This window comes from Podarcis erhardii, assembly GCF_964252035.2.
Source record: "Podarcis erhardii genome assembly, chromosome: 1".
NCBI lineage: Eukaryota > Metazoa > Chordata > Lepidosauria > Squamata > Lacertidae > Podarcis > Podarcis erhardii.
In genome coordinates this window covers 15,156,858-15,217,805 of record NC_138497.1, presented here as the reverse complement: position 1 = coordinate 15,217,805, position 60,948 = coordinate 15,156,858, and the positions used below count along the sequence as shown (strand labels likewise).

General features: G+C 46.3%; 1 protein-coding gene across 1 annotated transcript; it reads left to right on the top strand.

Moving 5' to 3' along the window:
• Window positions 1-590: 590 nt before the first annotated feature.
• On the top strand, window positions 591-31,728 carry TNFAIP2 (TNF alpha induced protein 2). The gene is made up of 12 exons (XM_081861064.1): window positions 591-715; window positions 6,211-6,592; window positions 9,142-9,781; window positions 12,534-12,648; window positions 14,523-14,645; window positions 18,693-18,793; window positions 19,359-19,457; window positions 21,176-21,296; window positions 23,249-23,371; window positions 24,802-24,957; window positions 27,929-28,050; window positions 30,412-31,728. Exons 2-12 carry the CDS (start codon window positions 6,220-6,222, stop codon window positions 30,548-30,550), a joined length of 2,112 nt encoding a protein of 703 aa, XP_081717190.1. The 5' UTR covers window positions 591-715; window positions 6,211-6,219; the 3' UTR covers window positions 30,551-31,728.
• The last annotated feature ends 29,220 nt before the right edge of the window (window positions 31,729-60,948 follow it).

Genomic DNA, 60,948 nt, shown 5'->3' with positions numbered 1-60,948 from the left:
GGGCGTAGCCAGGATTTATGTTAGGGGGTGGCAACAAAATCGAGCTACCTGCGAAGCCATTGGTCAGAGAGTTAAGTATTTTTATTCATTTACTTGATTTAGGGGGGCAGCTGCTCTCCCACCCACCACCCACCTTGGCTACGCCTTTCTGTTATCTGCCCTGACTCTCCCAGCATTCAGCTTCACTGAGCGCAACCAGAAAGGGACCAAAGCTGTTCCCTGCCCGCTCTCTCCATCCTGCCACGCTTGATTTTTTTATAAACTTCCGTCGTGTCTCCTCTTCCTGGCTTTTTCTCCAAATAAATCCCTCGCTCTGAAAACCATTTGGCGCAGACCTCCTACGATGCCTACCCCAGTCTTTTTGCTGCCATTGAGGAGAGTACAAGTCCTGATCATTTTCTTGCTCTGCCTCGACTTCTCTCCCTGCGCTCCAGAGTAGGAAATCCCGCCTTCTGGATTTTCCTTGCGCATCTGTGACCACCTAACCTGATGCAAGTTAGACGGAATTTCCAAAGGCGCCCACGCGGGAGCGGGGGAAGGTGGCGGGCGTGGTAACTTCGCCTTTCCCCTCCTCTTCCTCCTCCTCCCTGCTTTATAACCCTGGGTGCTCTCTAGAAAATTAGAAATCTCGCTGCAGCTGCCCAGGGAGAGGGACAGAGAGAGAGGAAGAGCAACCATCCTGACATCCCCGATCCAAAGTCAACCAGAATCCGCTGTAAGTCCTTCTTGCCGCGCTCCCCAACTCCTGATCTCAGGGCTGGGTCTTTCTCTCCCTCCACGTGGCTGATCTCAGACCGCCTTAAGGAGGTCACCAGTCCCTCTTTCCCTCGCTGGTCGACTTCTTGATCCGCCTGCCTTGCTCTCTGCTGGGAGCCCTGAAGCTTGCTGTAAACCGAGCTCTCCGCGTGGTCTTGTGCAACAACAAACTCTCCAAGTGAGTCCAGCCAGGACTTGTTATTTTTCGCCCCTCTGGCTGATGCCCCCCGATGAACTGATGCCCTTCTAACTGCAGCCTTCACAGGCTCATCCAAAATTTGTCCCTGGAGCTCCCGGAAGAGGGAAGAGGGTGGCGTGTGTTCAGATGCTTCCGAGTGTTGTGTCACTTCGTTGCAGCAACAATGTGTGAAAATTAAGTTAAGCCGGGCAGGGCTGGGTTTGTGGTGGTCTGTGGTGGTTTGCTGTGGAAGCCTAACCGTGTATACTCAGAAGTAAAGCCCACTGAATTCAGTGGGGCTTACTCCCAGGTAAGTGAGCTTAGACTTGCAACTGTAGGCAGTGATGGTCACAGCTTTGTTGTTGTTGTTGTTTAGTCATTTAGTTGTGTCCGACTCTTCGTGACCCCATGGACCAGAGCACGCCAGGCACTCCTGTCTTCTACTGCCTCCCACAGTTTGGTCAAACTCAGGCTGGTAGCTTTGAGAACACTCTCCAACCATCTCGTCCTCTGTCGTCCCCTTCTCCTTGTGCCCTCCATCTTTCCCAACATCAGGGTCTTTTCCAGGGAGTCTTCTCTTCCCATGAGGTGGCCAAAGTATTGGAGTCTCAGCTTCAGGATCTGTCCGTCCAGTGAACACTCAGGGCTGACTTCCTTAAGAATGGATAGGTTTGATCTTCTTGCAGTCCATGGGACTCTCAAGAGTCTCCTCCAGCACAGCTAGATGCTGCTTTGTGTGTGTGATTTGGGCAGCTTGGGGCGGAGGACCTGTGACCCTCTTGATGTTGAACACCCATCAGCCCCAACCAGCATGGTCAGTGGGGGATGGTGGGAGTTGTAGTCCAGTTACATCAAGCGGGACACAGGTTTCCTACCCATGGTGTAGCTATTGCACCCTGCAAACCAGATGTTGATGCATCTGGATATGGCATACAGCTCCTGATTATGGGACTCTGGTGGGACCTAAACTTTGAGATCCATTGACTAGCATTTCTGGGTTAGACTGTAACTCATGTCAGCAGAGCATGAGACTCTTGATCTCAGGGTCAAAGGTCCCTCCATTGCAGGGGGGGTTGGACAAGATGACCCTCGTGGTCCCTTGCAGCTCTACAATTCTATGATTCTGTGATCCAAATTGGAACTCCTGCTCAACTCAGAATTGCACAGAATAGACAAGGGCACAGAGAAGTTTCCATGCAGTCTTTGAGCTTGTCTCACACTGTTGACGCTAGTTCACACTAAAGTCAAATACTGTACCTCTTTCACATGTGACACGGACAAGCACATGTGAGACTCTCGCATGCTCTGTGTGGATCGTGTGACTGCAATGTTGAATGTGGAATTCTGTAGGCTCACTGATCCTAAGCATTCTTACTCACAACCAGACCTGGCCAATGTTTTATGTTTGCATTACTTTATTTAGTGTAAGCGAAGAGCAGTTTAAGCTTATCAGGAAAATGACTCAACAACAGGGAGTTTCTGCTATTGCACAGGCTTTAAAAACATAATCTGCCTCAGTTCTTCCAAGCAAACCTGATGAAAAGACCTTGAGAGTCGTTGTTTTGCACTTGTTGAGAAGGAAAGGTTACTAAGAAAGAAAAAGTTGCACCCTTTAAATCCAGTTTGCTCACAGGAGAAGAGAGTGGGCTGGCATGCTTCTCTCAATACATGGCCAGGTCTCAGGAGCCTCTGATGCTTTGCTAAAATAAATGCAAAGCACTCAAAAGAAAACGCTGTTAATAGCTTTGGATTTACTAATCCGACAACCTAACCAAAGTAATAAGAGTCAAGCACAGTATAGTGCCTTTCCTGTTCCTAAAAAGCTCTTCTGTAAATGGTGCATTCATTTCATGACTTGGAAATCAAAAGTGCTTTATGGCACTCATGTCCTGTTTGTGGATTTCCTACTGTCAACTGGCTAGCCACTGTGAGAGCAGGATGAGGGACTTGTATAGAAGCAATCATATGGGGGGTGGGGCGAATCTGGATGGCTGTCTGTCTGGGATTCAGTAGTTGCAAGGTTCCTTTTCTGAGCAGGGATTCTGTGGTTGCAAGAGTCCCACACTGAGCAAGGAGTTTGACTACATGACCCCCTAGATTTGCAGTGTCCAACTGGGTGATCGTGTGTGCTCCTACTTTTTATACTCTTTACTGTGCAATCCCACACATATTATATGCTCAGAACCCTTTGAGTTCAATGCATCTCACTCGCAAGGAACTGTGAATAAAACTGTATTGCAGCCTGGATTATCTTAAATCTGCAATTGTACAGTGGTACCTCAGGTTACATACGCTTCAGGTTACAGCAGGGGCGTAGCGTGGGTTGTCAGCACCCGGGGCAAGGCAAATAATTTGCGCCCCCTAACCCGTGGATTTGCGCCCCCTAACCCGCGGATTTGCCCTAACCCCAGGTGTTGCGCCCGGTGCGGCCGGCCCCCCCTGCACCCCCCACGCTACGCCACTGGGTTACAGACTCCGCTAACCCAGAAATAGTGCTTCAGGTTAAAAACTTTGCTTCAGGATAAGAACAGAAATCTTGCTCTGGCGGTGTAGTGGCAGCGGGAGGCCCCATTAGCTAAAGTGGTGCTTCAGGTTAAGAACAGTTTCAGGTTAAGAATGGACCTCTGGAACGAATTAAGTACTTAACCCGAGGTACCACTGTATAAGCAAAAGGCATTTCCTTTTCAGTTTAGGAAAGTAAATGCCGCCAGCTGTTTGCCTCAGAAAAGTTCCGTCTGTAATCAAATAAGTTGTCCCTAATCCAAAACAGATGACTCCCATGAGCAAAGGTTTTGGAATGGGAGCAATTGTGGGATTGAAACATGATTTAGGGGAAAACGGAAAACGAAACTGAAAGGAGCAGCACTGGAAAAAGTATACTGTATACTGTTAACATATCATAGCAGGTGCCAGGCTGGGCTCCTCTGGGAGGAAGAGCAGTCAACACATGAGATAATGATAATAAATAAATTTAATTGTACACTTAGCATGTACAATTTAGGAAATCTACGGTGTGCCATTGGGAAACCTGATTTTATTCTGATTCAAATCAACTGCTCCCTTTCTTTTTTATAATGATGTGTTTGCAAACTTTAAATCAGTGTGGTGTAGTGGTTAGGAGTGGTAGACTCGTAATCTGGGGAACCAGGTTCGCGTCTCTGCTCCTCCACATGCAGCTGCTGGGTGTCCTTGGGCCAGTCACACTTCTCTGAAGTCTCTCAGCCCCACTCACCTCACAGAGTGTTTGTTGTGGGGGAGGAAGGGAAAGGAGAATGTTAGTCGTTTTGAGACTTCTTCAGGTAGTGATAAAGCGGGATATCAAATCCAAACTCTTCTCTTCATCAAGGCAATGCAAAGATTTTTAAACTAACTCACCCTGTACATAATCCTCTAATATAAACATGAAGTTTAATCAAGCAGCAGGTGGTATATTTGGTTGTCCACAGACATGCTTACATGCATCGTTGTTTAGGAAATAGACGGTGTGCCATTGGGGGAACTTGATAATAATCAATTGTTCAAATCTGCTTCCCCCCCCCTTTTTTTCTCATGATGGTTTTTTGAAAATAAATTGCTGTTTTGAATTGCCTTGATTTAAAGTTTTCAAACCAACTCACCCTGCTTTACAAGGTCCCTGTGCATAATCCTCTACTAAAAAACACTGAGATTCCTGCATTGCAGGGGGTGAAGCTAGATGATCCTCAGGGTCCCTTCCAACTCTACAATCATGTTATTCTGTGATTCTAGCAAGTAATAATAAATATCATGTGAAACATTTTAAAAGTTTTTTTAAAAAAGGAATTCTGGAGTGCAGTTTAACAAAGGGAGAACTGCATGGTTTCCGCTATCCTTCTTGGGCAACATAAACTTGGAAAATTATACAGCCATTGTTTCCGAAATATAATTAGTGCTGCATCAAAGATGTATCCCTCCCTAGAGATGGCTGTCTAGCTTCCGTGTCACCACTAAAATAAACAAGAGAGTTTGCCTGTTTAAAAACACATTATTCCAGAAACCATGCCATGTGACCGTTCCAGTGGCAAGGCTGCTGTCACTCACATGTCCCTGAATCATTTCTTCTTCTTCTTAAAGTAATTAAACACTTTTTCCACTTCACTGGAAAATCTCAAAAGAGTAAAAGAAAGAAAGAAAAACAAACTCTGCTGAAGTCAGTGACAAATGTTCCTTTGGGACCAATGAAATCAGTTGGTGCTCACTGTGATTTTCCCATGAATTAGTGTATGGGCATCATCATTGCACAGATGGACTTTCCCTTCCTTCCCCCCCCCCCCCCACATTCAGCCCCCACTCTCAAAGTGTTCCAGAGCATGTTTTTTTTAGGGGTCAAGGGAACTGCAGAGAAGGGGGAACCCATTCTGCTAATAATGGTGTCCATTCCACTGGCAGACCCAAAAGTATTTTGCACAAAAACTCAAGAGGAAAGGGTAGCCTTATCTCACACTTTACAGTCCTCTCTATCTGAAGGGCTGCCTGGTCCATGTGTGGTTTAAAGATAAAGAATCGTGGGGAGGGAGAGCAGATGGGCTTTGGAGTTGGGTACCAGACTGGGGACGTACACAGCTCAGTTGGCCACACTCTTCTCCAATATGGTAAGATGTGATAAGATTTCCATGATAATAATTACTTTGAAATTTGCATCTATATACAGTGGTACCTCTGGTTAAGAACTTAATTCGCTGTGGGTTAAACCCCATCGCAGGGATTCAAACCACCGACCTTCTGATCGGCAAGCCCTAGGCTCTGTGGTTTAACCCACAGCGCCACCTGCGTCCCATCTGAAAACATAACAAACCATTAAACATTAAAAATACCGTTCAGATGTCTGCTAAATGTTGTATAGTGACTTATCTTCTTGGCTTGGGGGGTTGCATAACTCCATACCCTCCAACATCTCTCCGATGAAAATAGGGACATCTTAAGGAAAAGCAGGACATTCCAGGATCAAATCAGAAACTTTGACAGCGTCTATAAATCCGGGACTGTCCCTGGAAAATAGGGACATTTGGAGGGTATGAGAACATCACTCAGATAAGTGAACTTGTATGTGTCGCAAATGACACGGTGTCTACTAAAAGTGCTATTGTGCTGCTAAATATTTAAATAAGTATCAGCTTTTTTCACTGTTTTGTTAAACACAGGAGCTGGTCACTGAACTCTTCTTCCTCTGTCTAACCTTTGACCATTGGCTGGTTTTCCTTTTTGGCTTCTTGAATGCAAATCCTGCAACCTGACAACTTCTTCATTTTGATTTGCAGGCTTAGAAGATGATGGGAATGAAAATGTTCACCATATTCTCTAGCAGTCCTGTAAAAGCTGAGGATTCAAAATCTAAGGTCAAAAGTGAAGCTCCCAAGCCTTCAACGTCTTCCGAATCAGAATTTGACTCCACGTCGATCGAATCCTCGACAGAAGAAGCTCTGCCGAAGGACAAGGTGGAAACTGAAAGTCAAGGGTTGCCTTCGAAAGACAATACAACATGCCATTGTACTCCTGAGCAAAATAACAAGAAGAAAAAGAAGAAAATGAAGAGGGGACTCATTGATGGTCTGAAGTACTTTGCACTTGGGGAAAACAGAATAAAACCCTTAAGAGCAGAGAAGGACCCTCCAAATGAAAAGGAAAGCAAACCAGTTACAGGTACAGTATGACCACCCCGAAAGACCACCTGCCTCCAACATAAATTTGTCCATCAATTAAGATTCTCTTCTGACCAAATTTATTGGTCTGTTAGAGCAGGGGTTTCCAACATGGTGCTCATGGGCGCAACGGTGCCCTTTTACATATGTTTCCAAATGTATAAAATACATTTAGAAATGCATACTCAGAGAAAAAAATGTTTTATAAAAATGTTTTCTCATATAATAAAGAAAATGCATTCAAAAGCATGGACTTATAAAAAAAGCATGGACTTAAATATAGATTTTTCTGCAATTTTTTTTTAAAAAAACCTAAGATTGATGTGGAAAGAGGATAGAACAGACTTATGAATGAACACACGTGAACTTGGCATGGGCTGATCCCTCCATCCCTGGGTATCAAGAGTATTGATCCTTCCTGTGTCACTGATCTAAAAATGCAAAAGGAGAAGGCAAAAAGAAAGCTAGCACATCAGGGGAAATCTTCCAGCTCAACCCTTTGCTTGCTTTGCTCATTTTCTATTTGCAGGGAATCATAGACTCAAGGGGAGTGAGGACTCATTAGAACCCACAGCTCCAGATGTTGAAGCTAGAGGCAGGAAGCAGTATAGGGGTTTATGTGAACACCCCTTCCAATATCTTGCAGCCTGCCACATTGAGCGTTTTTAAGTGCTTTACAGAAATAAGCAAGGAACCACAAATGCGCTCACCAGTGGCGAACACCACTTTTGCTTCGGGAGAGCACAAAGAGAGACTCTTCCCTTCTCCCAGGCCTGGAGAAGAGCGAGGGCTCTCAGAAGCATAAGAGAATGGCACTACCAATTCTGCTCAGAAGGCACTTGGAAAACTGTGAGACACCTTGTTGTTGTTTAGTCGTGTCCGACTCTTCGTGACCCCATGGACCAGAGCACGCCAGGCACTCCTGTCTTCCACTGCCTCCTGCAGTTTGGTCAGACTCATGTTGGTAGCTTCGAGAACACTGTCCAACCATCTCGTTCTCTGTCGTCCCCTTCTCCTTGTGCCCTCCATCTTTCCCAACATCAGGGTATTTTCCAGGGAGTCTTCTCTTCTCATGAGGTGGCCAAAGTATTGGAGCCTCAACTTCAGGCTCTGTCCTTCCAGTGAGCACTCAGGGCTGATTTCCTTCAGAATGGATACGTTTGATCTTCTTGCAGTCCATGGGACTCTCAAGAGTCTCCTCCAGCACCAGAATTCAAAAGCATCAATTCTTCAGCGATCAGTGAGACTCCTTGCTCTCCTGTATAGATATATCCAGTGCACTCCCACTGCTGGTTTGTGAAGGCATGTGCTCACAACATGAGCCACAAGCCGCCTCTGTTGTGTAGTTTCTTGAGAAATAGTGTGTTTTGATGCATTCCCCCCTAAAATCAGCTTCTATCCCATATGAAAACTTAAGGCATATGAAGCCATCCATGTCCTCTATCTGCCCACTGGTGTGGACGAAGAGTGGGCAATTTGTAAATTCATCCAGCCATGCTAAACATTATAATGATAAGCAGAAAATATTTGAAATACTGCTGCAGCATCGACTTCACTGTGTTTTAAGCTAGTGATGTGTACACATCCTTAGTGTATACCAGGGTATACCAAACTTGGGCCTCCAGCTGTTTTTGGACTACAACTCCCATCATCCCTAGCTAGCAGGACCAGTGGTCAGGGATGATGGGAGCTGTAGTCCCAAAATATCTGGAGACCCAAGTTTGGGAAACTCTGGTGTACGCTAAGGCAGGAACTCAAACACCCACCCCAACTCGGGCATGACAGTCCCGCGTTCACTGTCTTGAGCTCATTGTAATGTCTGAAGACTCCCTTGGCAGAGGAAGAGTCCTGGCAAGATCACATTCTCTCTGGCTACCAGTTACTGGAAACAATAGCATAAATTGCTGGAAACAGAGACAAGACATGTATCGTTTCTACTCTCAAATTATGAGCTCTGCATACGTCTACGGCCTAGGACCCTCGTACCTACGGGACCGCCTCTCCCGGTATGCCCCACAGAGAGCCTCAAGGTCCATAAATAGCAACACCCTAGTGGTCCCGAGTCCTAAGGAAGTTAGATTAGCTTCAACCAGAGCCAGGGCCTTTTCAACTCTGGCTCCAGCCTGGTGGAACGCTCTGCCTCATGAGACCAGGGCCTTGCAGGATCTGATTTCTTTCCGCAGGGCCTGTAAGACAGAGTTGTTCCGCCTGGCCTTTGGCTTGGAGCCAATTTGATTCCCTCCCCCACTTTATTTTTCTTTTCTCCTCCTGTGATGAGGCTTTTAATATTTTAATGTTTCAATATTTTAATGTTGTATTTTAATCTTGTTTTTAAGTTGCATTGTCAACTTATTTTTATTATCGCTTGTTAGCCGCCCTGAGCCCGGCCTTGGCTGGGGAGGGCGGGGTAAAATAATAATAATAATAATAATAATAATAATAATAATAATAATAATTAATACTGCAGAATGTAAGTTAAATGCATGGACAAATGAAATTTGAATCTCAGTGTTATTGGGTACCAAGTTGTTCTTCCTTTTGTTTTGCCAGCTGACCAAATCAGGGAGCTGATTAAAGATCAAAGATTCTTCGACGCCAGCCAACATCTCCTGGCCATGGAGAGGGAATGCAGCACTGACTCTGGCAGCAAGCGCAAAGAGGACCATGTGGACCATCAGAGTGAAATTGAAGATCTGTTTGGACTTTTGAAGCAAGAGGTCCTCAGGATCATACGTTCGTCCGTTAGCATCGCGCAGGCTGAGCCAGAACTCCTGAGGGATGCAGTGAGGACAGTAGCAGAACAGGTGGAGGAGGACAGGAGATGCACATTGCAAGAAAAGGCATCTGGGAAAGCTGCGCATTGCCGGCCCAGAGGATGGAAAGACGAGTGGAGGAGTACAGTCCAGGAGTCCGTAACCGACAGAATGAAAGAGCCTCTGTTTGACAGCAACGAGGGCCTCTCGACAACCGCCCATAGCTTCCTGCACATGGGCAAGGCTATGAAAGATGACCTGATCACTGTGGTGAAATACATCAAGGGCCATTACCCGGAGGACTTCCAAGTGTGCAGCACCTATGCGCAGTTCTACCACAAGTGCTTCTCAGCTCAGCTCGAGATGGTTGCTCAGTTTGAACTGGGCAGGAAGGACACTTACCTCCTCCTCACCTGGGTGCAGAATATCTATCCAAAGTAAGTAGCGGTTTTGCCCTGTGTCTGGGTAACACTGCAGGTCCGGCCAGTCCAAAAGCAGAGAGTTGCCTCTCTGTTCACTGGCTGAACCGTTTCCTCTTCCCCACATCTCCACATCTACCATCCAAATTCTGCATCAAACAAACACCACAGGCAGCTGGTTCATAAAGAGTCAGACCATTAGTGCATCTAACTGTCAGTTGCTCTCAGGGTTTCAGACAGAGATATTACTCAGGTCTACCTTTTGCATAGGGACGCGGGTGGCGCTGTGGGTTAAACCACAGAGCCTAGGTTTGCCAATCAGAAGGTCGGCGGTTCGAATCCCAGCCACAGGGTGAGCTCCTGTTGCTCGGTCCCTGCTCCTGCCAACCTAGCAGTTCGAAATCATGTCAAAGTACAAGTAGATAAATAGGTACCACTCCAGTGGGAAGGTAAATGGCGTTTCCGTGCACTGCTCTGGTTTGCCAGAAGCGGCTTAGTCATGCTGGCCACATGACCCAGAAACTGTACGCCGGCTCCCTCGGCCAATAAAGCGAGATGAGCGCCGGAACCCCAGAGTCGGCCACGACTGGACCTAATGGTCAGGGGTCCCTTTACCTTTACCTTTTGCATGAGAAGAGTGTGCTCTACTACTGAGCTATTCTGGACCGTCCCCTTTACACTCTGCACTTAAAATGAGTTGTGCTGTTGACTAGGCTGTGGCTTAGAGCATCTGCTTTGCATGCAAAAGCCTCTGCTTCAACCCCCAAGCTCTCCAGGCAGGGCTGGGAATGTGCCCTGTCAGAAATCCTGGAGATGCTCTGTCAGTCAGCATAGAAGGAACTGAGTCAGATGCCCCAATGGTCTGACTCAGTAAAAGGCAGCTTCCTATGTTCCTCGAACTAATAAAAGAGATGGAAAGTTGCTTGCTTGTGCTCAGTTAACATCATTTAATGCTGAAGGAACACTGCAGAAAATGGAATTGAGGAATGAGATTCGAAAACATGTTTCGCATGTTTACTAGGGCTTTCAGGCCGCCTTTTCCGCATGGCAGGCTTTTGTCCCACACCCTTAAAAAATGCTGGTTCTGAAGGTTAAGGAACTGCAGAAGCAGAATTTCAACAATCCAGGCATCCAATGAAATGTAGGCATGTTGGGGGGGGGGCAGTGTACAATGCAAAAGAGGCTGAGCCAGGCCAAACAGGAACTGAGCAGAACAGCTTCCTGTGCATAGTCTGATCTAGTATATGAAAAAAAACTCCTTTCTTCCGTTGATCAGAATGGGGAGACAGGGCTCAGTTGACTGTGGCATGTTCTGCAGCTGCACATCTGGATCCTTTTGATGGAGATGAGAAAATATATACCGTATTTTTCCTTGTATAACACGCCACCGTGTATAACATGCCCCCTATTTTTTGGGACTCCAAATAAAGAAATCCCCCATATGCACTATCCGTGTATAAGACGGCCCCCTAATTTTAAACTTGAAAATATGGGGGGGAATATTGTCTTATACACGGGGAAAATACGGTGTGTGTGTGTGTGTGTGTGTGTGTGTGTGTGTGTGTGTGTATGACACCCATTTTGATTCTAATGGGAATCATTAAGCAACGGTTTGCAGTGGCATGGGGGTGTGGCTAAACATTTCAAATATTTCTGGTAACCCAATTGCCACCAGGTCAGGTTCGAAATTCTTGTGTAAATTCGCAAAGCCCTATACAGTGGTACCTTGGGTTAAGTACTTAATTTGTTCTGGAGGTCCGTTCTTAACCTGAAACTGTTCTTAACCTGAAGCACCACTTTAGCTAATGGGGCCTCCTGCGCCACTGGAGCACGATTTCTGTTCTCATCCTGAAGCAAAGTTCTTAACCCGAGGTACTATTTCTGGGTTAGCGGAGTCTGTAACCTGAAGCATATGTAACCCGAGGTACCACTGTATAACTTGGACCCAAAGTTCCTTACAGGCTGCCTGATTCCTTGTGTTCCACCTTGATCAATGGGGTCTTTTCCTGGGGCACTTTTGGGGGGGTCTCACATGCCCCTGAGATTTGGCTTCAGGGTGGCAGACCCTATTTCCCACAGGCATCGGGTTGGCCACTGTGAGAACAGGATGTTGGACTAGATGGGCCCTTGGCCTGATCCAGAAGGCTCTTCTTATGTCCTTATGACTACAATGGTACCTCGGGTTAAAAACGTAATTCGTTCCAGAGGTCCATTCTTAACCTGAAACCATTCTTAACCTGAGGTACCACATTAGCTAATGGGGCCTCCTGCTGCCGCCACTGCGCGATTTCTGTTCTCATCCTGAAGCAAAGTTCTTAACCTGAGGTACTATTTCTGGGCTAGTGGAGTCTGTAACCTGAAGCGTCTGTAACCTGAAGCGTCTGTAACCCGAGGTACCACTGTACTTCACTTGAACTCCAATTCCCTTTCAGATTTCTTGTGTGTTGAAAAGCAGTTCCATTCCGCTCTCTTAACGAGTCCTTTAAAATCCTTTCCCCACCACTGTTTCAGTGCCTCATGCAAAGTACTGTGCTTGAGTCCCCAATAAAGAATTTGCTGGATCAACTGTTTGCTGAAGGCTGTGAACAAGTCAGAAATGTAAAAACACTGGATATACAACGTAGACCGGCTTCACATTAGAGCCAAGTATTCTGTGGCTATGCAGTCAAGTCTGCTTTCATATCTGTTGTTCTTATTCTGGGAATCAGAATAAGCAGCTGCCATGAAGTGCATGAAGGGATGTGAATGTGATCTTCTTTTGTCATTTCAGTGAAATCAGAAACCACCCCATTTTAGTGAAAGACTTAGACCAAGCCCATCTCGGAAGCCTTTTGCCGCTCAGGCAGATCAAACAGTTTGAAGTGGCGTACCTGACTAACGAAGTGGTAAGAGGCCTGTTTGTTTTTTATTCGTAATCTGCCCAGGCACTGTTACAAAACAGTTTTTGTAGTCCACCCAATTTGTGTTTGAGCAAATAAGAGCGCCTTTTCACTTTCTGCTATGTTTATTGTGGCCCCTATTGTGTTGTAATAGGAGATCCCAAAGTAAGAGGGTGTGTCATGCAATACAGGAGTTGGCCGGGCCTCGTGCAAGGCAGGCACAATTGTCCGCTGATGTGAGCTCGAGTCCAGCCATAGGCTCAGGGTAGGCTCAGTCACAAAATAATGTGACTGCCTAGGACCCACGTTCCTACGGGACCGCCTCTCCTGGTATGCCCCACGGAGGACCTCAAGGTCCACAAATGACAACATTTTGGAGGTCCCAGGTTGCAAGGTGGTTAGATTGGTCTCAACTAGGGCCAGAGCCTTTTCAGTGCTGGCCCCGACTTGGTGGAATGCTCTGTCACAAGAGACTAGGGCCTGCGGGACTTGACATATTTCCGCAGGGCCTGCAAGACAGAGCTGTTCCAGCTGGCCTTTGGTTTGGACTTAGTCTGACCCTTGTGTTTCCCTCCCCTTATAGTTTTGATCTATGGGCTACTTTTAAAATGAGGCTGCATTTTAAATTGCATTTTAACCTGTATTTTAAATTGGTGTCCCCCCCCCCCCCATTATGTTTTTACTGTAATTTTAATGGTGTTAGCCGCCCTGAGCCTGGCTCTGGCCGGGGAGGGCGGGGTATAAATAAAATTTATTATTATTATTATTATTATTATTATTATTATTATTATTATTATTATCGTCATCATCATCTTGTATGTGAAATGAAAGTATGTGTTGGTGGGGAGGGATAATTGTGAGATGGACCATTTTGCAAAATGCCTTGCAAACCTTCTCCCAAGCACACAGGAGCTTAATCTGAAGCAAATCTCTCTCTCTTTCTTCTTTTCCCCAACTATCCATGTTCTATTTTTGTTAGTGGTTGTGGAAACAGGGATTCTTTTTTCTTCTTCTTCTTTTTCTATGCCACTTTTTGTTCCAAAGCGGCTTACAAACAAAATAGAAAAATAACATAAATCATATGGAATACTTAACAAATCATCAGTAAAACAATCCCAAATCCCAAATAAAACAATTACCATCTATGTAACACTATTAACAGAACAACTAAAAAATAATCACAGTTACACCAAAAATCATATTATAGGATTCACAAAGTACAACAGCATTCATATCTATAAAACAATATTAACAATATTAACAAAATAGCAACAAAACAAACAAAGTGTTGAATTTGTACATGTGCCATGACTCATAAACTTTCATTCTATTCAGTGCATCAAAATACACCTGCATACAAATGCCACCTTTCTATGTGAGAATTTGTGGTTATTGTTAGAAGATTTTTTTAAAATGGGGTTTATAATCTGCCCTTCACCATATATAGTTCCAGGCTAGGGAAACACACAATAAAACAGGAAATAACAACACTCTAAAATCAGTATTCCGAACATTAAATGATAATTATACAATCACAAACAGCATTCCATCTGAACAGGCAAACAAAAGACAGGTGAAACAGCTCATAGTGGCAAATCTCATTCGCTCCCAAAGGGGACAGCTGAACAGGTGAAGAGGAGGACAGGGCTCCTGGCCCTTTAATAGTTGTGTAGAAGCTACTTGTGCTGAAATGTCCCTTTCTATGCAACTAAATGTGTAGGAGTCCCGCCCTTTTCTGCATCTGGCCAACTTAAAGTTGAATCCTGGACCTTAAGACCCTTCCGACACTTTTGATTGGCCCTGCGATTGGTGAGAGAGTAACTGAAATGTGAACACTGCTGCTAATCTGTGTTTTGGTGTTTTCTTCTTTCCTTATAAAGGATGCTGCTAAACGCTCCCTGGCTAACTGTCTGCAACTGGAAGTCAAGAAGTGGGCAGAGGGAAGCGAGCCACCAAAACTAGCTGGTCACTATCACAGTGAACTTCATATAGATGCCATCCAGGTAATAAAATATGTGCATGTGTGTGTGTGTGTGTGTGTGTGTGTGTGTGGTATATATGAAATACACACACAGAGGGAAATACAGTGGTACCTCGGGTTAAGTACTTAATTCGTTCCGGAGGTCTGTTCTTAACCTGAAACTGTTCTTAACCTGAAGCACCACTTTAGCTAATGGGGCCTCCTGCTGCCGCCGCGCCGCCAGAGCACGATTTCTGTTCTCATCCTGAAGCAAAGTTCTTAACCTGAAGCACTATTTCAGGGTTAGCGAAGTCTGCAACTTGAAGCGTATGTAACCTGAAGTGTATGTAACCCAAGGTACCACTGTACACAGAGTTATACCATCAGCTGTTTAAAATACCGGTAAATACTTTCCTTCATAGGGAACGTATCTCACTTGCCCTTGCCTGAATTAAAATTTGGATTTAGTATTATGTCAATCAATCCCAAAAGATCCTGGAAGTCAATAAAATTTGTCCCCTGAGATAGGGAAGCACCCCCCCCAAAAAAAAAACAACCTCATCTTAGAAGGCCATATTCTACAAATTCTCTGCAACAAGAATAAATGCTATTTGACTGTGCCACCTCAAATTTATCTGATTAATTTCTATTACATTTGCCAGAGATCAGCTGAGGATATAAACTGCATGGTCAGGCTGGTGAGGTGACATATCTAGAACCAAGTGAAACAGAGTCCCACCTTTGATGGAAAATAGCAGTGAAGCAGGGGGCAGGAGTTCCCATCCTCTTCCCTTTTTGTCCCTCCCTCCTTCCTGTCGCCATTTTCCTTTATCCCTTATGTGCTTATTACAGTGTTTCCCAACCTTTTTTGGGCAAAGGCACACTTGTTTCATGAAAAAAATCTCGAGGCACACCACCATTAGAAAATGTTGTTGCCCAAGCGTGGCTACTGCAAAGAGTTTCCAAAACAAGGGCAAATTCTCAGTGCAAGAAGTGGGCGCTGCCAGGGGAAAGCTGGAATGGGGGGAAGGAAGGTTTCCCCGTTTATCCTCACCCTCACGGCCGCCAATAAATAAGCAGGTCACTCCGCATGTCAAAATGAACTAACCACCTCGGAGCCAAAGATTTTGGAAAAGGCACATTAATTTTAAAGTTACTGTTCAAAATGAAATCGGAACAATTGTCTGTTCAGACAGCAACCCCGCTAAGGGAGGTTTCCACAAAAGGCGAGGGTGAGAGGGAAGAAATGTCAACTTTTCTGGTTCTGCGCTGGGAGAGGGGAATCCAACGAGGGAGTGAAAATGGAGAGCGGAGGGCGCCCGAAAAGACGCGCCGGGGATTTATTTTAATGTGGCTGCTCATAAATTAGCAAGCGTGGCTTGAGAAGCGCCAGGCTCCGCTCCCAAATATGCTGAGTAAGAGACATACATTACGCCATGAGCCTTTTTCCTCGACGCGCAAGAGTTACCTCGCCCGGCAGAGCCGCCTCTTCGGAGCAGCCCCGGGTCGCCCGGCCTCCACCCGGCGCAACCTCGCCCGCCGCCGCCGCGCACCTCATTCCTCTGGTCCCGGAGCGAAGAGCAGCGCGCCCGAAGAGAAGCGGGGGGCCGCCTCCGCGTCGCCAAGCGCGCCCCGCCCCGCCCCGCCGAGGGGAAAGCCGCCTCCTCCCGGTAGCAACTCCAGCGGCGGCGGGTGGGGCTTACTCCCGAGGAAGTCTTTCCACGAGGGGCGCGCGAGGCGCTCGTCCGGGAAGGGCCAAGCGGGAATGGGCGCCTGGGTCGGTCAGGGCAGCCGAGCCCTCCGGCCACCCGCCTCACCTGGAGGCGCGGACGGGGCGCCGGGGCGAGTCCCCGCAGCCCCTCCCCGTCCGGCCCGGGAGGAGCTCCGCTGCCCAGCTGCTTCCTGCCCGCCCCTCGCCGGCCGCCACTCGGCCTGCGCACCCCGGGAAAGGCCGCCCGACTCGCCCGCCTCCCTCCCACGGCACACCAGGCAACGTCTCGCGGCACACTAGTGTGCCGCGGAACACCGGTTGGGAAACACTGGCTTATTATATTGCACAGCCACATTCCCCGATCCAATGCATAGCTGGATGCACTTGAGGAATGCTGGAATAGTGGATTGATGACCTAAGATGTCCCTTCCAACTCTTACGATTCTAAATCCTGTTAAAATCAGTGGGAAGCGAAGCACAATTCTGTGTACAGTGGTACCTCGCAAGACGAAAAACGCGCTAGACGAAAGAGTTTTCCGTTTTTTGAGTCGTTCCGCAAGACGAATTTCCCTATGGGCTTGCTTCGCAAGACGAAACGTCTTGCGAGTTCTTGCGAGTTTGTTCCCTTTTTCTTAAAGCCGCTAAGCCGTTAATAGCCACTAAGCCGCTAATAGCCGTGCTTCGCAAGACGAAAAAACCGCTAGACAAAGAGACTTGCGGAACGGATTAATTTCATCTTGCGAGGCACCACTGTATGTTGAACAGGACTTACTGCTTGCCACTCAACCATCTGAGTTTGCACTTAGAGGGAATGAGAAGGATAGCCGACCTAAGACCTTCGGATGAAGGGTGTTGAGTGCTGAGGTCCCCAAGCCACCCCAATAACTCACGCATCACACATAATTTTTGTTTAAGGTTTTTGACATAATTTTGGCCACAACTTTATTAAAATACAAGCAATGTGAGTGGTTGCTTAGGCATTGGTTGCAATTATCTGACCCCGCAGGACGCAGCTGGCACTGTGGGTTAAACCACAGAGCCTAGGACTTGCAGATCAGAAGGTCAGCGGTTCAAATCCCCGCGATGGGGTGAGCCCCAGTTGCTCTGTCCCAGCTCTTGCCAACCTAGCAGTTCGAAAGCACGTCAAGGTGCAAGTAGATAAATAGGTACCGCTCTGGCGGGAAGGTAAATGGCGTTTCCGTGCACTGCTCAGGTTCGCCAGAAGTGGCTTTGTCATGCTGGCCACGTGACCCAGAAGCTGTACGCTGGCTCCCTCAGCCAATAAAGCGAGACGAGCGCCACAACCCCAGAGTCGGTCATGACTGGACCTTATGGCCAGGGGTCCCTTTACCTTTACCTTTATCTGACCCCGCACGGGGACAGACTGACATTTGCACACCCATGAAGTCAGAAAGGGAAAACATTTTGGGGAGAAATGAAGCTGGGCACCAGACCCTCACCTCTCCCCACATGCTCCCAGAGGCTTGTGCGGCCCAAGCCCGATGCCAGGGACTTGGACGAAAGCATGGCAAGCTCCTGGATTCCTTTAATGGAATTCCCTTGCAACACCAGTATTGGAGGGGTAGACACTTACCCCTCCACCAACCAATTTTTTAACCAATGCCTAACCGCAAGCCTTACAAGTTGTGACGATTTGCTACGCAGGAGACAAAAACCAAATGGCTCCATCCAGTCAGCCAAATGGACAAAATTCCTACCAGGCCCCTGCCCCAAAAGCAGGCGACCCCATGATGGGCATAGCAAGGTCAAGCGCAAAATCCCCAGTTCAGGGAGGGTGGGCGGGTGATCCGGTGCACGCAGCAAAAGAGAAAGCCCAAAGCTGGGTGCCCAATATTTAAAACCTTTGAGCCCAACCCACAAATTTGTAACATCAAAATCCTTCCAGAAACACAAGTACCCAATCACAGCCTGTGGCCATCCAAACAGATCTGCCCAGCAACAGGGGGGTGGCCTGCTAGACCCCACCGCAACACGTGCTCTCTATTAAGGAGAACACACTGTATACAAATTTAATAAATAAAGAATGATCATAGAATCAGAGCAACTGAACACGTGTTGCTTGAAACCACAGGAGGGGAGGCTGCCACTGGTCCATCCATGCCTCTGTCTGTAGAGCGTGCAGCTCTCAATCTCAGGGTCATGGATTCGAGCCCCATGTTGGGCAAAAAGATTCCTGCATTGAAGGGGGTTGATCTAGAATCTAGATGACCCTCAAGGTCCTTCCCAACGCTGCAAATCTGTGGAATCTTTGGAATCCAGCCCACCACTGTTCTTATGTTCTTAACTATGGATTGCCGGATATTTGAGTAGGAGCTGCAGTGGTGACTCTTGGAATTTTGTGTATGTGTGTTTTTTTAGATTATCCACAACAAACAGAAAGAAGCTGAAGGCATTTCCGCAGAGCTTGGCAAGCAAATGTCAACGCTGGTTTTGGAAGAGCTCCTGACCTTTCTGCAAAGGTAGGATAGCAAGGTCACGAAGGAATGCGTTTCAGATCATGTCAGCGCAGGCTCTGAATCAGATGCCAGCTTTCTCAATAATAATTTTTATTAGTTTTTGATTAGGTAAAGGTAAAGGGACCCCTGACCATTAGGTCCAGTCGTGACCGACTCTGGGGTTGCAGCGCTCATCTCGCTTTATTGGCCGAGGAAGCCGGCATACAGCTTCCGGGTCATGTGGCCAGCATGACTAAGCTGCTTCTGGCGAACCAGAGAAGCGCACGGAAACGCCATTTACCTTCCCGCCGGAGCAGTACCTATTTATCTACTTGCACTTTGACGTGCTTTCGAACTGCTAGGTTGGCAGGAGCAGGGACCGAGCAACAGGAGCTCACCCCGTCCTGGGGATTCTTACCACCGACCTTCTGATCAGCAAGTCCTAGGCTCTGTGATTTAACCCACAGCACCACCCGTGTCCCTAGTTTTTGATTACCATAACCCAATAATAGCCTCATTATATCAATGCCGAATTATATACAGATGCCAACTTTCTAACCCTTACCTCATTCCTTCGATGCCTCTCTAGCTACAAGAAGGCACTGGACATTTTCATGAGGGAGAAGAAGAACAACCAATACTTTGAAGCGATGGTAGTTACAAACATGAACAGTTGCTTGGGTTTTCGGTAAGTAATGAATGGCAACGCTGTCGTTTTGCAATACGCATAGTGGGAGGGTCAGGTACATGGGAGCTGTGAAAACTGGGACTGATGGGAGTCGAAGTCCAAAACATCTGGTGGGCACCAGCTTGGCAAAGGCTGTCACAGAGGGTCCGCCAGTCTTAATTTAGGCCAGAATCCCATGTTTCCCCGTGGCCAGTACTGGGTGCCTCTGCAGACATATCAGTGACTAGCACCTATAAAATGATTCATAATTCAGTTGTCCAACCCAGTTCCAGAAGACGGAAGCTTTGTTTATGTAATGAATATGGTCAAACGGATGAGCTTCACCAATGGTACAGGTTCAGACTAGATCCCTGCAGGGCAGGTTACATTGTTTCAGTGGGGACCCAATTATATATATATATTTAATTACTGTTTTGAATGCAAGTCAAACATGCAGCTCCCATGTACCATCTGAAAAAAGGCACAACCTTCCTTTCATAAATAGGAAGGAACACTTTCCCTAATGTGGTTTTCCACACCAGGCATTTTAAGGGTTCCCCTGAGCACAGGCAGAGTGATTTTATGTTGTTACATAAGTTACAGGGAAGCAGGCAGAGGGCCTTCTTGGTAGTGGCACCCAGAAGGAATGCCCTCCCACCAGATGTCAAAGAGAAAAACAACTACCAGACTTTTAGAAGACATCTGAAGGCAGCCCTGTTTAGGGAAGCTTTTAATGTCTGATGGACTACCGTATTTTAATATTTTTTTGGAAGCAGCCCAGAGTGACTGAGGAGACCCAGCCAGATGGGTGGGATATAAATAAATTAATAATAATAATAATAATAATAATAATAATAATAATAATAATATAATAAATAATTTATTATGAGATGTATATTGGCTAAGAGGGAAGCTCCACCTCTGCCATAAATCCATTAATTTAGTTTGCTAGACTTACATGACAAGGTCCTCCCACAGCGCAGGTGTCCCTTGCTCGGCTATAACAAAAAATAAGGGGCCCTGTGGCACTTTACAGGCAAGCAAACATAATTTGTTAATGCTAGGGGGGGTTTTTTGCACCATTGCTTAGGAATTTGATGCCACTGGGTTTATTTGCATTCTACCAGGATGGCTCAAGGGACGCAGATGGCGCTGTGGGTTAAACCACAGAGCCTAGGACTTGCTAATCAGAAGGTTGTCGGTTCGAATCCCTGCGACGGGGTGAGCTCCCGGTGCTCGGTCCCTGCTCCTGCCAACCTTAGCAGTTCAAAAGCACGTCAAAGTGCAAGTAGATAAATAGGCAGGAAGGTAAACGGCATTTCCATGCACTACTCTGGTTCGCCAAAAGCTGCTTGGTCATGCTGGCCACATGACCCGGAAGCTGTACACCGGCTCCCTCAGCCAATAAAGCGAGATGAGCGCCGCAACCCCAGAGTCGGCCATGACTCGACCTAATGGTCAGGGGTCCCTTTACCTTTATCTTTACCAGGATGGCTCAGTTGGTAGAGCAGGGGACTCTTCATCTCATGGTCGTGGGTTTGAGCCCCATGTTGGGCAAAAGATTCCTGCATTGCAGGGGGTTGGACTAGATGACCCTCGTGGTCCCTTCAGACTCTACAATTCTATCATTCTATGAGTTCATCAACTGCCGCTGCAAGAGCAGAGTTAAAGGCAGCAGGTGACTTCATGAAACAATGGCAGGACAAACCACAGCTTCTTTCTTTCTTTCTTCCCTTCAGGTCCCACACTGAAAAAACATCAGGACAGGATTATATCCGAGTGAAAATTGTTAATGCCCTTAGGGACATTGAGACCACTGGCTGTGATGTGCTTGTTCAATGCGTGGTTCAGGAACTGCAGGTAACCCTACAGCTGCGTGATACACCTCTGGGTTTAGCTCAATCAGCAGAGCATGAGACTCTTAACCTCAAGGTTGTGAGTTCGAGCCCCACGTTGGGCAAAAGATTCCTACAAGGCAGGGGGTTGGACTAGATGACCCTCGAGGTCCCTTCCGACTCTACAATTCTGTGATTCTACTATAGTAAATTGGAGGTGGCAGAACTGCCTCTCCTAGGACAACACCACTCAGCCAGTTAAAGGGTGTGCATAGAAAGAGGATTAAAAGAAATAACTCACCACTCTGGAAACTTATACGGAGGGCAGTATAAAAAATTACAAAACAAATTATAACAAATAAGGTGTCCAAAAAGGGCAATAAGAACTTGGTTCTTGCTTTTCTCCTCCCTTCTGCCATTCAGGCATCAGGGCCGGGACATCAACCGTTGCCCAATGTTTTTTATTGTCTGAGGCAAAGGGCACTGAAATATACCCGGAGTTGAGTGCGGATTTCATGCTCTTTATTCAGCTCATAGTAGCGAGGAATGGAAGTTCCCCCAAAACGTCTGCTTTATATACCTTATTTACACAATGGGCCCCACGTGATTGGCTAATTCCGGGATTCTCCTGTAGGCCAATCAGGTTGCGGATTCACTTCCACCTAGAGCTGGATTGGGTGGCTCCTGTGGACCAATCAGACTGTTGCATTCTGGATCCTATTGTTCTAGGACCAATCAGACTGCTGCATTCTGAATCCTATTGTTCTAGGACCAATCAGACTGCTGCATTTTGGATCCTACTCAACTCAGTACATAACAGGCACGATGGCACCCTCTCCTTATTCCCACTGTACCAGTGGCTGAATCTTACTTCAGCCCTGACAGCACTTCAGAATAACATCCTCCACTCTACTGACAGGCAGCTTAGTCTCAGTCCTCCAACAGAGAGGAGCAGCCCCAGGGCTTAGGAGGAATAGTCGGGAGACTGCTATTGTTTCCGTCCCCCGGCATCTGCCGCCTAAGGCGGCTGCTTCACTTTGCCTAATGATGGGACCGGCACCGCCCACAAGCCTGGAGAAGGTCAGCCTGTTCTTGCCGTTCCTCTTCGCCACTGCAGCCGGCTTGCTCTGCTGCCTCTTGATCTGGTGAGGAAATGGGATGAGCAAGGAAACAACCGTACTGTATGGAAGTGAGAAAAAGCTTCCACTGCCTGCTTGCTCATTGTCTCTGTCTGGGAGGCAAGTTGTCGCAAGGTGAGGCAGAGGAGGAGGAGCTGGCAACAACAGACTGATGGGGAATAAGACAGAGGGTGGGGGTCTTCTTGCCCAAGGCCTCCACCCCAAATCTGGAGCCAGCATCACCAGGTGAAAAAGAGGAAGGGGTTCCTGGGCCTTTAATAGCACCTGCTAAAATTCCCTCTTCTGCACAACTGTGAACAGTGCAGGAGCCCTGTCCCCTCTTTGCATCTGGCCACCCTTGTTGTGATGGACCCAGCCTGGAAGGAGAAGGATCAGTGAGAATTGTCTGAGGTTACTGGTTGCCCTGCCCTCACCAATCTTAGTAATGTAGCATACCATATTTTGAAAGACTTTTCAGTTCCTTTTTCCTGTGCAAAAGTAGCAAAATGCAAATGTAGGAAATTGCAAATGTAGGAAATTCTGTTCCAAAACCTGAACTGTTGCTCTTGTCAAAACAAAACAAATTCCTTCCAGTAGCACCTTAAAGACCAACTAAGTCAGTTCTTGGTATGAGCTTTCGTGTGCATGCACACTTCTTCAGATACACTGTAGATACTTCTTCAGATACTTCTGTTTCAGTGTATCTGAAGAAGTGTGCATGCACACGAAAGCTCATACCAAGAACTGACTTAGTTGGTCTTTAAGGTGCTACTGGAAGGAATTTTTTTTGTTTTGACTATGGCAGACCAACACGGCTACCTATCTGTAACTGTTGCTCTTGTGTTGAACTTTCCCCCAGCCTATTTTTAGAAAGTTTACCCAGAGAAAATGGGCTTCCTGCACTGATATTATTGATGAAATCATAGCAACTGCCATACATCATGTTTCTACGCTGAGAGCTCTCAAAGACCCTCTTCGCCAGGTAAGCTAATGAAAAGGAGGAAGTTTTATGTTTTTTCTAAGACCAGCACTAGGATTAATCAGTTCCTGTAGCCTAAGGCTGAAAATGGGCAGTACAGTGGTACCTTGGTTGAAGAACAGCTTAGCTTATGAACAACTTGGATTAAGAACGCTGCAAACCCAGAAGTAGGTGTTTTGGTTTGTGAACTTTGCCTTGGAAGCAGAACATGTTCCGCTTCCTGTTGAGTGTGTTCCATTTGTAAATTGAGTCCCCCGCTGCTGTGAGAAAGCACGCCTTGGTTTAAGAACGCTTTGGTTTAAGAGTGGACTTCTGGAATGGATTAAGTTCGTAAACAAAGGTACCACTGTAGTTTATAAGAGAGTTTAAAACTGAGAAAGGCTTTGTTTTTGATGCTGTACGCACACATTTCCCTTATGTATGAGTGTATGCACCGTATAGTGTTGGAGAAATTTAAAAAGACTTCCTAGATTGGAGGTATCGCTCCCAGAAACCCAAAAGAAAAGGATGGAGGCTCTAGGTGAAAATATATTGAAATTCAGGGGAGAACTGAAAGGCTGAGGAAAGAGTTTAAACCACCCTTTGTTGATGTTCTGCAGGGATCCAGCATTCACAGTTCTAGACCTTCTGCCAAGTGTCTTACGTTTGGCTCAAAGAAGAGACCTCCTCCGTTTCAATTCCTTGGCCTACCAAACCAGCTGCGCTCACTTATCATTCTCTACTGCTTGTTGTCCTTGACCTTTTTTTCAGTTTCAGAAGCTCAAGGGCTTGACCAAACCACAAGAGCCCTTTTCCTTTGAAAGCTTGCTTTTCATTCCAAAAAGCCAATGTAAACTCACAAGGGAAGGGTCATTCATTCAAATTTCCTACTTTTGTCTTCTTAAAATAATCTACCCAGCTAACGAAGTTAATTATGAGAGCCAACAGTCAACGTGCAGCAGGAACTCTTGGGAGGGGGGAGTTTATGGTTCCCATCTGATAGTTCTTATGCTTTGTACATTGTTCGCGGTCATAACTCACTCAATGTTTATTTTTTCTGAAGTCTTTTTGGAACCAATTATGGCCTATTAAGAGTAAGCTAACACGGTTACAGTTCAATAACACACCCCCAAAAGAAAAAGTTTTCTGCATTTCAGCTATATAATTTAGAGAGGAGATGTTTTGTTGCTGCTATCATTAAACAAATGGGAACAAAAGTTCTTTGCAATCCAGTACAGATCACTCAGGAGATCTTCCAGTAAACTCCAATCTGCCTTCTAGATTCCTGCTCTAGATAATTATAAAAACCAGTTTGTTTTCAGAATAACCAGTTAGGCAAGTTTGGAAAGTCTTTCTCTTGGTATTTTTATAATTCAAGCTATATTGATTTGTGTGTGTCTTCTCTCTCCTTCGTCTGATCGCAAAGGACTAACTACTTGCTTCTTTTGCTGTAGGCTGTCATTGAGAAAATCCACTTCTTTCTGGTCCAAGCGTACATTTCAAGGCTTATGAAGAAGAAGGTTAGCTTGAGGACCCCAGAACTGCAAAAGAACTTGTCTGAGCTTGTCCAACAGCACGCCTCTATTCTGTGCACATTTTGCTTAGAGAATGTAAGTCTTGTTTTTCAACATGGGCTTTTCGGTCTCAACATGCAGCCCCTGACATTTAACAAGCTACTGCTGCATGCTCTTAGGGATAATAATAATAATAATAATAATAATAATAATAATAATAATATCCCGCCCTCCCCAGCCAAAGCCGGGCTCAGGGCGGCTAACAACAATAAAATAATACAACATTCTAAAATCATTTCATTAAAATAAATTAAACTCAAATTGATGGCAACCATTAGGCTAAAGTTCTGTGAAGTTTGCCAAAGGAGGGAGTCAGGCTGTGCCTTGGCCAAAGGCCTGGTGGAACAGCTCTGTCTTGCAGGCCCTGCGGAAAGATGTCAAGTCCCACAGGGCCCTGGTCTCTTGTGACGGAGCGTTCCACCAGATTGGAGCCACAGCCGAAAAAGCCCTGGTTCTAGTTGAGGCCAGCCTAACCTCTCTGTGGCCTGGGACCTTCAGGATGTTTTTGTTTGAAGACCGTAAGTTCCTCTGTGGGACATACCAGGAGAGGCGGTCCCATAGGTACAAGGGTCCTAGGCCGTATAGGGCCTTAAAGGATGAGAGAGAAATGTGATTCAGTTTGCATTTAAAGATGAACCTACCTAATTTTCACTTTCTGAAATGAAGCACAGCCATCCTTCGAATCCTACCCTTCTCCAGATGTCGCCATGCAGTTCTCCAGCCAAGCAATGTGTACAGAAATGCATGTACCCATGTCGTGTGTGCATAAGAATACACATCTTTGTGAAAATAATGTACAAAATTGCATTGCCTTGGGGAAGACTATTTGCAAAAATTACTGTGTTGGGCAAAATCGCTTACAAATCTATATATTCGGAGAAATTCACACCAGAGTGTCGGTGAATTTTTGTGAGGACATTTATATATATATATATAAAGTAATCACAAACTGATGGGCAAATGTGGAGAAGTGAAGATTAGAAAAAATCTAAATTGATAGTCACCCATCACTAGGTGCTATGAAGCATTTTTTGTGCATAATGCTCAGCACGTATGGTTGGGAATAAGCCTTGTTTGTCATCCTCATTTCCAAACAAGGGCAGGTCCAAATCATACATTTAAAGCACATCCAACACATATTTAAAGCAAATGCCTTCTCGAAAAGAATCCTGGGAACTGTCGTTCTCTGTACTCTTAACAAACTACAATTCCCAGGATTCTTTGGGAAAACCATTTACTTTAAATGTATGGTGTGGCTCATCCCGACACATGCACAGGCTGCAACAAGAGAGTTGACAAACAAAAATGGCAGGAAAGGTGAGGCTAGCTGGACTTGAACCTGCAGTCCAAGTTTAAGGAGTCCAAGATTAGGGCAAGGAATAGGTCAGAACTGCGTGAAAGCCACACAGTTGTCCCAACAAGTTGGCATGCCCAACCACCAAGCTTTGAAGGTGAGCTTCCTCATGAGGCTCCTGGGCCCTGCGAGACTGTTGAGTGTGCAGACTGAACTGAGGTGGGTGCATCTGTTCCTAGCGACGGATGCACCACCAGGTCCTGGGCAACCAGGCTGTGCCCCCCACTTCTGACCCTGGTTCCTCTACCTCTAATGGTGGGCTGGTGCTCTCCCTCTGTTGCTGTGCTGGTCCCAGGGGCTAACCGAGAGGCGAGGTCCGAGTCCAGTCCAAGGTCGATGGTGCAGTATGGAGGCTGTCCATCAAAGCTGTAGCTGGGTCCAAGGCAGGGAGTCGGTTGGGGTCAGGAACTCTGGCAGAAGAGCAGGACAGGGTGCAGGCAGGAACAGGCTACCAACAATGTTGCTCCCACAACCTGGGACTGGGGCTGACTGGCTTTTATCTGCCCCGAGGCATAGGGCAGCCCCAGTCCACAGGTGACTTGCCTCTTCTGGCCCGGAGGCGAGCACTCCTCCTGTGTGAACTTAGTTCCCTCTGTCTCTCAGCCCTAAGCCTCTGTAGCTCAGGAGAGGTTGGAGGGTTACCGAACCCAGAGGCAACCTCAGCTTCCTCTGACGGGGCTGTGAGTGGAGCACCTGCAGGCAATGGGTCCTCCATCACCTCAGGGGCCAGAGCAGACTCAGCTGGTGCCTGCACCTGAGGATCCAGCACAGGTGAGGACCCTTCAGGCTCAGGCCCCAGCCCTGGCTCAGCTGGTTCTGGAGGTGGGGACTTCTGTGCAGGCTGGGATTCCTCAGGTTCAGCCTCTGATCCCAGGCCATCACAGTTGCTGTGCTCCAGTCTCCAGGGCTGAAGAAGGGAAATGGGTTACCTGCTTCCCCAGCCAGGGCTGCCACATCCCGTCTCTTCCAGCCTCTGTGCCCTGGCCTCCACCCCCTCAGGTCATTCTCCGATTCCTCCTCCTCCATCTCAGCCTTCTGCTTCATCCTTGAGCCCAGCAATGTCTCGGCACTCACAACTCTTGGCTTCCAGTGAACAAATTTTAGCAAAACATATCTTTGGCAAGATATATACCACATCACATCTGTATATTAGGCTGTTAAAATATTATTTAAGATGTATAATCTGGTATCATGGTTATAATGGAGCCAGATGTCTGTCTTCATAACCACATGTCTTCGGTGTGAAATGTAGACAAGTTAAGCTGGAGTGCCGCAGTCTAGAATTTCTGTGTACTTTTATAGGGCAGAGTATTGAGATGCAAGAAACATGAGCTGAAGAGGTGCGGACATTTTGAGGGTGCCAGATATTCAACATCTGGCAAAAGTTGAAGTGTGTGTTTTGAAATGTTCTTAAGCAGAATAAATAAATAGCAACGTAGTTTTCAACCTGTTTGCTTTCATGGGACATGTTTCCAATAATCTCCTGAGCAGATATGAATATGGTGAGGACTCTGCTTTGAGAGTCTCAGGGTCTCCATAGCAGTCTAGCCCTTTCCAGCCTTGTGATTCTATATTTTGAGTATATGGGTGGCCTAATTTTTATCTCGGGATTTGCATGTTGACTAACTCAATGTGGTCTTTTTAACTTGATAGGGGTCCACTGCCAAATGGCTGGGTTATGCTCTCCCAAGCCTGGCTGAAATCATCAAACTCCAAGGTACAGATACTGTCATGGTTGAAGTTGGAATGCTTGCCAGTAAATATCCAGATATCAGGTAAGAGCAAAATAATTTATGACCTCACTTCTTGGGTTGCCAACACAGAGCCACCCTATGTAGGTCTCCTCAGACGTAATTGGAGCTTACATAGAATTGCAGCCATTCATTCGGTTTCTTGGACAGGTTCCTCATCCCTGAGCCTCACTAGTTTGCCTTCTGTGAAATGGGTATTTTATTGTGCTTTGTGAGGTCCGGTGTGCATGTTGGGTTGGGTTTGCGTCCCATGGCAGCCATTTTGTGGTGGTGCCCAAATGTACCCAGGTGCCCCAAAAGGTTGGCAACTCCTGGGTTACTTGGAAACTTTGAGCCAGTGTGGCAGCAGTGCCACACTTAGGTAAGATAGCTGGTTGCTGACTTTGAGCCACTGCCTCAGCACCACCCCCATGAAATAAGACACCACAGATTTGGTAAACTTGAGTAGTATAATCCAGCTAGGACGTTTTTGCAGCAGGCAGACATAACTGCTGATATAATCACATGCCTGCCATCTTCACATGGTCTAGAGCACGCATAGGCAAACCCGGCCCTCCGGATGTTTTTGAGACTACAATTCCCATCATCCCTGACCACTAGTCCTGTTAGCTAGGGATGATGGGAGTTGTAGTCCCAAAACATCTGGAGGTCTAGAGCAGTGAAAGCATGAGATTGCTCCCTCAACAAATGCTTCTCGCTTCTCTCGCTTCTCCCAGACATAGCCTGGCAAGGCCTAAATTAGGCCATAAACTCACTATAGCACCTTTAAAACACAATCATACCTTTTTTGTAATGTTTTTATTTATTTTTCATGGTACAGGCGATATATTTTGAGAAAGCAATTGTTACAATAGTAAACAACAAATAACTTGCCCTGATAAAATTACAGACTTTTGTCATGCTGTGTAATAAAGTTTCGTTTGATTGGTCTAAGAGATCACGCCACACTTCCCCATGAGCGTTGGGTGGATTCCTGCCGCCATCTGAACAATTTACGTATTCAATAAACATTTGCCACATGTTATAAAAGGAAAAGGGGTTGTGTCTGCCCTTTGCCACTCTGGCCTGGCTTATTAATTTCTCAGTCAATGCTGTTGACCATACTCTAGTATCTGTGTCCAGCCCAATGCCAGTTTTCCAACATCTAGCAGCAGTCATGGCTTCCCCCAAAGAATTCTGGGAGCTGTAGGTGCTGAGAGTTGCTAGGTGACCCCTATTACCTTCACAGAGGCACAATTCCCAGTTTAACAACCAATCCCTCTTCCCAGGGAACTCTGGGAATTGCAGCTCTGTGGAAGCCATGTCTATTTAAAGTGGTATCACAGGGCTTTAGCTGCAGGTTGGGAATCTGTTCCCACTTCAATGAAACAACACTTCCACACCTGGCATTTTGGTGGCGAATTGATACTCTAAATTAGAGTGCCAATCCCTCCCATCCCATGCATTAAAAGGGTGCCTCTCATACTGATTGCCGCTAGTCCTCATGAGTACAGGAGCACAGGAGGCAGAGTTACTGTCAAGAGAACTGCAATGTTGGCTGTAAACTCCCCAGACAGGAAATACCTGTTGAACAACAAGGTCCTTCCTCTTTTAGTCACATCCCGTCACTTGCTGCCTTTCCTGCTAGGAAAGACATGTAGAAACACTATTCAATACATGTATCTCTTAATATTCTCATCTGCAGGGCAACCAAATTGATCAAGGGGGTAGATTAACTTCCCTATGAGGAAAAGTTGCAGAGTTCTGGTTTCCCCAGCCACTCTGGGCGGCTCCCAACAGAATATTAAAAACATGATGAAACATCACACATTAGAAACTTTCCTAAACAGGGCTGCCTTCAGATATCTACTCAAAGTTAGATAGTTGTTTTTCCTTGACATCTGAAGATGGGGTGCCACTACCGAGAAGGCCCTCTGCCTAGTTCCCTGCAACTGCACTTGACGCAGTGAGGGAGCTGCCAGATGGCCCTCAGTGCTGGACCTCAGTGTCCGGGCTGAACGATGGGGGTGGAGACGCTTCTTCTGGTATATTGGGCTGAGGTTGTTTAGGGCTTTAAAGGTCAGCACCAACACTTTGAATTGTGCTCGGAAACGTACTGGGAGCCAATGTAGGTCTTTCAGGACCGGTATTATATGGTCTCAGCGGCCTACTTGCAAACTTACCACAGGTATCTTGGTCAGGCCCTGTGAAAACAGGATGCTGAACTAGATCGGCCATTGGCCTGATTCCTGCAGGCTCTTCTTAGGTTCTTAGATAAATCAGGGACAGTAGTCGAGTTCAGAGAGTTGGGAGTCCCAGATTTGCTCTCTTTTGTTGAATATTTCTACTGCCTCTGTGTTGCTGTATCCTTTCAAATTCTGACACTCCGTGTTTCCTCTTTGACAGCAAGGAGCACCTCTCCGCCATCTTGTACATCAAAGGAAACTTGTCCCGCAATGAAACCAGAAGTATCCTGAGTGTGCTGGACATTGGCGTAACAGCTACCTTGCCCCACAAACATTTGTTTTCAACAATCAGGGTGTGATGGGCTTGCCTGTTGCCTCTTGCTTGACTCAAACAGCTGCCATTCGTGGGTGACCTGAATTCAGCTCCAGCCTCCTTCCAGACTCAGCCACATAGTTCAAAAACCAACCCCAGGTCCTAGTTTTGGAAAAAGCGGCTTGATCTTTACGCTGCTACCAGAATGCCAGGATAAAATGGAAGTTGGCTTAGAGGTCCCACCAGATTCAAGGGCCTGTGAAGTCTCCAGCATTTCCTCTGCTGCCTCGGTTTTCCCCATCTCGAAAATGGGATGGAATCTCTGTCAGGCTACCTCACCTGGGTGGTGCTGGTGTGATGCCAAAGGGAAGCCTTCGTTTCCTGTTCCTTGTTAAAGCACTTGACAAGAAAAGCGCAGTAGCTGTTTGCACATGTTTCTTCCTTGAAGGGGAATAGAAAGAATCCTATGTAAAATGGATGGAGGAAAATGGAAAAGTCCTCAAAATGTAAATAGCACTTGGAATGTGGTCTTGGTTATTTTTATTAAAACAAAGTGAAGTAGAAACTCCCAGAAGGTGCTTCTTCTGTGAAAAGCCCTTTTGGGCTCTAGGTAGATGACTGTGAAAACCACATGTAAAATTGCAATGTTTTGCTTGATAGCATGTATTGATAATGTACTAGCATCTTGATGACAGTCTGTGTGATATCAGGATTGCTGTTGGTGTGGCTTAGGGATTAGGTGCTACACTTGGACCTGGGTTCAAGTTTCTGCTTCGGCCACAAACGATGCTTTTCAGGCAAGACACTCTGTCCCAGCCTCTCTCTTTTTTCTTTTTCTTTTTGTATTTCATTTCTCTTTTTTTAACCTTTTTGTAAACCACCTTGATGGCGTCAGTCTGTGGAGCAGTTTGTAAATAAGACAAACAGCCAGCCTCACAGGGTTATTGTGATAAAATCAATGAAGTATTTTCATGTACGCTGCCTTGAGCTGCTTGGAACAAGCAGGATACAAATGTTAATAATAATAATATTAATAATAATATTGTTAATGTATCTATAAAATGATTGTAAATATGCCACTGTACAGATGTTGCTTCAGTGTTTGCTTGTGAGTCTCCTGGTCCATAGTTATTGTTTTGCTATCCAGTGGTTGTCAGGGTTTTTTTAGTTAAAGCATCCCAAGTTGTCATTGTATACCAAGTTGTATAAAATAAAGATGCACTTTATAGAACACCTGAGAAGTTGTCTAGCAATCCTTCCTGTCCTCTGCTCTTCCTGGCCTTTTCACATCCCTCTTGCAACAACTGCCTGTTGTGGCTCCAGTGAAAGAAATGTGTCAGGCGACAGAGTTGTTATATACTAAGTTGAATAGGATCCAAAATGCAGCAGTCTGATTGGTCCTAGAACAATAGGATTCAGAATGCAGCAGTCTGATTGGTCCTAGAACAATGCAGCAGTATGATTGGTCCACAGGAGCCACCCAATCCAGCTCCAGGTGGAAGTGAATCTGCAGTCTGATTGGCCTACAGGAGAATCCTGGAATTAGCCAATCACGTGGGGCCCATTGTGTAAATAATGTATAATTTTGGGGGAGCTTTCATTCCTCACTACTATGAGCTGAATAAAGAGCATGAAATCCACACTCGACCGAGTATATTTCAAGAGTGAAAAGCATAACTGTAGAAGGAGAACACATACTGCTGGGCCAGATAATATTTGTGTAACCGAGCCAGAGAGCTAATGAAGGCAAAGTGCCAGGGTCTATCACAGCAGCCGGCCTTAAGTGCGAAGAAAATGGACTTCCTGTAGAATGGCTGAGCTTTCAAAAGTGCTTCTCAGATGCCGAAAGCCATTTGGCGAGAAAGGATGGGGGTGGCTACTTTCCCCAAACATGAAAATATTGCTTCTGGAGCATCTTGAGAATACCTTGGACATGGCATGCAAACCCCAAATATGTGGATAAGCTGGACCAACTATGGAAAGTCACAATCAGGGTTTTTCAGGTCCAGACAAGGGCTGTTATGTCTAGGAGGGTCCCATGGAAGAGAACATCCCACCAGCAGCATCTTCACCCACCGCTGCTGCTCATGGTTGGTGGATGAAGGAAGAATGAGGAGTCACATGATCCAGCTTTAGGATATAAAATAAACAAGAGTGGTGTGTGTCTATTTACTTGCTTGTTTGTGTTTGTGTGTGTGATATCTTTTAGCTGTTTCTGTGTTTCCTATAAGGTAACTTGAGTCCCTGTCTGGGGGAAAAGCAGAATATGAGAGAGAGAGAGAGAGAGAGAGAGAGAGAGAGAGAGAGTTAGAGAGTTTACAGGGCACAGTGCATGGCTAATGTGCTCTATGTAGGAATGGGCAAATCAGTTGCTCTCTGTTTCTCATTTTTCGTGCCTTAAGTTCTCCATGTTGGCTATTTGCAGTTTAGTTGCATTGCAGAAAGATGGGGGAGACCATGCATTACAAGGAACTCAAAAATAACTTTATCAAGGTTTTAATAACAAAAACAAAAACTCCTTTTACATTAAATATCTCAACAAGCGTGACCCAACCCATCCCCCATGGTACTGAGAGAGCTAGGTGCTGCTCTTTATATACTATACCCAACTGCTGACACAGCTTAATTAACACAACTTAGCAGCACCTGCTATACTGTTTCACAGCTGTAAAACTGGGTCTCATGATTTGCTCTGGCCCTTAAAGACATACACATCTTGTGGAACAATAATGAACCTTCAAATTTAAAGAGACCATTCAACACTCCACATTTCCACATCAGTTAGTGATTCATTTATTTCTTAAGTTCTCATGAAAGTTCATCAGCATTTTAGTGAGAATTTCTCATAACAGACACATTTCTGAATGCATTTTTTCCTAATGTATGACATTTTTGCAAAGCATATCTCCTAATGCAGTCCATTTCCCTACACAAATTTCACTTCACAACTATATACGTTTTTATCCGCACTTTAATATATGCATTTATTTGTGTGGGGTTTGACTTTTGTTTTTTACACATTACTTGGCTAGAAAACTGCATTGCAAAATTCAGAGAAGTATGACTTTTGAAGAATGGCTGTGTTCTAATTCATTGATTGTTTTGGGAAATGTGAATTAGGTCAGTTTGCCTTTGAATACAAATTGAAATCCTTCCCTTACACATTCTTAGTTGGAGCTTTTGGGGCAGTAAGGACCTGTTTGGTTGGCTCTGTGGACAATTCCTTCTTGACCTCCATCCAAGTCCATGGTCTTATCCTCTGAAGATGAGGAATCGGACCCCATGATTATAAAAGGCGCACCATGTGGAATACCACTGAGCTAAAATAAAAATGAGAAAAACTGCAAGCAGGTGGCCTGGCTACTTACAAAAAGAAATTAGACCAAAAGGAGAGCTGTTTGCCTACAACTGAAGCATGATCTGGCCAGTCCTAAACAGAGGAAGCACAAGTTAGTTCCACTCCACCATTGTGCCCGTGACCTCGGTGGTAACCATATTGATGTCAGCAGAACATTGGATGGTTAATCTGGCATTTAGCACAAAGCAGTACTTGGGGAGAGGTCTTAGGGAGCATGAACAAACAGAGGAGTTGCCCTACAGAAACAGGCCTGTGTAAGTGAATACCTTATCACAAGAAGTGCTGCCTTCAGAGCATTCTTCTTGTGTTTATTGCAGATTTTAAAACCTGTCTTTGTTCAGCTGCCTGATGGAGGCTCATTTATTCATCCACTTAAACTAAAACAGCAAATTAACACTGGGGAATGCATGAATCATGCAGTCCCTTTTCCTCCCATCAGATGCTGATCTTAGATTTTAGCACCTCCACCACTCCCCTTGTAAATTTTCCCCAGAAGCTCAGGTTGTCTTTGCACAGGAAGTTCCACTCCTCCACCCTGGATCACCTAATAAAGATCCATTTGTATGTGTGTTAGTTTAAGGCAAATTGACTTGGCATTTAGGAGCAGAAAGAAATTGCTGCTCTCAGCTCTCAACAGGTCTGGAACTTGGGGTTCAAGGACGTCGAGACGCCAGTCCCAACACAAGCAAGCCTTGCAGACAAAACCCACGCAAGGGAGTGCCCATTTTCTTGCCCAGTCCTGGGACTCTGGCTGCTTGCCACACTGGGCCCACCCCACTCTTCAAAAGGAAGGGGCAGGGGGGCATGTTGCCTGTGGGATCAACATCTTAGCTTGTGCTTTTGCCCTGTGTCTATAATTCTTTAAGTACTCACTCCACCTTGCAACCTGTAAATATGGGACCTCCTTTGGGCTGCTATATGTGTCCTAGAATTGAGCTGTGAAAAGAAGAAGAAGAAGAGTTTGGATTTGATATCCCGCTTTATCACTACCCTAAGGAGTCTCAAAGCGGCTAACATTCTCCTTTCTCTTCCTCCCCCACAACAAACACTCTGTGAGGTGAGTGGGGCTGAGAGACTTCAGAGAAGTGTGACTGGCCCAAGGTCACCCAGCAGCTGCATGTGGAGGAGCAGAGACGCGAACCTGGTTCACCAGTCTACCACTTTTCAAAATAAATTTGAAAAAAGAGTAGGTGAAAGGAACACGAAGCCTCCGGAGCGCAGTGGGAACTCCCGCCACACTCTGGAGGCTTCAGGCTGCCTTCACTGAAGCCTGGAGAGTGAGAGGGGTCGGTGCGCACCAACCCCTCTCGCTCTCCAGGCTTCCAAGGTAGCCGCCTGAAGGTGACTGAATGCACCTTGAACGGCACCTTGTTTTAGAGGGGGAGAACAAGAAAAAAAATCTCCCCCTCTCTGCGCAGCACCTCCTGCCGCTTTGCTGAAGGGGCGCCGGGCAGAGAGGGGGAGAATTTTTTTTCTTGTTCTCCCCCTCTAAAACAAGGTGCGTCCCATGGTTGGGTGCGTCCTATAGAGCGAAAAATACGGTAACATGAATTTTACTATCTAACAAGGCCATTGATCCATAAAATGAAAGCAATAAACAATGCAGTGCAGTCACACAATCAATCAATCAGTAGCTGAACTGGGTTCCACACAGACACAAAAACAAAACAAAAAAAGAGCCGCAAAAACCAAAAGAAAAACCCAAAACAGACAGACCTCAGTGTAACACTCAAAACGGAGCACGTTCGGCTTCCGAAAAAAGTTTCAAACCAGAATACTTACTTCTGGGTTTGCAGTGTTTGGGTTCCAAGTTGTTTGAGTACCAAGGCGTTTGAGAAACAAGCTACCACTGTATTATTACATCCGAAGAGAAGCAAATATGAGAACACATATCAAGAGAAAGAATGCTAGATAAATGTACTTGGCTGATTAAATACTTTTCTCCTATGCTGGCAAGCAGTTCCTTGACTGTGAAGGGTCATTGCACGTTACCTATGTGCCAACCTGATTTGTACATTAAAGTCTTTGGTAGATAGGGACCTAGGAATTTGCATTCTTCAGCAGAGGAGCAGGACAGTCATGGGAGACATGCAGAGGGAAAGAGTGGGGAAGCCCCATTGCACTAGAAAAAGCCCTTGCATGGGCTTCTGCTAGCAGGACTAGTTAGCTGAATCCTGCCAACATGGCTTTTCCATCTGGCTGAATATTGTCTACAATGACTGGCATGGAATCTCCTGAATTTCAGACAGGGGATGTTAAGTTGTGGGCGAACATAGCAGACAACACAGCGATTTCTCCAGAGCAGCTCTTTACTTGCAAGCTGGACAGAACTGAACAGCAAACAGCTCAGCCGGCCTGTTTTTATAGGCAGCCGGCTGTCAACATTGTAGCAACAGCAACCCAGAGTTTCCCGCCTAAAATAACTGACGTGGACCTGAGTGAAAACTATCTACAGTATCCCCCTGCTGGCCCAGGGTGAAACTTCACTACATAAAAGGGGACATCCCGCTTGAGATGCTGGGGACCCAACCAGGGACCATCTGTGGGCCAAGCAGGTGCTCAGCCCATGGAGTAATTCTGGCTTTACGCTACCTCCAGCAAAGCTCAGAAAACTAACAGTGAGAGGGGGGCTACTGCACTCATGCCCTGCTTGTGAGCTTTGTGGAGGCATCTGGCTGGCCACAGTGACAAACAGGAAGCTGGATAGATAGATCTTTGGATAGAATCAGTGTGGTGTAGTGATTAAGAGCGGTGGACTCGTAATCTGGGGAACTGTGTTCGCTTCCCTGCTCCTCCACATGCAGCTGCTGGGTGACCTTGGGCTGGTCACACATCTTTGAAGTCTCTCAGCCCTACTCACCTCACAGAGTGTTTGTTGTGGGGAAGGAAGGGAAAGGAGAATGTTAGCCGCTTGGGGACTCCTTAGGGTAGTGATAAAGCGGGATATCAAATCCAAACTCTTCTTCTTCTGATCTGGCAGAACTGTCTTAATTTGCAAGGAAAGTGCAGAATGAAGCATCTGGGCCACAGAAATTCATTTGCGAGAACAAGGGAGCTTTTACGAGCCAAAAGGCATTCTCTAAAATGGCACATTATTTTTGCAAACCAAAACACAAAATTCTTGCAGAAGCGTGGAAATTCCAAACTCGATGAACAAAAGCAGCAGAGATACAAAACAGGGGAAAGAACAAATTGCATTCTAAAGAGGCAAGGCCTCTTTATTTACTCTTCGCAACAGTCAGTTTGCTTTGTTTATTCAGTAAGAATCATAAACCATTCTATGTATTCATCTGGCTCAACCAGTGTCATTTGGGAATTCGGGTTTTCCCCCACTGAGTGGGCGGGCCAGGTTGTGTAAAGTTCGCCAATGCAACTTACATTAAGGGATTTTTCTTTCCCTTTCTTTCGGAGCGATTCTTACACCGCTCAGATGCTCAGGCATGACCCCAAATCCATCAGCCGCAAATTATAGCATGTCCAGATGAGGATTTCAACATTCCAACTACTTGAGTTTCCTGGGATCAGTTTCTGTTGATGCTGCCCAGGGACAGGGACAGTGCTGGATTTACATATAAGCTAAACAAGCTATAGCTTAGGGCCCCACTCTCTTGGGGGCCCCAAAAAAAATTTAAAGGAAAAAACACCTGGATGTACATTTCCAAAATATAAGATAAAAAAACAAATAAAACCTACATACAGCAACAGTGTTTTGTATTGTGTAGGCTCCTATGATGTAAGTCATGGGCCCCGCCTGCTAGCCTGCTCCCTAAAATATCACTGCTTTGCTCATTTCTATATATAGGGTGCCTGCATTCTGCATGGACTGGCTGCATGGCAACATGTGCAAATGGCTTTAGATACCTATTAGGTCCATAAATCACCATATAGTAGATATTCAACACAAAAAACAGCGACAATTTGTTGTTGACAAAGGGCAGCTGGACACATATAAAGGACCCCATTACCTTCAGTAGCTTAGGGCCTTCTCAAACCTAAATCCGGCCCTGGACCTGGAGAAAGTGCTTCTCAGTATGCAGCTATCTGCATGCATTCTCAACCCTCACACTTCTTGACTGACACAGCCCATAAGGGTATATGGCTTGGGAATATTCCTAGGTCTATCCTTGTGACTGCAGATCTCCTCAGTGGCCAAAACTACTTTTCTCCAGCTACATAGCTGCTCCTGGACAGGAATAGCTTGACTGGACTACTGCAATGCATTCTACATTGGGCTACCCTTGAGGTCAGTTCAGACACTGCAACTAGTGTAGGGTTGCCATATGTCTGGGAATTCGCAGATACATCCTCTTTTGGGGATCCTACAGGGATCTTTTAACAACTCTCAGCACCCTTAAGAAACTACAGTTCCCAGGATTCTTTGAGGGAAGCCATAATGGCTTAAAAATGGGAACACATTGCTTTCAATGATGGTACTCCAGCCTTGACCTGAACTGAAGCACTGTTTAACCACATAAAGGTAAAGAAAAACCCTTATGAGGAGAAATAGGAGGCTTCATATCTATGTGGGATAGCAGTTCTCAAGCACTTCAGTCTGTAACATGGGGATTTTACCTGCGTGCACAGCCTGAAGGTCCAGAATGACAGCTGCAGAGATGCAAATGCTCTCTAGGGAAAAACCCATCTCTGCCAAGTGCGTGACTCAGAACTAGCTCTTGCCTCTATATTTTTGTCTGTGTGCATTTGTAATTTGCAGCCTGCCTCACAGCTAAGAAAGGCAACAGCTTTCAAGAAACCATGTGATTTCCTAGAATGTTTTTCTTGAATTTCGGGTGTGTTTCAAATGTTTAACCACCACCTAGTTTGGTTGTCCTAGGGGATTTTAACATCCATGCTGACACGATCTTACAAGGGGCTGCTCGGGACTTCGTGGAAAGCATGGCCTCCACAGGGCTGTCCCTGAATAAGTCTGGCCCAACTCATAGCCGCGGACATGCCTTAGACCTGGTGTCCACCTCGATGGATGTTGGTGATCTGACACTAAGTAAAAGCAAAACTAAAGAGGTGCCATAGTCAGAACACTTCCTGGTGCAACTGGACTTCTCTGTGACCCATCCCCTCTCTCTGCAGGGAGGTGGGGCCGATTGGATGGTCCGCCACCACCACTTAATCGATCCAAATGGTTTCCAGAGAGTGGTAGGGGATGCTTTATCCCATGTTGATGGCCTTTCAGCTGATTCCCTGGTGGCCCGCTGGAATGCGGAGTTAACCAGGGCTATTGACTGTTTGGCTCCAAAGTGCCCTCTCCGATTGCATGGAGCCCGGAGAGCCCTGTGGTTTTCCACGGATCTGAGGGCAATGAAACAATTACTGAGACGGCTAGAGCGCCGGTGGCGGATAACTCATTCTGAATCTGACCGGACACAGGTTAGAGCTCAACGTCGAGCCTACCAAGTGGCGATAGCTAACATCTGACTCCAACTAGGGTGCATTCCAAGCTCATCCCCACTTATCTTTTGCCCCACCCTTTCCAGGCATTTTGAAGTTCTGCGTCTAAGCGCTCTTTGCAGAAACACACACACTTTCCCCGGGAATACATTGATGCTGAATTAGAACAAATTTGGGTTTTCTGCAGGTTGCCATTTTCTCCAATTCAGTTTTTTGTTGTTTTTTGCAGGGAATGTGCCAGGGCAAAAAACAAACAAACCAAAAGTGCTCAGACACTGTGCTTAGAAACATGGCACAAAAGGAAGTCCGGGTGAGTGCCCCCCCCCCTTGACCACCAAGTGTGTTGTTAAGTCATAGTGCTTCATTGGCATTTTAACTTTTTATTACCTAAAGGTTATCTGACGGCAATGCTAGAGCGGTATTTATTTATTTATACAATCAATAGGCCACCCCAGGGAGCCACACGGAGATGAAAACCAAACAAACAAAATCACAATAAAATAGCATCGCAACATCCAAAATCACTTTGAGACAGGGAAAGAAGCCACACAAGAGCAGGGTAAAGACGGCAAGCAGAAAATTCAAGCTGAAAGAGTTTTGCCTACATCCTGGAGCACCACCTAGTGGGAAACGTGCCATTTCATTTTGCTGTGTAGTCAACTGCATTGAGAGAAAGGTCACTTTGCAAGCTCACACAGGTAGCAGGTAAAGGTAAAGGGACCCCTGACCATTAGGTCCAGTCGCGGACAACTCTGGGGTTGAGGCACTCATCTCGCTTTACTGGCCAAGGGAGCCGGTGTACTGCTTCCGGGTCATGTGGCCAGCATGACTAAGCCGTTTCTGGCGAACCAGAGCAGCGCATGGAAACGGCGTTTACCTTCCCGCCTATTTATCTACTTGCATTTTGACATGCTTTCGAACTGCTGGGTTGGCAGGAGATGGGACCAAGCAACAGGAGCTCACCCTGTCGCGGGGATTCAAACCGCTGACCTTCTGATCGGCAAGCCCTAGTGCTGGAACTTCTGGTGCTGGAACTTCTAAGAAGGTCTCCTCCTGGACCGAGATGCCCTCTGAATCCATAGCCTTTCCTTGCCAGAGATGCGGGAGTCTGAGCCTGTTAGCCTTTGTACTGTATTTGTTCGAAAATGTATTTTACAAAGAATAAATTGTACTGGGGGGTGGGAAGAAGAATGTCTCAGACAGCAAAATGGCTTCTGGGGGGCCATACGTCTGTATACAATGGGGGTTCACACATATGAATTGACATAGTTCCTGTCCCTGGAGCACGGTGAAATTCTCTTTGAGCCCACCAAACTGTTTGCTCGCTTTGCATATACAGTGGTACCTCGGGTTACAGATGCTTCAGGTTACAGACTCCACTAACCCAGAAATAGTACCTCAGGTTAAAAACTTTGCTTCAGGATGAGAACAGAAATCGCACACCGGTGGCGCAGCGGCCACGGGAGGCCCCATTAGCTAAAGTGGTATCTCAGGTTAAGAACAGTTTCAGGTTAAGAACGGACCTCCAGAACAAATTAAGTTCTTAAGCCGAGGTACCACTGTATGGCCTCCCTTCCGAGAACCAAAACTGAAACCAGCCAGCTCTGGAACGTACAGATGTTACCCTTTGCTAAATTTGGGGAAAGTCCTACGGAGAGTTAAAGGGCATCGTCCTTACGAAGCGTCTTATAATCATCTCTTTAAAGAGCTGCAGATGTTTGTGAGAACCCCATGAAAGGTAACATCAGTCTTTCTTCTACTCGAACCATGACATAACCTCGGGGTCTTGTTTAAGTAAATAAGCCAAGTGCTGTCAGGGCTGACCTTTTATTTGCACCACGAGGGATTATCTTTCAATGCTGTTCATGCCACTCTTTTTCCATGCTTTCAGTTTCAAATGTGCTCACACTGCAGCATGGCTGGGCAACGCTGAGCAAAATGTTTGGAAATGGCCCAATGTGCTGTATTTAGGAGGCAGGAGTTCATGCAGTGCCCTTGGTATAAGGCAGTTTGCTAGGTTTCTATAGCAGCATAAAGTTGAGAGCAGGATCTGAGGCCCCATTGCGCAGGAACACAGGAAATTCCTTATACTGAGTCAGAAGATTGATCCATCTGGCTCATTATCTGTGTCATTGCTCAGCAGGGCAGCCTGTCTTTGAAACAGGTTCCAGGCTTTATTTAAGTCCAGTAGCCAGGGATCCCTGCTTACTCATAGAAGGATAGAATCATAAAGGGAAGGGACCCCGAGGGCCATCTAGTCCAACCCCCTGCGATGCAGGAATCTCAGCTAAAGCATCCATGACAGATGGCCACCCAACCTCTGCTTGAAAACCTCCAAGGAAGGAGAGTCCACCACCTCCTGAGGGAGACCATTCCACTGTCAAACAGTTCTTCCTGTCAGAAAGTTCTTCCTGATGTTTAGTCGGAATCTCCTTCCTTGTAACTTGAAGCCATGAGTTTGAGTCCTACTGTCCAGAGCAGGAGATAACAAGCTTGCTCTCTCTTCCATGTGACAGCCCTTGAGATATTTGAAGATGCTTATCATATCTCCTCTCAGTCTCCTCTTTTCCAGGCTAAACATACGCAGGCTTGGCTTCCAGACCCTTGTTCTTTTTTTTTTAATAATAATTTTTATTAATTTTACATTTTACCATAATCACATTCCATTACATAATCTCATAACCAAAAAACAATGCTCAAACTGAGCCTCAACTTCCCCCCATCCCACTCTCTGGCTTTCATAAATAATCCCTTACATCTTAGCATTTCTATGACCACTTATTTACCTTCTTTATTTCTTAATAAAATTCACCTTATTAAATGTAAACCACCTCCCAGTATTAACATTACAAAATATTTCAACTCAAACCTACGTTTTCAAATGTTGCTTCCAGACCCTTGTTCATCTTGGTTGCCCTCCACTGAACCCAGGCTAATTTGTCAATATCCTTCTTGACTTGTGACACCCAGAACTGGGCATAGGATGGTGTGGTCCTCAGCCTACGGAAACCACATTTGGTTCTTCCTCCCATACACTCCAAGAGGAAGTTCCCTCTTCAGGTATTTGTCCTTGACCCAGGAATTTGCTATATACATTTGGTTGTCTACCCAGCATTTCTTGAACAGTGGGTCCAACAGACAGTCCATTATTCAATTACTGGCTCAACAGGAAGTGATATGACCATGACAAGGGACTGGTGTTAATTTCAGATCATCCTCTTCCTGCTCAGTTGAGAATGCAAGGTCCAGGATGTATTGGGAAATAGTTTATAATAAATTGGGGGGGAAAAATGTTTAAAAGTACTTTTCAAAAAAACAACAACCCCAGAGTCCATTTTGTTGGGGATAATTCAGATGGAAATTCCCAAGTGTCAAAAAAGGTTATTTATGTATGCCACTACTGCAGCCCATGTTTTGTTAGCCCCAAAATGGAAAACAAGTGAGGTCCCAACCAAAGAAGAAAGGCAACTTAAACTGATGGAATATGTGCAGCTTGCAGATTTAACATATAAAATAAGAGAACACGGAGAACATACGTTTAAAGAAGATTGGAAAATGTTTATTGAATATATGGGTGGACATGTGTAAATTTAAAAACGCTGGCAGCATTAAGATCAAGTTTTCGCTAAGATCAAGTGTAGTATCTGTTCTTATCAGTTTAATATCTGATATGTCCTCTGTTTGAGGACTATATATTAAATGCATTTTTAGAGCTGGGAGATGGAATAGGGGCTTGCTCCATCCACCCCATGCATCGACCTGGTATTGCAGTATCTCCAGGAACGGTGCACAAAAAACAAAAAAACAAAAAAACAGTGTCGATAAGTTTTGATGGATGTAATAATGAAATACTGAATGGTTTAGCTTATGCAGGGATTTATGGTACGTATACTGATCCACGGAAAGAGAAGAAGGGAAGTCACTGATTGAAGGTTGTTTAAATGAATATTCTAAAATGTAAAATAGAAAAACGTACTAAAATTATACCAGAGAGAGAGAGAGAGAGAGAGAGAGAGAAAGGTCCAGAGTGTGGTCAATGACGTGTTGAGACAGTCCAATAGTTGTCATGGTAGCCATGAAGTCCTGAGCTACCCCAAAGCCAGTCACCTTGGCATAGATGTTGAAGTCCCCCAAAACCAGCAGTCTGGATGTCATCCATATCTCCTCTGAGACCAGCTCTGTCAGCTGAGCCAGGGAGACTGCTGGGCAGCAAGACCGGTGGTAAACCAGCAGAATACTTAATGTGTCCCCATTGCCCAGTGCCAGGAACACTGCAGAACATAGTCCACAATGTCGAGAAGGCTACCCCTGCAATACAGAAATGAAAGCACCAACTTTTCAGTTTCTTTCCTTCATCCTTGTATGCCTTTGTATCCCCACTAGATGGCACTTGGTGCATTTTCTCTGGATGTTTTCGCCCTCCTGCAGCTGACAGGATCCCTGTAAATACAACCAAATTTCATAGAATCATAGAACTGAGTTGGAAGGGACCCCAAGGGTCATCTGGTCCAGCCCCCCTGCAATGCAGGAATCTCAACTAAAGCATCCATGAGAGGTGGTCACCTCTGCTAAGAACCCTCCAAGGAAGGAGAGTCCACTTTAAACAGTCACGGCTTCCTGGGAACTCTAGTTTTTTAAGGGTGCTGAGAGTTGTTAGGAGATCCCTGTTCCCCTCACAGAGCTACAGTTCCCTGATTGTTTTTCAATCAATCCCTCTTCGCAGGGAAATCTGGGAAATGTAGCTCTGCGAGGGGAAAAGGCATCTCCCAACAACTCTCAGCGACTGGAACAAGTTAGAGTTATCATTTATTTCATGGCAGTTGTAGGAAACTGTAGCCTGTGAGACAGAGGCTACTCTGTCTTCTCCTCAGGTTGCTCCTCACGCCGTGTCCCTCACCAGTCTTTCTTCCTTGGAGGTGCATAGCACCAGGACCGTGGAACTGAAAAGCTGTAACGTTGTGCATAGCTGTCAACTTACAGATTTGAAAATAAGGGACCAGCAGCCAAAATAAGGGTTTTTCAGAGCACAGGTATGTTCAACTTCTGTGCCCCTCCGAGCCAAAGGCAAAAAGCCCAGCCAGCAGCCAAACGAAGCCTCAAGCAGTGGTTCCCACAGCGCAGCAAGCTGGCAAAGGGGATGCAGCAAGGAAAACCACCGTCACCTCTCCACTGGGAAGCGCTGAGCAAAGGCGAGTCCCCAGGCAACACAGCCAGGCACAAGGCATGCAAGCTCCACCCCCCAGTCATTCTTAGACTCCTTATTGGGTGAGCAACACAGCCAAGCAACACAGTTGGAGCCTCCCTCCTCCCTGGCTGGCAGGGAGGGAGGGAGAGGAGCTGCTTCCTTTGAAACCCGGGAAATTTAAGGGACATCATCAGTAAGGGACAGCAGTGGGACACAGCACTGGGATAAGGGACTTTCCCGCCAAATAAGGGACGGTTGACAGCTATGAACGTTGTGATGTCTAACATGTTTTTCATTCCAGGTCGAGAAGCCCAGCTGATGCAGCGTGGCTGTTCTGTTTCAGGCTGTAAACAGAGTGAAACCATCCAGAAGAACGAAAGCGACATTATAAATGGCTTCTTCTTCTTACTATGTTGTGATGTTAACATAGGGGGTGGTGGGAAGGTTGGAGGGACATGTGATGTTATGTCTGATACCCATTCTTTTCATGCAGGATGTGTGCATGGGTCTTCCAGGTTGCTGGTGTCTGACACGAAGATGGTCAGGTGTACCAGTGCTCAGGACAAAGCAAAAGGGGGAGGCAATATGGGTATCTTGCAAAGGCACCCTATTGGTGATGATGACAGTGACAAGGCAAACCCGGAAAAAGCCAAGATGCTAATGACTGGATCTGACATGTGGGTTCCAAAGTCACAGAGCGATACGCTCGGCAAACATAGTTTCAGATTCAGACAGAGTTTCTGATGGGAACTATGACAAGATAAACCCCAGAAAAGCCAGGATGCCAATGGATGGGTCTGACATGTGGGTTGAGACGTCACGAGGCAGGAAGCATAGATTCTTCCTCGGGTATGGTGATGCCTGCTTGGAAAGTTTCCTTCAACTATGATGATGTGAAATATACTCAGGGTTGAGAGTGGATTTCATGCTCTTTATTCAGCTCATAGTGGTGAGGAGGAACGGAAGTTCCCCCACAGTATCTGCTTTATATACATTATTTACACAATGGGCTGCACGTGATTGGCTAATTCCGGGATTCTCCTCTAGGCCAATCAGGTTGTGGATTCAATTCCATCTGGAGCTGGATTGGGTAGCTCCTGCGGACCAGTCATACTGCTGCATTGTTCTAGGACCAATCAGACTGCTGCATTCTGAATCCTATTGTTCTAGGACCAATCAGACTGCTGCATTTTGGATCCTATTCAGCTCAGTACATAACATGTTGCTTCTTGCTTAACTGGATTGAGAGATTATAGGGGGCATGGAAACCTCTGGCTTCTGCAGAGCTGGAATGACACCCACTCTCTGTGTCATTGCAGACGGCCCCTGGAAAGTTCCCTGCAAAGGAATGTGGCCCTTGTGCTGGAAAACATGCCCTGCCCCAGTTTTATGATGTCCCCCAGCCCATTATCAGGGTAGATGAAGAGTGGGCTGTAATTTCTTTCCGTAATAAACAAGCAGACAGTTAAATCGCTACTGAGATGCTTCCATAACTGTGAGGCCCAAAGAGATGAAGGCCCAGCTGTTGCCATTGCACTTGACAGCTGAGCTGATAAAAAGGCAGGCCAAGGAGAAAGACATTTTTCTCCCTCCTCCCACCCCCCCCCCAGGACAAAGCTGGCAACGACTGTGACCATCAGCTGTGCCCAATTTCCTTCCACTTGGAAGAGGTGAACCTGTGAATGGAAGGAGGTATCATCCGGCAACGGGATGCTGTGGCACAATAACAAGGCAAGTTTGCTTGCTGAGTGGGAGATTGTGGCTTGAAGGCTGCTGATATCCATCGTCAGAAGCTGGCTGGTGCCTAGCGATGGACCTCATAGAAGCAGGCAGGAGTTGGTGGGTGGAAGCTGGTGGTGTTTGCATTTGGAAACCAGTGAATGCTGCAAAGCTGAAGCAAACTGATGTTTGCGGATCTCAGCTGGCTGAAGTTCAGAAGCCAGTGAACAGAAGCCGGTGGCTATATTTGTGGATTGAAGCCACAGACCCTCCTAGTGTCCCTGTTTTCCAAGGACGATCCCGGATTTACAGAAGCCGTCACAGTTTCTGATTTGATTCCACTTTCCTTAGGATGTCCCCATTTTCACTGGGGAAATGTTGGAGCGTATGGAGCTATCTGACCCCTGAGACGTGGAGATAAGTAACTATACAACCTTTAGAAGACATCTGAAGGCAGCCCTGTGTAGGGAAGTTTTTTAAAATGTTGTATGTGTGAGGGCATGGGAGGCTTTGAGGTGACTGGTGTTTGCTGATGTGATACGTGAAAGACAAAACAGGGTGTGTGTGAAAGGAAACTGGTGAATATTCATGAATGGATAAAGTTAGCAGATGAAGTCACCAGGAAGAAGCCGAATGACGTGTCTGAGCCAGATGATAGTTATCCCACTAATTGTCCCTGGTTGTTGTTTTTTCTTCCAGGTATGTCTGAAGCTGGAGAGGTGTTCTGAAGATGACTGATGAAAGCAATGAAGAGAACTGCAGGGCTTAAGCAAGCCACTTTACATTTTTAGATAAATGTCCCACCCCCCAAAAAGGTCCTTTTTAATTTACAACATGGTATTCCTGGGCCTGCTGTCTTTGTCCATGGAGTTTTCTTGGCAGGGATACTGGAGTGACTTTTCGGTTCCTGCTCCAGGTGGATCACATTTGGTCAAAACTTTCCACTATGACCTGTCCATCTTGGGTGGTCCTGCATGGCATAGCTCATAGCTTCTCTGAGTTATTCAAGCCCCTTTGCCACGGCAAGGCAGTGATCCATGAAGGTGTTGGAAGAGACTCTTGAGAGTCCCATGGACTGCAAGAAGATCAAACCTCTCCATTCTTAAGGAAATCAGCCCTGAGTGCTCACTGGAAGGACAGATCATGAAGCTGAGGCTCCAATACTTTGGCCTCCTCATGAGAAGAGAAAACTCCCTGGAAAAGACCTTGATGTTGGGAAAGATGGAGGGCACAAGAAGAAAGGGACGACAGAGGACAAGATGGTTGGACAGTATTCTCGAAGCTACAAACATGAGTCTGACCAAACTGCAGGAGGCAGTGGAAGACAGGAGTGCCTGGCGTGTTCGGGTCCATGGGGTCACGAAGAGTCGGACACGACTAAACGACTAAACAACAACAACAAATTCCTGGGCCCTTCTGTCTGAGATCCTTTCAACAGGCAATACTGAGCTGGCTGTGTTTCAGCTGAGAAAATATATATGCCCCAAAGCAATATATACAAGTAATAGATCTACCATAACATTTTCAATTTTTTCATAGATGTCGGCTGGCATGTGCTTGTGTGAGTGAAAGGCACCGGCTTGGGGAGGACTGCTCTGCTCTGCTTGCTGTGAGTTATCTTGCTTTCCTTTCATCTTCGCTGCTGGGGTTGCAAGAGATCCCAGTTGCACAACCCTGACCTTCATTCATTCCATCTCCAGGCTGCTTTTCATTTTAAAAATCCAAAAAGTCCAGCTCCGAGGGCCTTCTGGCAGTTCCCTCACTGCAAGAAGTGAGGTTGCAGGGAACCAGGCAGAGGGCCTTCTCGGTAGTGGCGCCCGCCCTGTCAAACACCCTCCCATCAGATGTCAAGGAAATAAACAACTACAGTGGTGCCTTGGGTTACGAACTTAATTTGTTCCGGAGGTCCATTCTTAACCCGAAACCATTCTTAACCTGAGGCGCGCTTTCGCTAATGGGGTCTCCTGCCGCCAGCGCACTGCTGGCACACTGCCAGTGCACAGTTTCTGTTCTCATCCTGGGGCACAGTTCATAGCCCAAGGTACTACTTCCGGGTTAGGGGAGTTTGTAACCCGAAGCATTTGTAACCCAAGGTACCACTGTATCTGACTTTTAGAAGACACCTGAAGGCAGCCCTGTTTAGGGAAGCTATTAATGCCTGATGTTTTAACGTGTTTTTAATATTCTGTTGGGAGCTGCCCAGAGTGGCTGGGGAAACCCAGCCAGATGGGCGAGGTATAAATAAATTATTATTATTATTATTATTATTATTATTATTATTATTATTATTAGCAGTTTACAGCGGAGAGCTACACTTCTCAGAGTGGTTTAACAGTCAGTCCGTCACCCACAAAATTGTAGGCCTGCCACAAAGGAAGTGGCGAAAGTAGCAGCGCAGAGCTGACAAAAAGTTGTGGGGCAGATCAAAATGGTGTCACCTTATTGGTGGTAGGGCAGAGTTGGCTAGAAATGGCCTGGTGGGGTCAGGCAGGCTGGATGAGACCAGAGGTTCTCCACTGACAGGGCAAAACAGTATTGCAGGCACACTGTGTGGGCAGTAGATAAAGAGCCACATCAGTCGTGCCAATGCCTATTTGCCAGAGCACTGGTGCGTACACCGTGTGTGTGCAGAAGGCTCTCTTCTGCAAAGTCCTTTGGGGGATAAATCTTTTGTGACAAGCAGCCCTATGTAAATAAGTGTGCAGTAGTGTGTCAGCAAATCTGTTGAGGCAATCACGTTGTTGGCTGGGGTTTTTTTACAAAAATAAAAATTCAGCAAACTCCTGACAACCGTTCCAAGTTTTGCCGCACAATATGACTGCTGCTATCATTAGGCATTAGCTTTGTTTTCTCTTGCTTTTCGGCTGCCCCAGTAAGCGTCTTGTGACTGCTGGATGGAAAATCCCATCCATGCATCTGTCTCCCTCTGTGCTTATCTGCCTGCAAAGTCAACTCCCTGCTGTGCTGCCTCAAAGGTGGCTGTGCTTCTGTTCACATACCTATTTCAGAAATCGAAAATTTGGTGGGTTCACCTTCTTCCCCCATGCTTCCTTAACCCTGAAGCTTATGGGTTGAGCCTATGTATCTCAATAGCCAAAGAGGGTTCGGACTCATCTCTCAAGCAACTGGTCTCTATGGTTTTGTAAGGTATGGGCTCATACCAGAGGATCTGCCAGTCGCAGCCAAAAAACTTATTATCTGCACCAGCTGAACAACTGAATGAACTGGTGGGTCTGAGCTTTGTCACTCCACAGTGCCCTCCTGACAGTGGCAAGGGGAAGAAACATCATTGGTCAACCAAGGAGGAACCAGGTGACTTGTGGAGCCAATAGGGGTCTTTTTTTTTTCGTTAGCAGGTAAATTTTTATTTTAAGTTACAGTGTCTCTGGGTGAGGAGTAGGGGGTGGGAGGAGAGAAAAAGGAATGTAAACACTAGCTGGGTGCAGAGGCTCCCCTTGGAGAGCAAGGCCTGGGATGGGTGCTATCTATTGGGAGCAGTGCAAAAGGCTGAGGAGAGGCTCGTGCGGCCGCAGACAAACCCCTTTTCAGGAACTGGGGCAAGTACTTCTCTGCCGGATCTCTGAGCCTGGTGTGAGGGTCCTGGCCCCTGGGGACAGCAGGCTTGAGGGGTCCCTCTCCCAGGAAGTGACTGGGAAGTTGGCTTCTGCAAGCAGCGTGGAATTGTCCACAGACTCAAATTCCGTCTTTTCGCTCATCCCATTGTCCAGGCTAGACCTTGTCCCAGAATCAAGTTTCTCCAGATTGCTCTTTGGGGCCTGTATCTCAGCAACTGCTCTAGACAATTCCTCCTCCTCCTCTTCATCAGCCCACACATCCTCTGGTGGACGTGAGGCAGCCTCTGTTTCCTCAGGGCCTTCTTTAGGGACCACAATCCGTCGGTGGACGTTTTCTGAATGTTGAAGCATTCCGGATCTTTCCCAGCCAGATAACTGCATTGATAAGGGCTCTCTGGGCCACACGCTGCCCCGGATCCACTGCAAGTACAATAGGGGTCTTGCTGGCCTATTATACGTTTCTGAGGCATGGCTTCCCAGTATGGGCTGGGTGTCCTATTTCGCCTCTTCAGGTGAAATGGGGACTGCCGCCTTGCCCTACCACTCTTGCCACAGCCACCGCTCCCACCACCACCATACTTGCTGCCGCTACTGCTCCCTGCGCCACACGCTCTGCCACTGCCGCATGCCCTGCTACAACTGCTGAATTTCCCCCCTCTCTGCTGAGCGCCCCTTCAGCGAAGCAGCAGGAGAAACGGAGCTCCTTCCATTTCTCCTCCCGCTTCGCTGAACGGGTGCTGCGCAGCTCTCCCTCTCTGCTGAAGCCGGGAGAGTCTTGCTCTCCCGGCTTCAGCAAAAGGAACCTGAAACCTTCGGAGCGCAGCGCGAGGTCCCACTGCGCTCCAAAGGCTTCAGGCGGCTATCCCTGAAGCCTGGAGAGCGAGAGGGGTCAGTGCGCACCGACCCCTCTCGCTCTTCAGGCTTCAGCGAAAGCAACACATAGCCTCCGGAGCGCAGAGGGAGTGCTCCCTCTGCGCTTTGGAGGCTTCGCATTGCTATCGCTGAAACCAAGGAGCCTGCATTTGCTCCATAAGATGCACACACATTTCCCATTAATTTTTGGAGGGGGAAAAGTGCGTCCTATAGAGCGAAAAATACGGTAAGAACATAAAAAGAGCTTCCTGGATCAGGCCAGTGCCCCATCTAGGGCAGATTTCTGTTCTTAGCAGTGGATAAACAGGTGCCTTTGGCAAGGTTGCAAGTGGGACCTGATTGAAACTGCACTCTGTGGGAAGCCGTAAAATTCATAATTACAATTCAGAAGATAATTCAACCTTTTTTATTTTAGTTTTTTATTTTTATTGGATTATGATTATTATCTTATGATTTGGTATGTTAATTGGATGTCTTTTATTGGAAAATTAATAAAAACGATCTAACAAAAAAAGAAAAGAAACTGCACTCTGTCCACCTGCAATTCCCAGCAGCTGGCATTCAGAGGCAGAACATAGCCATCGAGGCAAGTAGCCACCCATTGCTTACATCCAGTTCATGAGTGGAAAGTATTGCTTTCAGACAGATATTATTATTATTAATAATAATAATAATACCTCACCCATCTGGCTGGGTTTCCCCAGTCACTCTGGGCAGTTTCCAACAAAATATTAAAAATACATTAAAATATCAGTCATTAAAAACTTCCCTAAACAGGGCTGCCTTCAGGTGTCTTCTAAACGTCAGGTAGTTGTTTATTTCTTTAACATCTGATGGGAGGGTGTTCCACAGTGCAGGCGCCACTACCAAGAAGGCCCTCTGCCTGGTTCCCTGCAACCTCACTTTTCGCAGTGAGGGAACCGCCTGAAAGCCCTCGGTGCTGGACCTCAGTCTCCAGGCAGAATGATGGGGGTGGAGACGCTCCTTCAGGTATACATTGGTACCTCGAGTTAAGTACTTAATCCCTTCCGGAGGTCCGTTCTTAACCTGAAACTGTTCTCAAACTGAAGCACCACTTTAGCTAATGGGGCCTCCCGCTGCTGCCCCACCGCCGCCGCACGATTTCTGTTCTCCTCCTGAAGCAAAGTTCTTAACCCAAGATACTATTTCTGGGTTAGCAGAGTCTGTAACCTGAAGCGTATGTAACCCAAGGTACCACTGTATTGGGCTGAGGCCGTTTAGGGCTTTAAAAGTCAGCACCAACACTTTAAATTGTGCTCGGAAACGTACTGGGAGCCAATGTAGGTCTTTAAGGACCGGTTTTATAGGGTCTTGGCAGCTGCTCCCAGTCACCAGTCTAGCTGCTGCATTCTGGATTAGTTGTAGTTTCTGGGTCACCTTCAAAGGTAGCCCCACTTAGAGCGCATTGCAGTAGTCCAAGTGGGAGATAACTAGAGCATGCACCACTCTGGTGAGACAGTCCGCAGGCAGGTAGGGTCTCAGCCTGCATACCAGATGGGGCACACATTCCAGTGATTTATAAGTAAGCACCAACCACCAAATTCCATGCTGGCCACATGACCAGGAAGCTGTATGCCAGCTCCCTCGGCCAATAAACCCAGATGAGTGCCACAACCCCAGAGTCGGTCACAACTGGACCTAACGGTCAGGGGTCCCTTTACCTTTACCTTTTTATGACTTCCCTTGATCTCGCTGACAATGCCAGGCTGTGGAGTAATGCTGGCCTATAGAATAGTCTAGAGGCATGGTCTCATTTTGCATAACAAAAGAGCACAAAAAATTACAATGCTTGTATGGGCTGCATGCCGAGTGAGGAAAATTCATGCCAAGGTCCGGTCACATGACCCCTCTCATGCGATGAAACATAAGCTGCGTGAGTCCCAGCTGCAGCTGACAAGGGTGGCCAAATGGCACCCACTTGCTCGGCTCACCCCAAGCCATGTGCTGCAATTTGCAAACTTTTTCGCGTACCTTTAGAAAAGAATCAAACAACATCTTTGCGCCATGTGACAGCTTCCATATGGATTTCTGCAACCCATGTGGCAAGTGTAGTGCGGGATCACAGAGTGAATAAGGGTCAGGGATGATATTGCTATCCATGGCTACTAACCCTGATAAGAAGAAGAAGAAGAAGAAGAAGAAGAAGAAGAAGAAGAAGAAGAAGAAGAAGAGGAACATTTCATTTATATCCCGCCCTCCCCAACTGAAGCCAGGCTCAGAGCGGCTAACAACAGTAAAAATAACACAGTTTACATAAAATCACAATCAATTAATTGAAATACATTCTAAAATCAATTCATTCTAAAATCATTTCAGAGTCAAATTAACGGCAACCATTGGGCTAGAGTTCTATGAGGATTACCAAAGGACTGTGCCTTGGCCAAAGGCCTGGTGGAACAGCTGTGTCTTGCAGGCCCTGCGGAAAGATGTCAAGTCCCGCAGGGCCCTAGTCTCTTGTGACGGAGCGTTCCTCCAGATCGGAGCCATGGCCGCAAAAGCCCTGGCTCTGGTTGAGGCCAGCCTAACCTTCCTGTGGCCCGGGACCTCCAAGATGTTTTTATTTGAAGACCGTAAGGTCCTCCGTGGGGCATACCAGGAGAGGCGGTCCCGTAGGTACGAGGGTCCTAGGCCGTATAGGGCTTTAAAGGTTAAAACCAGCACCTTAAACCTGATCCTGTACTCCACCGGGAGCCAGTGCAGCTGGTATAGCACCAGGTGAATGTGATCCGGCAGCGAGGACCCCGTAAGGAGTCTCGCCGCAGCATTCTGCACCTGCTGGAGTTTCTGGGTCAGTCTCAAGGGCAGCCCCCTCCCCAGTCAGAGGTAGTGTGCAAGGGAATTCCAGACAGCAGTGGCTGGAGACAAGACAGTCAGGCTGTGCATCCACAGCAGTGGCCAGAGAAGGAATGACTTCTGGAAGGAGCGCAGAGAGAAAATATGCCATGTTGCATCTGCAGCAGCCCAACCGGATGCCTTCATTTGCCCCAGCTGCAACAAAACATGTCTCTCCCAGATCAGTCTCTACTGCCACAGTCCCGCCTACCTCACAGGATTGCTGTGAGGATAAAATGGAAAGGAAATACCCATGTACACCAACGCCTGGGAGAAAAGGTGAGAAATAAATGTTGTGATAATAATTATACTTATAATAATACTCTCTCCTCATTAGGGGATAGGTAAAGGTAAAGGTACCCCTGCCCGTACGGGCCAGTCTTGACAGACTCTAGGGTTGTGCGCTCATCTCACTCTATAGGCCGGGAGCCAGCGCTGTCCGCAGACACTTCCGGGTCACGTGGCCAGCGTGACAAGCTGCATCTGGCGAGCCAGCGCAGCACACGGAAACGCCGTTTACCTTCCCGCTAGTAAGCAGTCCCTATTTATCTACTTGCTTTCAAACTGCTAGGTTGGCAGGCGCTGGGACCGAGCAACGGGAGCGCACCCTGCCGCGGGGATTCGAACCGCCGACCTTTCAATCAGCAAGTCCGAGGCGCTGAGGCTTTAACCCACAGCGCCACCCGCGTCCCCATTAGGGGATGGGTACTATTAAAAACTGCTTTGGACATTGCTACCATTTGCAGGAAGTGTCAAATGGAATAACAACACACTTGGAAGACCTACGGTAATTAAATTTAGAATTCTGTTTTTATGATTCACCAAATATTGATACTTTTGCTGAAATAAGCTAATAAGATGTTTGTTTGTTTGTTTGTTTGTTTGTTTGTTTGTTTGTTTGTTTGGCCTGCTCATTTGCTAGAATACAATGCAGTCATTGTAGCACATGACAGAGGGAAGGGATTACCAACTCAGGGCTGATTTCTTTCTGCCAGTGCCCGACAGTAACAAAAGACTCTTTTTAACATTTGCTTCCTCCCAATATCCGCCTAAAAGACAAACCACTTTATGTTTAAGCCTGATTAAAACAAAAGCAAAAAAAAAAAAAAGGATAGCAAATACCGGAACTATAAACGTCATATGATTCCTCATCCTGTGAGCAATGATATCCAACAAACTTGTTCCCCATCAGTACAAGGATTTCTGGTGGAAAGAATCCCTGGAACCGATATAAGGCCAAGTTTAGGGGGTGGAGAGAGAGGAAGTTCCATTGTACAAGCAGAAATCCTTGTGCTGATGGAACAAATTATTCAGATACTGCCTTGTATTTTTAAAATGTGGTTCCTTTTTTGAGCTACACATTTACAAATCATGCACAGTGTAGTTTATGGTAATACATGGTACCTCTGGTTACCAACTTAATTCGTTCCGGAGGTCCGTTCTTAACCTGAAACCGTTCTTATCCTGAGGTACCACTTTAGCTAATGGGGCCTCCCGCTGCCGCTGCACCGCCAGCACGTGATTTCTGTTTCATCCTGAGGTAAAGTTCTTAACCCGAGGTACTACTTCTGGGTTAGCGGAGTCTGTAACCCAAAGTGTTTGTAACCCGAGGTATCACTGTAATACGCAGCCCTGGTCTCCTGAAGATCTGGCTCTGCTTCTCGGAAGGAATATTTTGGCGGAAAATTGCAAAAAAATTAATAAATGACAGATTAGGGATAGAAATTTGATTCAGCTTGCATTTAAAGACGGACCTGCCGAATTCACCCTTTCCAAACCATTGTTTGAACTGAAACACAAATCGTCCTTTGACATTTCAACTCCTCTGAATTTTGCAATGCACTTCTCCAGGCAAGTAATGTGTAAAAAATATATATACATGAGGGTAAAGTGTGCCTTAAATATGCACATGATTTTTTTAAAAAAAAACATCCCAAAATGCATTATATGTGGGGAAATTGCTATGCAAAAATGTCAGGCAAGGCTGGCCCTACCATTACAACAATACAAACACAACACGTCGGCTAATAGTTAGTAGAAAATATGTAATGGAATAATGATATCATTCAAATTATAGGAGTAAACCAATCATCTCAAAAGTTTCAAAAGTAAAGTCTCTCAATAATTTTCTATTGAAACTTTTGAAAGACTGTTGAGAGACTGTCCTTAGACATCTGTTTTGAACACATGGCTTGACGATCCTTGCTACCACTCTTTTAGTGTACATATAAACTTTGATTGGCTTACTCCTATAATCTGAATGATATCATTATTCTATTACAGTCGTACCTTGTTTTGTGTCTGGGATCCGTTCCGGAGCCCTGGCCGCTAGCCGAAAAGGACGCAGGGCAAAGTGCTGCCTATGCGCACACACGCAAAGTGGTTTGTGCTTCTGCGCATGTGCGAAGTGCGATTGAGAGCTTCTGCACATGCATGAGCGGTAAACCCGGAAGTAACCTGTTCTGGTACTTCCGGGTTTGCCGCAGACGTTCACCGGAATGGACACTAGACAAGGTGGATGTTCACGGAGGTATTACTGTATATATTTTCTACTAACTATTAGTAGTTGTGATTGGTTCTTACTGCAACACAGGGGTTTGTTTTTGGCCCTACCATTAGACAGAGCGAGGCAGCTGCCTCAGGTGGCAGGTGCCGGGGGGGTGCCAACAGCCTCCTCACCATTTCCCCCCAGCAGAGGCAGCTCCATTTGAAGAAATGGGGCAGTGCCCATCCAACCCCAGCCTGCCCTGAACCAGCTCCACCTGCCTACCTTCTTACACACAACCAGTCAGGGGACAGCTCTGCCTGTCATGGGCTCTGGCTTCATCTCCTACTGTCAGGCTTCCTGTCTTCTGCCATACCAATCCCAATAGGCACCAGTCACCACCATTCTCCCTCAGTCCCCTAAGCCAGACTGCTCTGCACTGCCATACCTGGCCTGCTGTCCTTAGGCCCGCCGAAAGACGCAGCCCCTTCAACAGTGTTGAAGTAAGGTTCAACTGCCTGTCAGAATTGGGGGGGGGGCACCATTTTGTCCTTTGCGTCAGGCAGCAAAGCAGCTAGGGCCGGCCCTGATATTGGGCAAAATGGCATACAAAAAGGTGTCTATCAGGAGAAATTCTCACAAAAATGAGGGCAATTTTTTATGAGGGCTTTGAAAAACAACAACCCACCAGCTGATATGGAAATGTGGGGAACTGACCTTAACAGCTGAGGAATAGGAAGCTGAGAGGAAGGGAATTCCACAATTTAGGGGCTGCCACCAAGAAAGCCCTGTCGCTGACCACCATTTCCAGCACTTCTAAGTCTGGTGGAACTACTAGGAGAGACCCCACCCCTTCCACAAATCTTTCCCCAAAATGAAAACATCCAAACAAAACTTATTTTCCATTATTGTGCCTCATTTTAGTCCCACACATGGAGCAAAGTACATACACATTGACAATCTGAATTGAGGCTTCGTGTAGTGTGAATGAATTAAATATTTTTGGCTGTGGCTGCATTTTTTCCCTTCTTCCTGGAAATGAATGAACTGTTTTTTCTGCTCATTTGGAGAAACCCAATTAACCTTAATACCAACTCTCTTTTTTTTTTTAAAAAAAAAAGGCTTCCACTGACATCCATTGAGTTGGTAGCTCCTTCAACAGTCCCATTCACAGGAAAAGTTGCGCGCAATGAATTGGGTGTCAAATTTGTGAGCTGATAATATCCAAAACCTTTTTAAAAAGAAAGGGAAAGGAGGAGAGGGAAATAACCTCTCTGGGCTGCTGGAGGCTTGTACCTTTTGTTCAATGAACACTTGAGTTATTTTTATGAACAGCTGACCTAGATTCTCCGCCTGAATTAAAACGTCCCCCTGCAGCTCAGTAAAGACAGAAATTCGCAAGTTGCCCAAAAGCTTTTAAGCATGGAGCTAAAAATGAGCCTCAGCTTTGCAAGGGGAAAAGCAGTGCCCATTAGTCATAGAAGAGATTTTGAAATTATGCCCATGGAGCAAAAAACAAGTTACTTCAGTGTCTAAGGCTGGCACTGATATTAGGGAATGTGAGGTTGGTCACCTCAGGAATCTGGTGCTGAGGGCTAGTGCCCCATGGCTGTTCCTCCTGGGCTTCCTGCTGTCCACCTGAGCTATTGCACCAGAAGAAAACTTGTTTGCTTGCTACTACGTAGGCCAGCTGGTTCATCTAACCATATAACACCAGTCTTGAAAAACCTACATTGGCTCCCAGTATGTTTCCGAGCACAATTCAAAGTGTTGGTGCTGACCTTCAAAGCCCTAAACAGCCTCAGCCCAGTATACCTAAAGGAGCGCATCCATCCCCATCGTTCAGTCCGGACACTAAGGTCCAGCTCCGAGGGCCTTCTGGTGGTTCCCTCGCTACGAGAAGTGAGGTTACAGGGAACCAGGCAGAGGGCCTTCTCGGTTGTGGCGCCCGCCCTGTGGAACGCCCTCCTGTCAGATGTCAAGGAAATAAACAACTATCTGACTTTTGGAAGACATCTGAAGGCAGCCCTGTTTAAGGAAGTTTTTAATGTTTGATGTTTTATTGTGTTTTCAATATTTTGTTGGAAGCCACCCAGAGTCGCTGGGGAAACCCAGCCAGATGGGCAGGGTATAAATATTATTATTATTATTATTATTATTATTATTATTATTATTATTAATCTAGTGATCTTCTCCCAACACATCTCAGTGTCCATGGGGAGGGCCCTGACTGAGTGAGCTGGCAGAGAGGCAGCCAGCCCAGGTCAAACCCTCCAGCAGATATAATGCATATCCATATGTTTCTCTGGTCCAGGCACCCCCAAACTCAGCCTTCCAGCTATTTTGGGACTACAACTCCCATCATCCCTAGGTAATAGGACCAGTGGTCAGGGATGATGGGAACTGTAGTTGCAAAACAACTGGAGGGCCGAGTTTGGGGGTGCCTGGTCCATAGGAGCCAAATCCTAGGGACCAAGGGGGTCTTCGCACCCCCCCAATAAAATATTTGAGAGCGCTGCCCCCCCAAGTTTATAGGTGTGTGTGCAACGTGTCATGTGATTGATTATGTGGGGCAGGGCTCTGGTCACATAACTCATGGTGGTGCTGGCACAGCTGCATTGCAGCACATGTTTGAATGACCAGGCCTAGATCTTATTAGTTTTATTTTTTATTTATTAAATTTGTTTGCCGCCCTTCACCCGCAGGTCTCCGTGTGGCTGTTCACAATTTAAAATTGCAATACAAAACCCACAAAATACATAGTAAAAATAAGAACAACAACAAACCAATAATCCCCAGTCTCACAACACATTTAAAAGGGCATCGAATGTCAATCAGCCAAAGGCTTGGTTGAAGAGGGATGTTTTCACCGGGCACCTAAAGGTGTATAATGAAGGTGCCATCCAAACCTAACTGGGGAGATCTTTCCACAAATGGGGAGCCACCGCAGAAAAGGCCCTTTCAGATTCAGCAAGCTGGGAGCCTGATTGGATAACCCAATTGGTTCTAGTATTACACAAGAGGGAGGAAAATTTACATTTCTATCTGCTTTCTTTACAACATGCAAACTTTTCTGAACCTTGATTCTCTCTTCCTTTGCTCTCCTTCTTTCTACATTAAAATGCCCAGTTGCATATGGGCTTGCCCCAAGGAAGGTGGTATTAAGGTAAAGGTGAAGGGACCCCTGACCATATAGGTCCAGTCGTGACCGACTCTGGGGTTGCGGCGCTCATCTCACTTTATTGGCCGAAGGAGCCAGCGAACAGCTTCTGGGTCATGTGGCCAGCATGACTAAGCCGCTTCTGGCGAACAAGAGCAGCACATGGAAATGCCGTTTACCTTCCCGCCGGAGCGGTGCCTATTTATCTACTTGCACTTTGACGTGCTTTCGAACTGCTAGATTGGCAGGAGCAGGGACCGAGCAACCGGAACTCAGCTGTCGCGGGGATTCGAACCGCCGACCTTCTGATTGGCAAGTCCTAGGCTCTGTGGTTTAACCCACAGCGCCACCCGCGTCCCTGAAGGTGGTATTAGGCTCTTCTAAGAAATAAGTACATTTGCTATGCTAGATGCTTCTGGTGGGTTGTTTTGTTTGCAGCTGAATTCTGCATTTTGTTCTATGCTGTTCAATTTTATTGAATAATTCTGTTTTGGACCATGTGTATTTCCACCCTGGGACCTTCGAGTTAAGGCTGCATGCTGTTCATAAACAGATAAATGAAACTAATTGGGAGTAATTTTTAAAACGGTCTTTTCTCAAAAGCCTTTCATTCTGTAAACATCTGGGCAACAAACTGCAAAGTAGGGCACACTCCTTTCTCTGGGAGAATTTGCCAGAGAGCTGTTTATTTTTAGAGACCTGTTTAATGCTATGGTTTATTTATACGGGTAAAAAAGAAATGCGGCGACTGCTTTATTCTCTTCGCGCCCCCTCCCCCTTCCCTTAAGTTTCACACTGAGATCAGGTGTTTGCCTCTTCGGAAATAAAATTAGACTTGAATCTAGAAGCTCAGAAACCCCAAAGACCTGATCTTTTGTAATGCACTCCTGCAAAAGAAACAGTACCCGGCGAATTCTTGGCAGCCAGGAATCCAAAGACAGGAAAGAGAGGGAAGGAGGTGAAAGACCAAGAATCACCTTATCAGAGAAGGACAAACACACACACCTACGCAAATTGCCTAGGGACACAACATGGGCAGGAGAATCTGCCCACTCATCATCTGGACAGAGAGACATGGTGTTGAAAGGTAATTATGAAAGATTGCAGAGAACACACAGCAGAGATGAAGGATCTTTTTCAGAGCAGGGGCCGCATTCCCTTCCGAGTTTCCCTTCCAGCGGCTTCGTGCCGTTGAGCAAGGCCAGAGGCAAAATGGGCGTCGTAAGAAATGTAAATTTCTTTCTCGTAATATTCAATAAAACCGAAAGTTCAGATAAAACCGAAAGTTCAGAGATTGCATCCCCTTTGCCACTTAAGACTGAGCTAGGTAAAGGTAAAGGGTAAAGGGACCCCTGACCATTAGGTCCAGTCGTGGCCGACTCTGGGGTTGCGGCGCTCATCTCACTTTATTGGCCGAGGGAGCCGGGGTACAGCTTCCGGGTCATGTGGCCAGCATGACTAAGCCGCTTCTCGCAAACCACAGCAGCACAAGGAAACACCGTTTACCTTTCCACCGGAGGGTTACCTATTTATCTACTTGCACTTTGACGTGCTTTCGAACTGCTAGGTTGGCAGGAGCAGGGACCGAGCAATGGGAGCTCACCCCGTTGCGGGGATTCTTTTTTATATATATAAATATTTATTAGAGTTTTTGAATACAAATGCACAAATAATAAACAATCTTACTTATATCATAACGTGGTTTCATCACTTCTTTGGACTCCCTCACGTCTCCCGCTCCCATTTACATCGTTAAAAGGTTTTTCCAAGCAAATTATCAACTTGTTTACGATCTTATATCCACTCATTTAAATATAATCTAGCAATTCT

What these genes read in the sequence shown, in the direction of transcription:
- TNFAIP2 (XM_081861064.1), top strand. Translation starts at nt 6,220, where the DNA reads ATGATGGGAATGAAAATGTTCACCATATTCTCTAGCAGTCCTGTAAAA. An exon ending in GGAAAGCAAACCAGTTACAG is followed by an intron (nt 6,593 to 9,141) that starts GTACAGTATGAC and finishes TTGTTTTGCCAG; the next exon opens with CTGACCAAATCAGGGAGCTG. An exon ending in GCACATTTTGCTTAGAGAAT is followed by an intron (nt 24,958 to 27,928) that starts GTAAGTCTTGTT and finishes TTAACTTGATAG; the next exon opens with GGGTCCACTGCCAAATGGCT.